At 33.3% G+C, this 72,089-nt stretch overlaps 2 protein-coding genes across 2 annotated transcripts; one reads left to right on the top strand and one right to left on the bottom strand.

Annotated features, from left to right (window-relative positions):
• The first annotated feature begins 40,337 nt into the window (after positions 1-40,337).
• On the top strand, positions 40,338-42,757 carry LOC149902228 (achaete-scute complex protein T3-like). Its single transcript, XM_090110396.1, has 2 exons — positions 40,338-41,068; positions 42,268-42,757. Exon 1 carries the CDS (start codon positions 40,484-40,486, stop codon positions 41,060-41,062), a length of 579 nt encoding a protein of 192 aa, XP_089966522.1. The 5' UTR covers positions 40,338-40,483; the 3' UTR covers positions 41,063-41,068; positions 42,268-42,757.
• A 12,390-nt stretch (positions 42,758-55,147) lies between these two features.
• LOC149902227 (uncharacterized) lies at positions 55,148-56,269 on the bottom strand. The gene has a single exon (XM_090110276.1). The coding sequence runs from the start codon at positions 55,886-55,888 to the stop codon at positions 55,148-55,150; it is 741 nt and encodes a 246-aa protein (XP_089966402.1). The 5' UTR covers positions 55,889-56,269.
• Between the last annotated feature and the right edge of the window lie 15,820 nt (positions 56,270-72,089).

Here is a 72,089-nt window from a genome sequence, read left to right as displayed (position 1 = left end):
CATAGTGTAGCGATGGACAACAAAAAACTTATTGGGACCTTCGTATGCACCATCAGGTAAACCCCTTTGCACAATTCATAATAGACAATGAAAATAAGTCTGTTGTTGTCGCCACACTTGTATCACAAACTTGCCCAATTTCACGACTGGTTGAGATTTGAAAACATGCAATTAATTTTGTCTGCCAATACATTTAGGGCATGAAATATAGTGTGCAATTTCATGAATGTTAAGAAAATTGCCGTGAAATAGGCGAGAGTAGTTACACATTTCCAGCTCCTGTTATTATTTTTATGATTAGGCACTTTTGAACAAGGAGTACTTAAGAGACTTGAAAAATGGTGTGAATCTTATTTAAAATTAATATCCACTCATCAAATTATGCTAATCTGTTTATTAAATTATCCAGCACACATTATTGACGAGAGCAATAAAATGTAGAGGTAGATGAATGTAAATAAACGAAAGTTAAAGGTAAGTCTAAGAATTTTATACTAGTTAAGTATTTATTGTAAAATATTCATCACGTTGGTATAAAAGACACGAAGATTTATGATGTCAATATAGTTAATATAGCTCAATTGTTCGACATCAAAAGATCTATTCGGTATCGGAGCAAAACTAATCGAATTACAATGATCCTAAATTATGACGATAATGGACTTAAATAGTCTTATTATTATGTAAGCTTTTGTAAGAATCATATTACACTTTAACATTATAATTTTAATTTTAAGACTTGTTTTATTTTACTTCTCATTTTATTTGATCGATCACCCACTACATCTCCAGCTTAAGCCCATTAAACATTGTATTAAACACATTTTACATGTGAGTTATTTAAATAACATTGAGATGGCATTCAGAAAATCCAAAATAAGTAAAGAAATGTTATCGAAAGAGACAATTTTTACAGTGCAAATATTGATATTTTGTATTATAAACTTTTTGCTTCTCGATTCCAGTTTTTTGTTAATACGATAAAATGAATGAAAGTTCAACAGAAGTCAGAAATCAATGCAAAAAATAAAAAATTGCTTTCACACGATCGAAATGTTGTTTCCGATCATCCAATTTCGGTTTATCGGTTGCGGCCACAAATCATTGAAAAAATTGAGTTTGAAATATTTTGGAACGAGCAAAAAGTCGGTTCGTTTTAAGGAGAGGCGTGGTGGACACCCGCTCCTGGGAATTACGGCAATTTTGACACCTAAAGTGTGCTAAGTTTGCTGGTACCCCTGTAATTTGCTCGACGTGTCGATACTTCTGAGGGCAACTATGTTCTAGCAACTCCAGCAAGAGAACTCTAAGTATAATATTCGTGATCTGCGGAGTCATCCCATTTTAATGAGGATTCGTATCGTAGATTCTACTGATCTAGCGCTCTGTAATTTTGATAAAAATATGTTATTTCGATTACCGAATAATAAGCGGGAATACGGCAGCGAAAGACACAAAATATTTTATTAATTTTAAGGGCTCCGATTTGTGAGATGAATTTAAGTATGGAAAGGTAAAATTTAATGATACTAAAATATATTACATTGTAGACACTTATGTTTAAAAAACTACTTATATCATAGTATTATTTAGATTTAATTATTTTGATAAATTCTAGCACGTATTCCTGTAATGTTTTATTGTGTCATATGCGTGCGTATATTGCGTAACAAGGATAAATTAGCAAGATACAAGTATCTATCGAGACAAAGGACCTAGTATGTTTTACTATCCATAAATTACAAGATTAAAACTTGGCATAACCACGTGGCAATAAGCCGGTTACCTTTCGTTGATTTTTGACCATATTTTGTGGGTTGAGTTTTATTTTTTATTGCCACAAAAAACAGTAGCAAATATAAAGAATTGCTGATTGCTCAGGAGCTATTACCGTACTATGTAATTTAGAAGTAAGCCTATGATTAAAGAAGTGCTGCCTACCTTTTAAATTAAATTAGGATTTTTAAGGGTGGCGCTCGGAACATTCCTCGATCAGCCTTTACAGGGAAAAAAATAAAAAAAGTATAAAAAGAACATTAATTTACGAACTCGGTATTAAAAGGCACACGTGTTAATGGTTTTTGTTATTGCTCCTTTTTTCTTACGCCAGGATTCATTAACGTTAGTATTCAAGAAGGTGTTTCAATGTGTATTTTACACTATGCTCTGATAGTGATAAAGCTGGGATATCTCGAACACAAATTCGATATGTAGCGGGTTTTGTAATTAAAATACTTAAATCAGTCACGTTGAAATGTGTATGCGATAGCAATTTCTTCTTAAGTCTATCTTTTGCTTGAATATTTAAGATTAATGCACAAGGAAGGTTCGCACCACGGGAAGATTGTATTTTTAAGTCTTAATGGTAATTAAAACATAAAAAAAACATGAGATTGAAACAAATGCAAGACGATTTTAATTGGTTTTATCTAAAGCTTTTGCATCAAAGCGACTTTTTTAAGTCTTGATAATAGATAACATAACCTTAGTAATTGCTTATAATAAACAGAGATTCAAAGAGATTCGCGTCTAATTCGCATACGTAGTTATATAATCGTAGTTATCTGTAAGTGAAACCGGTCCTCTCAGGAAAGACTACTAGGACCCTGGAGCAATGGATACATCGCAAGCGCAATCTGTGCGCGTTGTAATCTCGCAAATATTTATCGTGTGTCAATACAATATGCCAAATGGGTATGCTTATTATGCTTTATACAAATGTGCGTGTGCTGCGGGCTTTTGTGTGCCGTAAGTGATGAGCGGTTTACTGTTTTTAATTTTTAGAGGTTATATTGAAGGTACGTTATTGAAAGCAGTCAATGAGAAAATTACATAGATGCCTCTTTGTTCGTTAATAAAATACTATTCGTGCTTCTTCAGAGCTTTTGGAGTTGATCTCCCTTTTGTTTAATAGTTTTATTTACGGAAACAATGTATATTTTGTAAAATATAGTGTAACCACAGATAAGATAAGCTTACGAAGATACGCTTACGCTTTCAAGAAGACTATTTCATAAATGTAGAGTCATCTTTATAATTTCTGCGATTAGTTCTAAAAGTTATAACAGTCTATATAATTTTAAGCTATCTAAAAATTGCATATAATTCACTGCCAATTTCAATGTTCACTAGAGTTCTAGTTTTAACAATTATAATTGTCTCGAATATTCAACCATTGCAACCGCGCTTTACTCATAAGTGGGGCCATCATTAAGTCTTGTTTGTAAGGAGTTACAGCGTATTGTTCGCTACAATGGAAGGAGGAGCTATGCTCCCGGCGCGGCCCCGTACTGCTATTTTGTATCACTCTAAATGTTTTGCATTGTCTTTGAACGTTTTATTGTCTCCCAAAATTTGGGGAGTTTCTTATGACAAATAATAAATAATGATATTGTTATACGTAATATGGGAGAAGGTATCTTATTTGGAAGAATATTATAAGATGTTATCGTATAAATGACAATAATTATACTTAGAGCGAATTTACATTTTATGGCAATCATACTTTGTGTTAATAAATAAGCTGTAGAAGAGAAGCCAACATAAATATATATTACATTTTTTAATGCGCATACTATGCTATACTCTTTTTAATGTTTACAGAAAAATGTAGCGTAAAGACTTAAAATTTCCTCCGCTCTCAAAAATACAAATTGATTAAAAAATAACGATGAAACCTTGAGTCGTACTTTCACGCCATCCCTGTAACTGATACGCCGGTGTATTTACAAATCTCGTGATCTGCAATTTATCGACGCATCTCCAGAGCATCACGCGAACTGAATCTTTGAATTACCGCCTTATCTGATATCGTGCGGATCATTTTTGAAATCAGTTTCTCAATGCTTTAGTTTATTGAGAACGAAAGTTAAGATCTATAAGAGAAGAGATACTTTCAGGAATCTGTTCATTTGTATTTTTTTTTAATTTGTCAAATTATTAGGATTGCCATACCGGGTCCCCTTAATAATTGCTATATTGTATTATATCCAAATTCTGAAGATGAAAGAAGGCGGCGTACGTATGATTAAAAGGCGTATCAACTTACAATAATGAATAGCTGCATGAATGTACAAATTGCAAAATACATATTAAGTTTTATGTTAGCACTTCCAACAATATTCTACGGTATTTGATATAGTAAGAAGCTAGCGTCTAAATAACGAAGAAAAACCATATCAAAGTGCCGGCATCGATAGAACATTGGATTACCGTAGATGGAGTGACAGCCAGTCGAGACGAGTCGTCATATGCTTTAACCATCCGTTTAAATGGTCATAATTGGTCACTCGGTTCCGAACTCCGCTAACGCAATAACCACGTAGATTTAAAGCGGCATCATTAAGTATATAGAATAATCATTTTCCAGTTACGAACGTTCTTAATGATTTGTTGTAAATATTGTTTATATTTAGCGCTCCTTGTTCGCAGGAGTAAAATAAAAATGCAAACAACCTGTCTCTACACGGAGCCCGTTGAAAGGCGTGCGTGACTGTATATTCAAAACTTATAACTCTGGTCCCTAGATGTTTAAGTACTCCTGGTGTCAGAGGCGATGAAGTGATAAAGATGTTTATTGATGATCTTCGGCTACATTAATTGCCAACGGCGGCGCTTGTGACTCGGCGAGGCACAGTCAACTCGAGCGCGAATGACAAAGATTCAAGTTTCGATATGCAGCGCGACGAGCGGTCGCCTTTGATCTCCCGTATTGACGAGCCGTCCAATCCAAATATCGGTGGGAATGTATTTTTTCTTACGTGTGAAATTATACTCAATTCGCATTCCTTCAGGCAACATTTACTTACCACATTGTCCACAAAAATGGATAGGCATAATACCTACCGAGCTTGTTTATCGCTGCTGCTAGATATGACGTCTATGCGAAAAATTTTAAGACGTGCAAACGTATACGATAAACAAAGAACCACAAACGAGTTTATTGATACCCGCTAATAATAGCCATCGACGTTTTTTCGTTGTCGTCATAAATGTTGACACTGCAATATATGGCGGGGAATTCGGTAGCCACTCTAGGATTTTTATTTTAATAAAACGTCTCGAATACCAATAAGTATCGTGCCTTAAGGCCGGGACTCCACCAAAGCAGAGATGTGTGCGGTGTGCTGTGTGCTGTGCGAGAAGAGATGTTTTTCAGCTCGCGGGACTCCACCAAAGCGGAGATGTGTGCGGTGTGCTGTGTGTTGTGCGAGAAGAGATGTTTTTCAGCTCGGGTGCGGGGCGTTGAGTGCTCAGTACGCATTCTGACACGAAAGGTGCACAGCTCACATCGCACAGCTCACATCTCCGCTTCCATCGCGACATACAAATATTACACATCTCCGCACAGCGATCTCCACTGAAGCTGAGCGGAGAGGAGACGTGTCAATAACTCAATTCTATTGGTTGTTTAAAAAACATCTCCTCTCCGCTCGTCTCGTCTCCGCTTTGGTGGAGTCCCGGCCTAAATGGAGTCGCGACTCGTGCTGAAGTGCGTTCGTTCGGTATTAATCTTGGCATTTCGATCAAGGTCAAGTTCGCTCGAAAAAGGATGCAATACAGATAGGAGCTTAATGAAGTGGGTTTTGCGATTCATAAATTAAAAAAATAAATATGTTGACGGGGCGCCTTATTGGTCGTAGTAATTAACATGGCGCACGAGTGCCGCGGCGGCGCGGGCGCTACATGCGGCGCGCGCGCTGCCGAGTGCCGCTCACTTGCGTCGTGACTCGTGACAGGTCACTCACACCCAGCGCACGCTGGACACGCGGACGTCGACGTCGGACGTCGGTTGGATACATTGCACAAGGACGTCGCTTTGATACATTGCACCGGCCTTATCATCATAATTAGCATAATTAAAAATACTACATTGTTTTTATAGGGGCATGTATGAGACCATGACCACGTACCTAATTGATATTAATATCAATTTATCCATACGTTTATAATGATATATTTTGCTGAATATAAATGCAAGACAAGAAAATTATTTTGTATTATTTATGGCTCATATTAAGTATACACATTTTGCTTTTATTTTGCTTGATAATAAATTTTTACTCCTTTTAAAGTCAAGGAAAATATATTATAATCTAGGAAAAAAATAATCAGCGAAGGTAGGATTTGAACACTTAAAAAACTGTTATGCCCTATAATAAAAACTCACTGTCCTACCTCACATCATAAGCAAAGAAAATTTCCTCTTGCTATTTATTTCTCTTAACAGGGGCTCATTAAAAATCGTGTATTTATCAATCTTTAGATTTTTTTATTTACCCAATAAAATTATAACAAAAATTTATAGTACAAATTGTCTTACAAACAAAATATGTAGTGTGAATAAACCTTGAATAAAACATAAGTATCTCTACATAGAAAATCATTGAACTCGGTATTAATAATTAATGTATAGGTTTATTTTAATATCAATTACGTGGTTTACAGATAATCCTATAAACCACCCTCTAATTAGTGCTTAGCCTCACCAGGTGCGATTTTTTACGGTGTAAAGTTATATCTATTATATCTATCTATTCGTCATGCCACTGCGCAATAAAATGTATTGAAAAATAGCATTGCCTTATTATAGCCAGCTAATGGTACTTTATGCATTTAGATATTAGTTAACATGTCTCACAACAAACAGATGCAGAATATTCTCGTCTCCGCGTATTTATTTTAATTATGTACATTATAATTAACTATATACCAAATACTTAGAAAAAGAAACTTGTATTTCAAGTAAATCGATTGCGGTCATTATTCTGTCTTCATACATACGAGCCATATTTTAATATGAGCCATCGGTGAAAATAATAAAAGTATGAAAAACAATTTGTATGTAGATGACGTGGAGCCGAGTAATAGATGTCTAAGCGTCACCTGCGTGGTGTCTAGTACAGGTCGTTTTTGCATATGTCCAACCACAGACCACTAATAGCCGTTTCAAATGTTTTAGATCTATGACAGGAAATCTAATAGAGACGTTATTTCTATAAATTCGCATAATTAATTGACTGGCGTATCTATGGGTTGTGTTCTTCTGTTAGATGCAGATAGAGTTGCGCTCGCTGGAGTAAAAGCTCCTTGGCACAGATTCTGAAGTGGTGCATACAATACAGTGTTATTTGGTTTGATTAAAAGTATATACAGTATAGATACAGATAAACAAATATTCAATAGCAGTTATTACTTCATAGACATTTGTTTAAGGTCCAATTATACTTTTCTCAGTAAGAGCAAGGAAGCTGCCATTACTTTTTGTAAAAAAATAGCGTTATTATACTTATCTAATAGAATAGATATTCCTCCGCTAATTATATACAAACTCCATATGTGTCGTTAGTCCGGTAAAACTAGATCCTAACATTATACAGCATCTATTTTTTATAGCTCAAATGGGAATACGGGCAACGGGTCTGTAGGTGAGGCTAGTTGCATGCAGTCCTAATGCATGCAGGTAGTTAAAGAAACCCAGGATCGCCCGCATTCTTTGCTATGAATAGCTTAGGAGCTGATCAATTTTGTTTCGTGGCTTATGAAGTATGTTAGATGATATTTTTGAATTAGATGCGAATTTATGTGTGTGTGTTGTTTTTTTTCTTATTGTGTGTCTCGTGTGAGGATTGTATTTATCTGAATTGGTAAATATTTAATTATTATAAGCACTTTCGTTCTTTTTGATTCACATAGAAATTGTAAAGTATAAATATGTTAAAAAAAATTATATTATGAATTAAATTTAATTATATTATATTATGAATATACCTAACATACAAATTTAAATATAAACAAAAGCAAATTAAAAATATGTATAACATAAACTTTCGTTAGCTCTTATACTATCTGAACTTAATTTCGCCATAAACTGAATTAGAAACTGGTTTTAAACCGTCTCAAACGTAGGTTAGACGCTCACAAAACGACAAAACAAAAGTAGGTTTATTGGTATTTCATTAATTCCAGTTTTTTGTTTTATTTGCATATTTATTAGACGGAATAAATATCGATTTTCTAATATACGAAAAATTTCCTAACAACGAGGCCCTTTGCCTTTAGAATATGCATGAGAACAAAATATCCCATAATTTCCATATGACAATCTGTGTTTTGTAAAACATTTCACATTACGTAAGTAGTCGGTCATTTAATCAATAACTTAAAAGTTATGTTAATTGTTATTTAAAAATTCTTATCTTTCGATTTAATGTGGATCTAATACAGTCGAAGATTAGCCATTTTTTTAAGTTTATTTTGTGAACTTTTTGGTATAAGAATTGTAAGCATTTTGTTGAACTTTTATCATATAAAATTATATGATCATACATCGTTAGTAAATAAATAACATTTATGCTTATATTAACCATAAATTAATTGTTTCACTTGATACATGTCAAAGCTGCAAGTATGTTCGTCGTATGACTTGTTTTGCATTTATTTCTATCGTCAGTGAAGACATGAAAGTTAGAGGTAATGAACTGCCACAGCACATGAACACCTGTGGGACATGTCTCTCAAATCTATTTGCATATGCATGCTAAATAAAACAACTCGATTACGTAAGTATACATGATTGATATGATCTTTAATGCGATTAATGGATTATCCGTTTCAAGTGAATTGGAACAAATGAAATTACATTTTTCAGCAAATAGACGTACGAGTAAATTGTGTTTTGCAAATTGATGTTACTTGTTTATATTGCTGTTGTTCTTCACCTTAGTTTAGGTATATTATGAAGAAAATAAATAACTTATTTTAAATCATTTATTGAGAACAGTATCCTAAAAAATCTCACGAAAATCAATCTTGATAAACGTCAACAGAGTGCTTCCCCAGAAGAAAAAGTGTAGCAACATTTTGGCCGCGACATAAAAAATATCAAAAGAAACATCTCTTTTATTCCCAGGAAATTAAGTTAGCCCATATAAAAGAGTTTGTTTAAAACATTAGAATGTTTTAAGATGTTATCGTTCAGTGTTTGGTGTCAAAATTCTCGCATCATGCCGAACACATTTGTGTTAGATGATATCGATCTTTCGCTTTGTTACCGAATCGCTTCGTAAACAAAATAGCGGGAGTCCATATAAATCATTTTTATACCGAAAAAACTAACGTCCAAAACCTAATGGATTTCTTATAAATATGCTATATATATAATGTATTTGAAAATAAAACAGATAAAAAACAGAATTACCTACGATATCTGTTAAAAATACTGCACATATAATGGGAGAACTAATTAAATGACTGCTTTTCAATGCAGATCTGAATTTGTTAACTGGAAGCAGTAACTTCCGACATTGCTTCCTTAAACATTGTACGTAAGTAATTACTAATTAGTTAACCATGCCATAATGAGTGACTAGTAATAAATGCACTATCCCATTATTGCGATCCGAAGCTACATTGTAAGGTCATATAACCTTCATGATCGCCCTATTTATAAATCATTGCAGAAATCAAGACTTAAAAATTTCTCGCGATAACCAGAGCTTTGCCATACGGTTGTATTTATCTAAATCGATGTTTTCCTTTCTTAATTTGATAAGACAAACCTAATAAAATGATGTTCTGTTTCTTCAATGTCGAAAGTTTGACCAACCAACGACATGTCGGTTGTAATAGTTAAACCAACGCTACCTATAATAAAATCGAAACCGGCTCATTATTCAATTGATACATGCTGATGCAATTGATCCTAAATACTTCAAAGATGTTTATAAATACCTAATTTGTAATCAATATGTTTTATCGAAACATGAAATGTTAAGATTTATTAAAGGGCCTCAGGTAATCATTACATAAAGTACCAGTTACATACATAAATGTATTTTAAAATGATTTATTTATAACGCTGACAATTAATATTCTGTGGAAGTTTTCATTACTTTTTAATGAAACAGGAGCCCTTATCATGCGATCGCTAATTTTATGTTTTAATTTGCGCCTCGTTTCATCTATGTACCTACGTGTAAATCTTTGTAACGGAAATTGGTAAAGCCGTTTTGTTCCTTGTCTAAAACATAATTTTTCTATGTCACTTTTCATTTAATAAATATTGACAACATTTGATGCAATTTTTTTAACGAGTTTTTATTTTTATTTTTGTTCTGTTCAAGTTCTGTTCATAACATGACAATATGATGACACGAAGCAAGATAAACTATGGCTGTCTGAAGATATCATTATTGCCACATTTTGTTTTACTATCATATGGGATCTTCTCATTATTGATGATAATATTTATGTACAGAGTAATGAATGGTGCTTCACGTCATCACGTGTGTTTAAATAAATATTTAGTCTGGTCATTGTGGTATTACTTAAACATTCATTTTGTTAGATATAATGAACTTCTGTTGATTCATACCAGAGATTACTCTAGGAAGCTTTACCCCAAGGCATTCGTGTGAATTAGGGGTTGCTTGCCATCACAACATACGTAATATATTTTATCTCTGTCCAATAACTATGAACGAAAAGAGATAGAAACGTACATTATGGTTTCTTGATTGATGGATAGAAAAAGAGCCGCAAGTAAAATTCCGGTTAAATTAATTTTCACAAACTAACTCATCTATTGTTCATTAGTTATATTTTGTTTACTTTGGGAGCGGTTAGAGAACATTAAATTCCTTTGATTGATGATACTCAAAACGCTTCAAATAAACAAAAGTTTGCGACCTACAAATGATATTTAAGTTCGTAGTAACCATGTAGTAAGCAAACTATCTCATAATTTTAATCACACATATTCCATTGAATATAAATATCTCAAGAGAAATATATAATATCATTGCATAAAATGAAATAAGCGTATCTTATCTTAATAATGATGGGCCTGCAGTGCTTGACTGAAGTAAAAGTTTTGATATAAAATTAATTTGTCGCATCAGACTTGTGCTAACTTAGTTCGTACTGAAATATTTTAGTAATGACCGTTATTCATATCAAATTATTGCTATTAGTTTCGGATTAAGGCATAGTCAATCATTTTTTACCCTCGGAGACGAATTTTCAAACAAAAAACGGAGACGGGTCTCTTTTAATATAAAATCACTTTTATATAATCTGATTATCTATAATGACTACCTCGTTTTTATGCAGCTTTCTGTGGGACACAAAATTTATTCTCTCTCTATCTTAACAGAAAAATTTTGGACAAACTCTTCTTGAAAAGTTGCATTAAAAATATTTACCATTATTTATTTCTCCATCTAAACAATGAATCTTTTTAGTTTTTAGTTAAAGACACATCACATCCATCAAATGTAATTAATAAAATATGCTCTATTATTTCGCAATGTCGCAACGTTCTTCTTTTTGCCAGGAATCAGGGATATATTATTTTTCTTAACTATTTTTAATAAATCTTCATATTATTAAAAGGGGGTCGAATTCCCTTAAGAGAAACGGCAGACAAGAAAAGAACAACAATTAAATTTTGGTCAACATTTCGAGTTTTTTCCTTTTGTAAATGAGATGGGGTGTAACATCCGTATTTACAATACACCTGCGTCCGGCGTTGTTTTGGACCTCTCCATACAACAATAAATAATACTTCGATTATTATATCAATTAAATTATGAAATAATTTGAGAGCGTCGTAAATATTGCTGATATTAAACGGATAAACCAATCAAAAACAGCGCGATAATAGCGGTATAAAGAAGCTTAATTGCATGTTTTTTTCTTGCTAGATTAAATTTATCGAAGAGTTAGCAATATCAAGAAAGGAGTTTCCTTATTGGAGTCTTGGTAAAGTGATTTACTAGAGGCCGACATTTAAATTACGAGATGGTTTCAGATTCGATTCCCGTTGGAAACTTATAAAAATTTCACTATACCGGTGACCGATCACTTTCCTCCTTAGAAGAAATATAACTGAAACATGTGAAAACTATGCATACCGCACATGAAAATTATCTGTCATTGCTTATTGGAAACTTTTAAGCATTTTCCTCTGTGATTTTCCTTATCATAGCTTATCATCATTGAGATAATATTATCTCAATGCTTATCATGCAACTTTTTTTAGTGCGCGCTATTTGATATTTGGACTTTTTTATATTTTTACTACAAATTTCCAGATGTTCACTAATTTATAATTGTAATTAACCAATTTTCAGTCTCAATATACTTTAATTTAAATTTCAGCCAGTACAAAGAACATACCTGAATTGAATGCATTTACTCTGTATTTTTTGTTTGGCATACATTTGGTTGCACAGATTTTGTTCAGAGCAAGAGTTGATTGTTTTCAAGATACACCTGTATCCGCTGACGTCCTGACAACGCCAGATTTATGCAAATGGTTAAATATATTGACATTTATAAACATCTAGGTAAATTGCTTACAACTTGATAGAGTCAGCAAAATCCCATATTTGCAGCCTCAATAACTAACATTTTCAAATGCAAATCTCTTTTATTACAACGTAATTAACACCGTGGCAATGGAAGATGATATTACTATTATTTGATTTTTTTTTAATTATATTATGCCTTGTTCCACGTTTATATGTTTCTTAAACACGGAATGTTTATGAGGGAATGAGTTAATCATATTTATAAACAAAAAAATAACGTTAAGAGGTTTAACATCACTGAAAATCTCTTCATAAACTGTTCAACGTATAATGGGCATTTTGAATGGCCTCGTTTAATCCATCCAACACTCGTTTAAGATATTCTGCTGTAAGAGCCACATAAACATCTTCGATTTCAAAGCACCGGCTCTCAAAATTATTGAGTACAAATTCCAATACATTGCAGTTCTGAATGCTTAGCAAAAGCGGCATATTGGTAACTCAATCACGGTCATCAATAAAATCAAATTTCGCATGTGTTCCCTCAGAGGGTTACAAGATGGCAGCCTTTTTGACGGTGTTTAAAATATACTTTATTTCATTTCAGAAAAAAATAAACTCGGGCCATTCCAGTGAACTGCTGTCAGGTACCAAAAAATTTACCAAGAGCGTTTAAAATATAAGTATTTCTTATTAAATTGACCAACTCGACCTGCTAATATTTCTGCATTATAACTGTGCACAGTTTGATATCCCTGGGGAATGCCGTGTATTTTATTAATCACAACATGAAAACTTATTATTTATAAATTTTATTGCGCCTCACCTTAGCGATTTATCCAGAAGCCGACTTCCATCATTAAACAGAGTGTTTTTCAATTATTCTAAATAAATATATCGTTAGGAATTGTTTAATGTCTTGCAGGATGTTCTTTCAATATTTAATTAATTAATTTGTATACATACATCACAACTCTACACCTCAATAGAAATGATAGAAAGGTGTCTGTCTGTTTTACTTGAACAAGATTTTTTGCAAAGATTAGTAATTATGAAAGTTATTGACCATTTTCACTGTAATTTTAAAAATATACATGAAATAAAGATTGAGTTATTTAAATATTTAACGATAAGCGCTAAATATAAATTGTCATACAATTAAAGCTCATATAAAACTAAATACTTGCGTTACTTGTTGAAACTCAAGTAGCGTATCTTTTAATTACGTTTTTATTGATCTCGACATGCATCGTAATGAAGCCGAACAGTTTTATATACCTTATAAGAGAGGTAAAGGTTTATAAATTCAGTTTTCGGAACGATTGTACGATGCGTCTCTGAGATATCCATCCAGATTGCAGTAGAGAGATCGCATTTTAACTTAATTGTAGTTGTCTCTTGGGCAATCAAGATGTACTGGTATTAAGAAATAAATGCTGTGTAAGACCGCTCTTAATGGCAAATTATATGAGAAAAGTGATTGAACTGAATAAAAGTGCTCGATGTCATTATTATTAAGTCATTAGGTAATGACTCGGTGAATAAGATATGGTTATTAATAAGTAAGGGGAATTTTAAAAGGTATTCTGCAAAAAACACAACACCGTGGCTACAAATGTAACTGTTTTATAATTGCATTTAATATTGATTTATTTAATTGAACAAAAAAAAATAGTCGTATAGTTTATGTATTTATTTTTGCGTCACTAATGTATGACCGGTTTTTCGGTTTTATCATCGTTTCGTGTCAATTTCAATGATGGCTTATCAAATATATCAATTTTAACACAAATAATTGCAGTTTAGTATTTTTATTGCTGATTTTTAGGCTCAACTTTCCATAAAGTTCGATACTATTTCATAATTTCCCATATCTAATTAAGTAATTAATTATAACACGAAAGTAAAATCGAAATTAACTCACGATTACATAAAATTGAGGCAAAAATTTATGTTAATTTATTAATCTCATGAATCGATCGGAATCGATGCGTTACATTTGAGATGTGGCTTGATTTGTTGATATAGATAATTGTAAACTATTTCAGAATATGCAAATAAGAAAATTTGAATATCTAAAACGAAACCACGTAAATTAGCGGCGGAATCCAACTGGACCGGTTACAAGATGAGAGGAGATTATGAATGCAGGTGTCAAAAAATTTGGTGAAAATATTATCACACCAATATGGATAACTAAGTTGTATCTCATTGTGTAAGTGCAATTATTGATTTCGTATGCTTGCCCAATATTGCGACTCTGTCAGCATTAGCGACGCTTGTTGGTGCCTTGATGTTGTTATCGCGTTGGTTTTTATTATGTCTGATTCAAATTCGCTCCTTTGAACTGAAATGTAATGTGCTTTCTGTCATCGTGATTGATTCGTCTTTAAATAAAGTTTGGATTTGTTTCTTATGAGTTGTGTAGTTTGTAATCGTATAAGAAATGTGATTTGATTTCATTGTTTTCATTTGGAAATGTGCGATATAGCACGTGTGCATAGGGAATCTATATTTTAACTGTATAATGACAGGGAAATTAAGTACAAAACTATTCTTATTAAACTGTAAGGAAAACATGTATTTTCTGTGCCACTTTTTATTTGTTGCTCTATTTGGGAATATTTCAGAATAAAATTTTACTGTGGCCAGTCGTGCTATTAAAAATAACGTGTATTAATTCTGCTGAAGACGCCGCAGCCCTATCTATTGTAAATGCATGGACCATCAACATTATATAACCAGGGTGATCTATTCAAATTATAATTTTACAATGACAAATTGTATGCAAAGTGAAATTGGCTAAAGGCTTGTAATGCTTTAACGTCTCCGATGACATGATAGCTGTATATTGATGGCGTCCGTTTATATTAACAGGCGTCGGTGTCAAATCGCTGTGTACACACCATTGGCCAGGACATAGTGATTTTCGCGATGTGCGCGATAGGGCGTCGTGGGCTTTGATTGAACGGACGAATATTCATTAGCGCTCGTGGGAATTTACGATGCAACTATGTAGGCTTCAAACTGTATGCATAAAGTAATTAAACTATGTGTTGATGTTCTGTGTATATTGTATTTAATGAAGCGGGTTCAATTATATGTTTGCAGTATATGATCGTATCCGTAAAGTGATGCTTGAAGCAGTCCTATTATTTTATATTCATAGGCTAACTATTTTGTTTCAGCAGATTTAAATTAAGGTTTATTTTTAACTAGCCGTAAAATTAGTAGTAGTAAAATTAAAAGGTCATAAAGTTTTCTCTAGAATGCAATGAACTGAAATATTTACGAAGCGAACGCAGTATAACAAAATGCGTTAATGATTTAATTAAATTAAACTTCTTATTAGATACATAAATCTAATATGTGGCTTCTAACTCAACAGGTAATATATTATCTTGAGCATCTCTCTCATCGGTCAACGTCGTCGTAAAACTGTTGACGCACCATCGATACGCTTTTGACGAATTGCCCCTTAGTATCTTTTGTTGGTCGCACATTACTGCGTTTTATCTTCAAGTCCATCACCGCGTTGACAAATTATTTAAATTGTTATGTCATTAAAACGGAGATGTTGACGTTTATTGTAGTTGTAAAAAGATGAGATATTGTGCATCTTTACAAATATGGTACGGGCTTTATTAATATTTAAGTGCTTTGAGGGTGGTAGCCATCACTAAGATATCAAAAGTACATGCTTTTGTTGTATTTTTTTAGTGCTAATTAGACGCCTAAAAGGCCTAAATTTTAACTTCCAAATATCCTGTTAGAACATAGTTTACAATTGTAATGTTTTTATTAGTTAAAATACGGGGGATAAAATTTGTATGTTTTACTTACCTACATGTTATAAAAGATTGCATATAATTGCGATTTTAATTTAGAGAACAACTCTATTGTCTTAATTATACATTTCGTCGAAAATTTTCAGCATTCATTATATCCAAATACCTTTTCGTAATAACAGCATGAGATCTCAGGCACGAAGCACGCAGCGGCTTCTGGTAAAACTTTATGAGCGGTACACTGTACAAGTGAAATAATAAAACAATTTATATCAAGTTAATTGGCTGTTACTCCGTCACGGACCTTTCTCAGTAGTTAGTACTTTGTAACAATTACTCGCTGAATGTATTCAGAGCAATCGATATAAAAACATTGTGATAAACTTAAGGTTGATTATACTGCAATTTACCCGAGATGGAAAAGTGGTTTTATAAATATTTATTGTTCTTTATACTCGACAAAATTATACGGTAGGCGGCGAAACTTTTTACATATCGCAAAATTACAATAGAACATCTTATTGTTAATGGTCTTTAACCAGACAACTCGTGCTGTAAGTTAAATTTAGCAACGATATTCCAACATTTGTATTATTTTCGTCAACATCGTATTAGAAGAAATTAGGTACTTTACTTAGATACATTAATAAAAATATCACACTTAATTGAAATTTCTGCATCCTATTATCTGAAATAACTCTCTATATAATATAATCTTAACTTCGCAAAGAGACCAATAAAATTTCATTAATCATCATTCGACTATCTCCAAACCATAATCCTCTCATACATTCCGTAACAATATAGCTCAATCGTTCACAACATTCTCATAAAAGCACATTTCCCACAACGTTAACACGTATAATAGCTTTCATTCACGTAGCTCATAAGAAAAAGATGAGAGTAATATGTAAGCGATTAAATGTTTACAGCCCACGCGATGTTTGGAGTTTAGATGAGGAGCTACGGGCGGTCGCCCACCCATCGGTGTGGACAACAGATCTAATGCATTTATTGGGAACTATATTGTCGAACTACTCTTGAAGTACGTAATAAACATATAGATGTTCACAGGTTCACAGGTTGCTGCTTACATGAGGTGTTTAGATAACGGTAGAGCTTTGTATACCATGTAAGTTTATCCTCTTCAGCTAACGATAAATTTGATTACAAAATAAGATTGAATGTTGCGGGGAAGTGAGTTGCTTAAAGATGATGACAATTTATTGATTGATTGTACGAAGGCATAGACTATGTTCTCTTATTGTACCAGTGCTTCGAAAGTAGAGTAATTCTTTAAAGTTTCACATACCTATATGATAGCTCGCCACGCTCTAACATAATACATACTAGAGCTACGTAGTCCTACAGGATGGGTGAAAATATCAATATATACTAGGGACCGACTACTCACTGTATAGAGTATAAATAGAATGGAGAAAAATCAACGAACGTAGACGTGAGAACACAAATATAACGACCTTATTGATAGAAGGTAAACCTTATATTCCAAACAAGTGAAATAATGATTTGAATCCGACCTTTTCGCGTGTTCCAATTTGCAACTGTCAAATTGGAACTGTCAAATTTAAAATTCTAAGTACACATCATGTATTCGTAAAGGTGCAGTAAACAATTTTGCCTGTAGTATTTTTTTATTTAAACTTGAATATGAATGTGATTATCATGTTTTATGATGGTATTTAGTAGAAATTTAATTCATGGTAATGTTTTATTTGTTATGTATTTCTTATAGTAAAATAAAAAATTGTTTTTATTAACTATTTATCAATATTTAGGATTACAATTTGAAACTTCTTTATCACATAATTTGGATTTAGTATAATTTATAACGAAGCATAACTTGTAATTATTCCCTTAATTGCCGTTATATGTAACGTAGCAAACAGCCTACGCGTTAAAATCACTCTATGCAAATTTAGATTACCCGATAAGTAAAAAACAAATGCGTCCCGCACTTGTTCCTAGAATATTGTTAGCGACACAATTTGCATGGTACTCGTTAACACAGCGCATTGAATGACAGACGTCGCTGATCCGAGACGGTGTCGTCTACGAGACATCGTAGCATGTCATTGTAAGGACGCGCTCACTATGTACATAGAGTAAGGGTGATTTTATTTTTAATTTCAATAACAATATTTTTATAAAGCATTTGAATACTATAAAACAAAGTATTAAATATATTTGTGTTTTTGTTATATACAGGATGTCCCACTGTTGGTATACTAAGCTCAAAGGAGGTTATAATTTTGCATACGCTGAGTACGTAAAAAATACTTATAAAATTCCAGACGCATTTTTTTTCAAATAGATGAGTTCTTAAAACTCTATGTGTACACCCATATCAAGCAACCCGCACAACTTTGCAACCCGCACGTGAGCTATCGTTTAAGATTATGTTTTCATAGACAAAATGCTCACATTAAAGAAGCGGTATATGCCGGCTGTGCGAAGCTAGAGAAGAAAACATGGATTTTCAGGAAAATTTTAGCAAAAATTTTTTGACGTAATTTTGTTGTTTAAGTATTTTTTACGTGATCGGTGTATGCAAAACTACAAGTCCCTTCGCGCTTAGTATACCAATAGTGGGACACCCTGTATATATTTTTTAATTTTTACCGCAATATTTTGTCAATATGTTTTTTGTTTCATTTATATAATGACATAATTCTGCTTAATCTAATTTAATATTATTTCATTTTACTTTCAAAGAGTTATAAAGAACAGGTTAATACCTACAGATATAACTTTAACCGTTTTAGAAAGAACATATAATAATGTAAAATGTTTTCAATTTAACAGCGGGCATGAGTATTCATTAGAAGTCAGGTTTCTTTACCAAATAACCCTCTAATCAATTATAAAAAGATTTCATATAATCATCGTAAACACGGCCTTACTTCTTAAATACAGCGTCCAACCACAGTCCAACAGTGATCGAGATAAATAATAATCCCCTTATTTAGCAATAATTGCAAAGTTTACACGTAAGGTGTCCCTCGTTTGAATATCCGAAACAACATCTTATTACCATACGTAACGTAAAACATTTATATTAAGTACGTCTCGTACGAAAAAGCTCTATTTCTACTTCTAGAAAGTTTTCCTATTATTATTTAATCTATGAATAAGAAAGGTGCCTTGTTTCACACAACTTGAACATAAGTCTTTATTTCAAATATGTATTAAGTATTTGCAATATAACTACAACATCTACCTTTAAAAACACAATATTAGCATAAGCATGGTATTCGGTTGTGTAATTCAAGGCAAATTTCATAATAGAAGGCAAAGCGGTTTAGTGGACTAAACAATTTCCATACAGTAATTACCAGATCCCACCTGTCACTATTAGATCATAAATAAAATATGTAAATAAATCAATCAAATGCAGAAGCGGAAAGTTTCGCAGTAAAACCAAATTTAATCGCTCACCAAACGTTGCGTATCGAATCGATTTTCAATTCGTTGGAGCAGTTTTCATTCCGATAGTATCAATCGGGCAATCGAGAGGTTTGATTGAATGTAATGTCATTTACGACTCGTTATCCACGCTTGGGGCGCGAAGCCGTCTGGGCGCCATTTCTTCGGCTGCCAATAAACATTTCATTGCGCGCTCGAACCTCTTTGACCGCTCCCTATTAGGCCTTCACTGTACAACGTGAACATTACCGCTATTTGTGTTTGCCACGTTTATTAGCGCTGAAAATTATGTGGTAAGGGAAGATGTATATAACTATTGCAGCTATGATATTTTGTTTATCATTTGCTTGATATATCGATAGAAATAAAAGAAAATATTGAATTGTAAGTTGTGATGATTTACAGATTTAAATATCATCTACTGAGCCATAACATTCTTCAGCAGACAATGTTAGATATACATGAAAAATATAATAAAGGCTGTAATTTAAAAGTAAAATAAAACGCTATCTTTAAGTACCATGAGAATCAAATCATTTAGCCGTTTCGTTAAATAAAGCCGGTGAAAGGTTAATACTGAGTTTTATGATCCAATTTGATCGGCAACTTTTATAGGCAGTTCTCAAAAAGTCACAATCACGCGCTCTCAATTAAATTAGAATACAGCTCTTTTCTTTTCTTGTACTTTCATATACATGTAGAAACCAATCATTATAAAACTCATAATTGCTAAATTGCTGATGCTTCGTTTTCGCCAAGGCTTCTTTTATTCCACAGGGTTCCGATCTCCAATGCAATCTATGTATCATAAACTTCCACAGAGTATCCTAACAGAATTACACACTCATTAGTTCTAGAGAATGTTTGTTTAGTTTTTATCAGAGGCGGCGCCGAAACTGACCTTAAAACTAACAGAATTAGTCACAGTCATAATATCATTGGGGGTTTATTGGATCAGAGAGTTACCGCCGGAACTTATCGAATGGTAATTTCATGTTTAATTATGTATCAGTAGCGGCCATTGCGGCCCCGGTCGATGGCGACAAGATGAATTCGAGTAATTAAGGATCGGTTACGATGCGACACCCGACGTGACGTTGTTCCTCTTCGTCGACATATGAATAAGTGAGTACTGATTGCAATTTTAATGGGCGTTAATGGGCGGAACAATAATGAACTCGTCGCCGCTGTAGATTTTATCATTTCTATGAGCTGATAAGAAGTTGATCGCCGGCAGTCTCAAAGGCAAATTGCAGACAGAGCTGATAGTGCAATACGGTGGTCCGTAGTAGAACATGTCCAATGATACGGCTGAAAAATTGATACGGTTTTATTGCATGTTTTAGACTCGATTATTTGTTTCCAATTATTTATATCAAAATGCTTTGTCGCTTTAAATATATCTAAATTGATTTAAGTACCCATTAATTGAATAAAATTACCCAATAATAATAAAAATAGCTACGTGTGGTCAAACGATTAAAGTTGAATCACAAAACGTTTGTTGGATCTGTATGAATATAGTATTAACTTGTATCGATTTGATTTCATAAATAAGATTATAAAATTCATGGCGATAGTTTTCTCTTTTACCACAATTATTTAGCTTATTCAAATGCTCCATGCACCAGCTGTGTTGGCATTAAAATTTAATTTATATATTAATTTAATAGTTCTCTAATATTTTCTATAATTTAATAAGTTTAACCTGATTATGTAAACATTTATAAGTGTGTATAATATAGAACAAAATGTATGAATAAATAACCTACTGAGACAATGTAATAAAATTATAAAACAACTAGATATTCATGTAAATCAAACATGTGTTCTTTAGGAAGTGGACAAGGGACATTACTCAATGAATGTCCGGAAATATAAAATATTAGGGGATGTCATGAGGAAGTTGATGTTATAACAAAATTGGCGCAATTATGGGTATATTAATGTATCACATTTAGTACTTTTATTCTTATCATCTACAACAATCAATTGATATTTTCTCTTGCTTATTTCGCGAAACAAAATCTACACTGCGATAAATTGTCATATTAATTATTAACGATTTGAAAAAAAATTGTTAATGGGAAAATATAAACTACATGTACATAATATATTTATTTCTGTTTTTTTCTACTAAGTCGCTTTGTCTCTCTAAAGCGCCATTAGTTTTGCACGCGTTAAATATTATGGAAATTTCAAAATTGGCGACGTTGCCAAACCGCCAATTTAGGGTAAGGTACTAGGTAGTTACCACACATTTAAATATTAATTGCTTGAAGACGTAACCGAGTAAATCGCGATGGCGCGGGCGCGACCGCGGCCGCGGCCGCGGCGCGCGCCTTGATAAGGCAGTACTCATAGTAAATATCATGTATATTTATGTATTCAGTACTGAACAATACATATTTATTTATTTGGTATATTGTTTATTTACTCTTTTGTACCACCTACTAAAATAATAAAGATAAAAAACAGTACAAAACCTATAGTTATTTGGCGGCATTATTACGTATAGTAGTGATCTCTTCCAAGCAACCCATTAAAAAATAAAATTACATTCTATTTCTACCAAAAATAATTTGTTTCCATACTTTATTGAATGCAATCAACGTTCATGATCTATTACGTGGTTAGATCATAAATCTGCCCTGGGAAAATATGTCAGAAACAAAGTGTGAAAGGCTAATGGTTGTCACCAATGGGGTTAGCTAATGACTACAGGAACTGTATATCCGTTACTGACCTTTGCAATCGGTCATGGGTCAGTATTGTGATTTAATGATAGCGCCGTGTGAAAGGTGATGAATGTTCGCACGGTGATTAGTTAAAAGTAAACAATTGACAAAATTGAAATTTTTTCGTTATTATTACAGAGAAGCCTATTGATATGGTATTTATTTGTTAACCCACATGTAGCTGTATGTACACTATATGTGTATTTTAGTTTTGGGACGTCTATATTTTAAGCATTTGACTAAGATTTGAATTTTATTGTTATTCCTTAGAATTGTATAAGATATTCGTTTTAAGGTCTACAAATATTATGAGGAATTTCAAAATTTATTCATCAAAACATTTTAATATACCCAATCTACTTCTAATGAAATGAATTGTCTAATTCGAATTATACTATGCACTCCTTGTCATTTTTGATATGACTAACAATTCCATGCTTTCCCACACCATCAGCAACCTTATTACAATTTCCAGATCCCCAGATACCGTGTACAGTTAGTAGAACGTGTTCCAACAATCGAACAATTTCATTTCATTATGAGATACATGTAGGGACCGTGAATTATTCTAATTAGTTGCGTTTCCAATTAGTAAGAAGCTGTATCGATACGCCGTGCATCGCGCACGGTGGTTAACATAAATTGCGCAGATAAAATTTAAGCCTTTTAATGAACTTAACGAGCTTTATAAATTGTAATCTCGCCGTTTTCGGTTCGGGTGTTTGTTTCTCGCATTTCCTTATAGGTAAAGTTTACGCTAGGAGTCGTTCGATTGTTGTGTCCTATGTCCTTTGTGGGGCACGTATGTTATAGACATTTTAATTACATTTTTTCACGCTAATTTAAAATACATTTTGAACATTACATATATGTATGTACTTGTAAAATTATCGTGTATTAAATAAAAAAAAGCCAGATTCATCAAATCTAGTAGGTACCTACTAAATTAGATTTTTTTTGATAAGATTAAAGGTAGGTACCTACTAAATTATTTTTCTTGATTAATAATACTTACAAATTATTCAAACCTAGCATTTTCAACTTTACGTTGATATAAAAACGAAAATTCAGCACCAATTTATTTCTTTTGTATTTTAACTAGAATTACTGTTGATATTTTTGTTGTCATAGAATGTTTCGTTATCCCTTTTAGAATCTTGAAATTTCTTGAACAAGTCCACATTATAATGTATGAATAACGTAACACTTAATGTCGATGTTATCAACATAGAATCGAACCAGTTCTGTTTCAAACTCGCATTTCTGATGCTGATCGGTCGCGTCGGGATACAATAATAAGCCTAATGATAGCTTAAGGGAAAAGGTGTTAAGCGTTTATTGAAATACGTCAAAAATTGAATTAATAGCTTTTTAACAAGCCGACGACGGCTCGTTTGTAATATTTCTAAGTTTTTTCCATTCTCAATAATTAAATTAAGTTCCCGAAGATTGTAGGATATAAAAGTATGCATTTTTATCCCTTTTTTAACCTTTCGCGCGTTCGTTGACTTTATAACAAATTAAAATGAAAATTGACTTTCACGAATTAAGATAAAGATTGCGATCACAAGAAAGCATGATTAGCAACGCTTATGTAATATAAAAGTACCAAATTTAATAAAAAAGTAAAGCATAATTCCACACGATTATCTTTTTCTAATAATTCAAAACCATACACCGCGACCGTGCGAACACCATTAAGTACCGCTATTTTTTAACGCTAAAGCACTGAGCGTGCGATGTAAATTGCATACGACATACCTCAATCATAATTGAAAAGTAAAGCGCTCTTCGGTTTTTATGCGTCATTAACGACATCGCGTGGCCGGCACGAGCGGCTGCCAATTTCATAAGCAATTTCGCGATCAGGAAGCTACGCGACAGGCTGATTGTAATAATAAATCGATGGCTTATAATTCATTTCAGACGGCGTTTGTTTGCTAGCCTGAAATCACCGACGCTGCCTCAAAAGGACTCTGGGCGGGGAACAACGGTTCCTGATGGATTTTTATAGCGGTTTTGGGAATCGCCGTTTAACAACCATTACGTATAAGCTTGCTCGATCATTTTACGTGTGCTTAATTGCAGATGTTTGTGTTAGTATTATTGAAGTTTTCGAGATTGTTGTTTTGGTAATAAGTAGGTATAACAATCAAATCATCCAATAAGACAAAAAAATACGTTTTTAAACGCAGATTAATATTTGTTTAGACTATGTTTCACAACAAAAAACCTGCTTGTATACATTAGAATGAAAATATCTGAAAATTTAAAATGAAAATGAAGTATTTTATTGGTATGTTAACGTATATTTTATTTATATTATTCATAGAGATCGCGCGCCACAACACGTATCTCTGTATCAGCTATTTGATCTGCTATTTCGGATTCACCTGTTTATAGGCCTAAAACTTGACCGGATTAGTTGCGTAGCACGTGTTACACATGCATAACCAATATCCAAGATTTGTCATTAGAAATCTCTGACTAGTTTGGCAAGAATCTTTCAACTGAAGGCTGGGTCGCACGTGCCGGTCAGTCAAGCGCAGATGTGTCGCGACACCTGCTATTACGTTTTTACTTCCTTTTCGTGCAAACCAAAAATAATATTTACATCTCTTTCCTTCAACGTACTTTTAATTCTAGAAATGTCTGTTGAAGGTAAATTGAAGGGTTTGGCATTTTAAAATATTCCTACATGCCATCCGAGTTATGGTGGTTTCAAAATATTTACTTGGATACATATTTGTTTTTCTTTTAATTTAAAGTGCTTTACAAGAAAAACAAAAATACAAAGTTTATAAAAGTAAATCAAATTAATTAATTAAGCTGTTAGATTTCCCCCCAGCCGACTCAGCTTTGAAACGAGTTCAAATTCACAAAAACTATTCAACAGAACCATAATAAAACGTTGCCCTTTGAATTTGCATTATCGACATATTTTATGATTTGGAAGTGTTCAATGCACCCTACCCGGCATTTTTCCATATGTGACCTGTTTCTTAATGATATGTTCTAAAATAGTTCGCAGTTCATTAGTATTCTTCACGCGGGACCAACCCCAGTCTATGGGCATGTTAAATGGAGCCACCGACATGTTTGGTACTCGTTCTAGGCTACGACTATACTTGGCAACGCATTATTTGTCCTGTAATCATTTAGGAATTGTCATTCTTTCGGTTCCACTTTATTTCACGGTGCTCGAGCTTAACGCAAAAAGCGAATAGTTTTGTTGTTTACAATTTTCTTGCTGCCTCACATTTTATAGGTTAAAGATTTGCAATAAGAATGATATATCTATATATAGAGTTTGTAATGTAATTGGCTGTTAAATGATTATTCTAGACGACCCATAATTTTATACCGTTTACATTGTTGATCATTGTTTAAGATAGATGTTAGCTGCGACATAACAATATCATTATGTCCATCCTATATCTACATAGTTTAACAACGTTATGAACAAACATTCAGTTTACCAAAATATACCAAAGCTGATATCATACACACAACATTATAATATAAACCGAACAAAGTTGCTACAAGATCATTAGCTAGAGGCCACAACAAATAAACGAATCCGATCAAATATTTCACAATGATAGATCCGCATATCAAACCGTTAAACCCGATAAATTAGAAATAAGTTAGCAAATTATCTTCACTCAGAAGGGGATGGAATAACAAAACATCTCCAAAGAATAATTGGAAGTTGATTAATGACGTCTACATTGACAAAGACCCAGCATGGGATGTCCCTTGCTGTGAAAATTAGGCATACCATAGAGCTCACAGGAGCCACGGCGAACTAGTAAATTATTTTCTATGCAATCGAAATTTACTCGGTCTACCCTTCAAGCTTCTATCAAGCATAGTTTGAAAAGTATCGCACATTATTTTTGTAATGATATAATATGCAATACTTTACAAAGTACCTAAGTACATATGTTGATTCAATAATCTGAAAAAAATGTGGAAACTTTGTTCTGTAAGTGGTGACATATAATAATACTAGCGGTCCGCCCCGGCTTCGCCCGTGGTACCTACATGTTTAAACTATCCTATCTCTCAAGTTGGATCGAACTGCACATGGTGAGCGAATTTTATTATAATCGGTTAAGTGGTTTAAGAGTCCATTGAGGACAAACATTGTGACACGAGATTTATATATACATATTAAGATAAGACATGTAAATGATTCAAGTACTTAAAATGTCTATCAAGTAGAGAATTATAAATAAAATACACGAAACACGCAATAGTAGAACTTTTTACATCGATGTAGGCTTCCGAACCTTTTTTGTATTGATCGGCCGCCCTCTTATATAACCGGGTTCATTTTTATCGTCATAATTATTGGATTGTGGCTTTATAGCATGAAAATTCTTAATTAAACACAAATATAAAGCTATTCTTCGTGGTTAACGCCTTTTTATGAAGGGCACTGCCGCTCATCAATTTAATAACTTCATCTTTAGTTTCTAGGATCTAATCTATTTTTTAAGAGCCTGTGATGTTTAATTACATTCAGTCTAATGAATTTTTATGAGTTCATTGAAAATTTTATGCTGATGCATAAAGAATGAGTTAAGAATATTTGTGACAAAGAACGATATTATGATTTAATGATAGTTCACAACAAGTTAGACAACTATGAACTGCGCAGATGTATTTATTTACAATAATACATGTAAAAATAAATTCAACAACAAAAAGAACATCGAATTTTTCTAATCCAAAGATTTAATAAAGTTTTTTCTTCAAAGAAATCGAATGACTTCATCATAACGAGGATAATCAGAAGTAAGATGCACAGGAAACAAAAGAAGCTGCAGTGAACCTATAATTAAAGCTTAACGTTTATTGAATGTATCATAAAGTTCAAAAGTAACATGGACGCAAGACCACCACGTTAGGGTCCCAGGGAAATTCGCTGAGACGTTACAATTTAATTAAGGACAGGATCCTAATTAATGCATCCTTTGCCGGTTGGTTTTTGGTCCTCGTATTCACGTGCGAATGGACAACAATTTGTTTGAACTAAAAGACAAATCAATCGGAAGGAAGGTGCTAGACCATGAAGGGTTTTAATTAAGGATGTTGAAGGAAACGTTAAAAAATTCAAAATCCTAGTGAATATATTGTTTATGATTACTCTGATGAATCCAAATATTAATTACATAATTAGGAATTACACGCATTTTTTTATGAATAATTATTAATCAAAAACAAAAATTGACTAGTTATGGTTATAATAAAGATTGTCAATATTCCTAAACTCATTTACATAATATATTGTATGAAAATGCATTCTCATAATCCTTAATGATTACTTAATAAAAACCGTATCCTAAAACAAAACAATACTCTTAACGAGTAGTCAGGAAATGATTTAAATGTCGCCGTCTATAAAACATTTTCTCAGCCATTTACAAGGGATACAGAATAAATGATCGAAATTTTATCAGCAAAAAGATCTCCCGAGCCACCGGGTAAGTGATGTCTTAATAATGACACGAGGTAAAATATCAAGAGGTTCATCTCGATGCATATACAATCCCCGATTTGACGACAAAGGAACAGTGCCCCAAGTATTTTGTCACTGTACAACTGATTCCATCAGTTATGTGGCCTATGTTACGTAAAAACTATCCAAAAAACAAACAGATACCCGAAAGGATTGTAACAAATTTCATTGAAGTCATGCGACTATTTGGGATTGATAAAAAAATAATTACAGTAAACTAATTCTTTAATACCAGTCATTTTAACTAAGATAGGCCACATTAATGATCTACATATGTCACGAAGGTTTGTCCAAAGGATTGAGATCTAACTACCGAACCAAATCTATATTATATAATTATCTAAAATTAGAATAGAAAAACCATTCCACTGTATCATGTAATTTAAAAGATTTCAAATAAGACATCAAATCAATTGTTTGATGAAAGGGGTTTGTTTTTATAAGAATCAATCATATTGTTACTTTTAATTGAGCGTATAATAACAGCTGCGTGTATCGTGCTTAGTTCCCGAGACACCTGTACAATGATATTTCTATACGCATAAATCAAGGAGACAGTGTGAAGAACGCAATTTCAGTAAAGAACAAGTAACGAGACATTAATTAAATTGCGCATTAAGCTAAAGTGTAGAAACGAGTATGCTATTAATTAAATCCCCTACCGAGGTACCGGCGTAAAGTTAAATTAAAGTACCTATCGTAAATACAAAATCACATAAACAAGGGTTCACGGGCAATGCGCCATCGCTGATGTCATTTTCGTTATTGATATTTTTGTTCCTCGCCACCCAGCGAGCAAGCGCTGATCAAAATATCAATTAGAGCACTTTTGGTTCGTAAAAAGTGGTTTTATTTCTCAATTTACTAAATGAATTCATTCACATATCAGCGTATGTCATTTGCTTTTTTGTTACGTCGTTTTGGGCGGTAGGGTAATGAGGAAAGCGAAGTATTTATTACCACCACGTAAGGTTCTTAAGCGGCAGCATCCTTTCACCGCAGGCCGCTACTAAAATATTATATTTAAATCTGCTTAGAACACATTCTGTTTTAATGAAAACAATATTAACAATCGGTTACTTTTTAGAATATAATTTAGAAAGGGAAGATCTGACGATTTGAGTTTGAAAAGTAATAAGGAACAGAAAAGGGAGAAGTTCTTCACCTTAATGAGTTTATGTGTAAAAATGCAGGTTTTTAGGCGTTGCGACATTGTGGTGTGTATGTGTAAACAACGGACCAAGGTAACACGTATTTTTTGTGCTTTGATTTATCGTTTCATGTTTCAAAAGTTCGTTTTTGTCTCGCGCCACACGCGGCGTTCGTGTTGCAGTTGACATTTGCATATGTTAAGCCTGCTCACATTATAATATTACATACTTTTCAGTGCCTATTCTTACTCTACGTGTTCATGTCATTCTTATTTATTGATTACTGATAAGCAACTCGCAATGTCGTAAATAGGGATATCGAATATTGCTATCATGGCTATAGTATAAAATCATTAAATATTTTGATGTTGAATACGTGTGGTATTAAGAAATATTCTTTCCTCTCAATCTTTGAAGGAATAATACTTATTTTTTTAACAAAGGTTAGCACAAACAGCTTTATAGCCTTTGCCAATAATTCTGATGCGATAAAAATTTAAAAGAAGACTTCATAAGCCTCTTTCTAATTGGCGCCTTATGTAAATTCCTACCGGTATTTGTAAGCAGTCTTGAAGTACTTACTTATCTTGAATGTATATAAAGCTACGTGTTTATGAAGTAAAGAATTTTATACTCAAATAAGTGAGTCCACTTGCGAAGCGATCAAGTTATTTTGTTGCCTTTTATTTCATTTCTATATTAACCGAACTTGCCTTCAGTACAAATAAAAAAACATTTGTAATCTTGTTTAAGTACGCATTTGCGTGTAGTGAGGCTTATGAGCTTGTATTATAAGGTAAAAATGGAAAGATTAAGTAATTTAACGAAACGACTCAATTTTCTTAAGGAGTTACTATTGTACCATAATTATTATTTATGTTTGCTTCATAAAAGTAGAAACGTTTTGTAAGTATATTAATATTTTATTATTTATTACGATTTGTATATTGCTTGTTAAAAGGACTGTATGATAAAAATACCCGTTTAAATCCAAGAAGAATAATTGAAACTACGATTTATTTCTAAATAACATACCTACTACACAACCTCAAGAAACTACAGATGCACAAAAAATGTAAAACATTATGCGTCCATGTAAAGAATTTATGTTTTTACATAAATAATAATAAGGCGATGATGGTCTGATGAGACTGCCTTCGTGTAGCTATAGACAGGCTCCCTGTGGCTAAATCATTCTAATTGACTGCCATTTCATCAATATCGAATTTAAAGCACTTTGATATACCTATTTTTTGATTACCGTTATCCCATGTGAATTAATGAATAACTTTTAATTTGTGTACTGTTTAGCGTATTTATATAAAATTCACTTATTATTCATGAGTTAGCTAACGAATCTTATAAGTTTTGATAAATATACGCCATTAGGAATCCAACTTGAATTTCAGTTTACCTACCTACTTCCAACTAAGAGGTAATTATCTCATTATGTCAGCAACACGAGTATAGATTAGGTTCAGATATTTTGAAAAATAGAATCTTATTTTCATTGGAGCTAAGTGTTAATTTAAAACAACGAGTCACAACATAGATATCAAGAAGTCAGGCTTTAAGTATTTCTGTATCCTCACAGAACTCATTCATAAATATTAATGTGTTACGGGTTTACGGGTATTCTTAAAGCTTTAATTAGCCAGGATGTCTTCATCTTGTCTTAAAACAAAAACTGACGAGACACAGGTTCATGAGTGAACTTTTCGAGATCCATTTTATTTATTTATTGTATCGTAAAACCTTAGATTGCTAATTAGTTTTATGATCATTTTATTTCTGAAACTTCGACTTTAATGTTCATGCTACTTTAAGCTTTCCATAGGGTGCAATACTGATATAATTAGACTCTCAATTTGATACATTTTTATTAAATAATATTTAATTGCTTTAGTGGTGTATAAACAGAAGTTGATTTTATAGTGATACATATTCCCATCGAGATAAATCTTGCCTATAATTAGGATAATTTCGATGCGTAGGCACCTACTTTAAGTAAAAATGTTTACAATTTTTTATCGTGTTGTAATAAAAATTATAGATTGAATAATAGATTGTATTTATATTTATGTACCTGTAAAAATTTATGAACCGCTATACCTAATCAAGTTCAAAATATCAAATATTTATCTAATGAATTGAACTTTGTATCGTTTTTCTGACTCTTTTCCGTATAGGTAAGGTACAGTAAAATATAAATACTTCATACACATTATTTATGTAAATATAATAAAATATTGCACTTTTACAAAAACATCACCGCACATTAATCATCTTCAAATAGTATTTCAGATGAAGATTCGCCATGATTGCATTGTATATCCCGCGGATCAATGACCTAAACTTTCGGGCAGGTTCGCACGCTACTACCACACAGCTGAATGAAGTCACGTGGCTCCCTGCGATTATTTTCAAATCACATCGCATTGTCAAATGTATGTAGTATTAATGTATTATTATTGTACCTTTGATTGGTGCAATTACTTATACGTGATGTAAATATACTAAGACAGGAAAAAATTGCACATTGCGTAGGTACTATTTCTTTAAAAGCAGATGTTTCAAAATTACCTTTACAAAAATATGTGCTTTTATACACTAGTGTTGATTTAAAGGCACTCAATTCTTTGTATAAATCCTTAACATTTTTTTAAATGGGTTTTATATGTGCATAATATTACAGAAACCATACACAATTTGTTGTACGCGTCTCCTTATTCGGTAAGTAAAGATGTGTTTGTAGTTAACATTGCAAGAAAAGAGAATTACTATTATGGTCTATATTCTCTTACATAAGGTACATCTAAGATCATTAGGTGCATTTACGCAATAAATTTATGTTTAGTATTATCTTTTTTACAAATTCGTCGTTAAAAAGGTGCATCAAATAACAAATTCTTTCATTAACAATTAACTTTCCATTCGACATAGGTAGCTTCCACGTTTATGTCTAAAAAACCTTTTTACTTTTGTTTAAAAAAATTAAAAACGGAAACATTTAGATCTCTGGTATTTGAATCAATAAATATCCGAATTCGAAAACTCGTATGTTTTAAATTAATTACTATTAATTGTCTTGTGTCTATTAAAGTTGTCGATATCAGATAAATTAGATAATTTAGAAAAGGTTGATTAATTTTTGATGACAATTGCTACCGCTGTGGATTAAGAGATAAGAGATGAACCGTTGGATAACCGATAACTTCGTTAAATATATGTACGTCGTTATAGTAATAAATATAATGAATCTATAATTTAATAAATTAATAGGAAAGTGTTTTACAGATACCAATATATTTTGATTGTATGTGTGATAATACCTACCTAATTGAGATTAAAATAGGATAAATACCCTTTTAACTAAGGTTATTAGGTATATTAGAATATGGAATACATACTTACCTACATGTTATCATACGGATCCGAGTATGTTTTGTTTGTATGTCCATCATGAAAGTGCAGCCAAAAGATCATTTTACTTACCCAACCTTTCTTTTTATCCATGCAATGCGTTGGACGTGTAAAATTTGACATTATTACTTATTCCAGGGTCAGGGTCTTTAGATAATAAATAATACCTACCTAATATTTAATATTTTTAAGAAATTGAATATTTTTAAGGTTTTGAATATTTTGTCCGTTCGTTTATTCACGTTGGTACATCCATATATATGATGTGATATAAAACTTCAAAATATTACGGTTAACAAACTATTGATAAAACCATGTCAAGTGTAATTTTTAACCACATACAGGGCCTGTCTATGAGTACTTTTGAGTTTTGATTATACAAACTGACAGATAGTGCACACAGCATTAACTGCCTGTCAAATAAACCACCAATTAACCTCAAATTAGTCGCTTAAATAAATTTGAAATGTTTATAGTTTCATGTCCAACATGTCGGAGGGCGAGAAAAAAATAAATACATAAATCAAACAAAATAAGTCTCTAAAATTCTAGAGATTAATCGTTATTAAATAAATATAGTTATGGAAATTAAAAGTCATCACTCATTTTAAATCTATATTAACATTTAACTAACCATAACTTACTTTAAATCAATAATAAACGTCACAACAGACTTAAAAGTACAAACATGAGCGAGTTCGATAAAAACATCTAATTACAAAACAAATCACGTAAAAAAGGAAGATGCTACCAACCGCCGAGAACAATAAAAATCTGGCGCCAACTCGACACAGATTATCACACGTTCAACATAATGACAGTGAAATTATTACTACGTGACAATTCCATCGCTTTTGTTTTTTTTTTAGCCAAAAGTAAAAGTTCCGACCCTGATTCCTAAGGATCATGCGTATTCGGAAGCTAATTTGAACGTGTGTTTCGAATTTCAATTGAAATCCTTTATGAATGGTCCTTCTTAGTAGGCAAATATTAGTAGCATAAATCTGAATGGAATTTAGTTGTGAGGATCAGGGTCAGAATTTTGATAAAAACAAAAAGAACGCTGTACCTAAGCTTTTTTTTTCTTAAATATTTTGTTATATTAAATATCCACCTAAAACATTATTTGGTAGAGGTTAAGTAGTGGAGCACAACAAAACTGTTTTCTTTTTATTACCTATACCTAGGTATACGATAACGCACTTTTAGACGGTTACCTACCATAAAATGATAAATCGACTTTGTTGTAAGTTTTAAATATTAGGTTTCAAACCTCAAGATAAAATTGAACGAGGTTTAAATTACACACTGGGCAGTAGGCACTACTAAAGATGAAATAATAAATCTATAGAATCTTATAAATAACCTTATCGAATATCATAATCTTAAACGAATCTACAATATCAAAAATTTGCGTACCAATAGGTAGGTGAGAGTACGATAAATTCTCGTTCAGGTAAGTATATTAGCCACCCAGACTAGTGTTTAAATTTCACAAATAAGATAATACGAATCATTTAAAAATATCAAGTATGAATAAATTAATGCGAAGACAGCGACAGGTATTTATAGTCTGGCGAGAACATTGTATCGTGTGGCAACTGGCGAGCATGAAATGTTCCTAAGTGTAATTGTTTCTGCAGGATATTTTAATAATTTCTCAACATAATGATGTTAATATTGCTTTTGAAAGTGATACATGTTAACTATGCTGGATTTTCAAACATTAGCTATAGTTCAAGTCAAATATATCTATACTTATATAAATTGTTATATAACAACGTTATGATATCAGCTATACCTATTATGCCGCGCCATGCGACTTCAAATAATATTAGTTCTCGTATGCCTACTCTGATTCATGTAAGTTATAAGTATCAAATAGTATTAGAATTTATATTTCTAATAGGAAACAGCAACTAAAATATAGTTATCTATATCCTATAAGAAATGTTACTAGCCAATCCGCCTTGAATTTATCAGAGAACTAATAAGACCGATAAAATAACTCAAATTGTATCTAACAAGCATTACTTATTGGAAAAGGCGATTTATCATTACAAGTCTTATAAGTTCGTTTTCACACTAGTTAATTGGAATCGTATAGGGCGTGTCCTATTGACGGAACGTACATCATATTAAATGTGTTCAATATGACAATAATTTACTGTGTATTAAGTATTAACTACTAACATAGACAAATTACTGCAATTATAAATTATTTATTGTATCGATTTTATCTTCAAATTTTAATATCAAGATCATCTGTTTAGGCAAAACTGAATAGAATTTATTAGATATGAAAATTAACCACCGAAGATGATTTTAAATTCCTATTAAAATTATAGTAAAATTTTAATAGGTTTTATGTTAAGAAAATTCATAAATCTTCGATTATATCACGTCCAAATCGGAATACACACGACAAATCTACAAAATATAGAGTGCGTCGTACTAGTTCGTAATAGATTCGAAAGTCGGAACGAGCCAACCGCGACTCGTTCTATGAGTGTTTGCAAATATCTATGCGTATCTAACTAGAACCTGCGGCCGTGATTGGAGGCTCGAGTAGGTATACAGGCTTCACGTCGCCAATCGCGCGCTTGCAAACAACAATAGGCTGGTTTAGAATTAGTGAAAGCCTCACGAAGTAAATTGCTTATGAGAATGTCAGTACATTCTTATGAGCGTCGTTTTTGGGCGCTCTTAAAATGTTATTTGAGATTGAAATTGTAATAGTATGTAGTCTTATAAGAATTATATTATTTATCTTATATGTATTTTATCAAAATCTAGGTCAAAATTATGAAAAAGCAGTTCTAATTCCAAACGGATAATTGGAAATCGGTTAAAATCGTAGTTCACTGAATTTATGCTTCCCTTATTACACAAAACGATAAATTTGCTTCGACATGTTTATGTAATTAAATCAAAAATTTCATTTTCGTAATCGGTAGGTGTAGAGCGCTCTAGAGATTTGGACTTTGGTAAAATTAATTTATTGCGTTGTTTATAATCAGTAGCCGTTTGGATCGAACCGGTGACAGTCGTAAACTGGTCCATCATAGAAAGTTGGTAAATTTCGTGCACCTGTTTTTAACAACAGCTCTACTAATTACTACTAATAAGATTCCAATGAATTAAAAGGGCAATGCGAATGAAATTTTCCAGCTTCAGAATGAAATGGCCGATGTATTTATGTCACCGGTTTGGGGTTTTGTACATGAGTCGAGAGTATTTATTGCATTAGGTTAATTGAAGTTGCACCTTAATCACGATTAATTTTTATGTCCTCTAATTCAAGAATCAGTGGCTTAAATAAAGCCCGGAGTTACATACAAGAAATCGATTTGGACTCTAATGAGGACGTCGTAAAGCAATTAATTTTAATTGTAATGACAGGTTAAATTAATCTCTAAGTACTGGAGCACTACCGCTCTTATAACTCGAATGACGAAGATGCCAGTTATATTACCTAAGTTATTGGTGTTATATTTATTGATACATATTATATTTTAGTATCAACATACTTTTTTAGAACTTTTGACAACACATATTAATTACCTATGTAGAGATTGTCTAATCTAAAAATGAACGCCCCTCCACTAAACTTAATTGTTTCAATGTGTGAGGACAAATAATTATTGAACCACTTTATATGTGTGCGCGCGTCGATTCTACTGCAAACTTTGACACTCGCGCACTGATTTGTCAACTAATCGGGCGATCAGTTCAGGTGCCTAGCATTGTATGGCGGGGAGAGCGCGCTATGTATGGAATGACACGTCCGTTCTGTCGTGCATCGCGTCATTTATGCACTAGTTGGCCAACTGGTCCTGTCGTTCGGGCATGGACGGGACTGGAGGACTGAACGACCAATGAGGCAGACCAATTTGTGTGTATTGCGTCTATACACGTACTTTGAATGTGAGCGTAAACACAGTGGAGGGGCGTTCATTTTTAGATTAGACAATCTCTACCTACCTATTTTGCTTCTCAATAGATAATGACTCAATTATAAGAATTTCTTTAGTATGTAACATTTTGGGATATATTAAGCCTTTTTGCTATTGTAGGTACGTAATTACGCTTAACATAAGAACAAATCAATTATTTCACCCACGCCGTTTATTATGCTGTCCTTTGTACGGTAATAAATTAACAGCTTAATAAAATAATAAAATTAATTATACGCGAAAGGGCTTGTTTGCGGATTTCAAAGATACCCTCCCGATGCTGGAATGCTATTTGTTTGATAAATGAATAATAAGGAATTAAAATAAAAGCAGAAGGTTTATCCCGCGAGTTCGTACAGCCGATAAATAAAATTGCCACAGTGTTCACTACCCAACTATTTGAAGTACAGTCCCATTGAAATTTATTGCCTCAATTAACATAAAAAGTAAAATCATAGTACTTAGCAAGCACAGAGAAAGTTTCATGAACCTAAGGTATATGTAGGTATACGTGGTTACTAGGTATATTGGTATCTACATATTTAATACTTGGCGGTAGGTATATACATATACCTAAATTACGCTATTTTCTTTATTGTGTATGAAAATTGAAAACTATGTCGTTCAAAGTGAACAATATATTAACTATTTTTTATTTTACTAATTAATGAACTATTGATATATTTTTTAATTTATTATAAATTCATAATAGACATTGCAAAATTTAACTGTGGTTTGACGATTAACATTAGCACGTTTAATATAAAATAATATTGTGATATAATATCGAAAAGGTCAAGGCGCTCTGTCGTATTTAAAGTAATAAATTATTTTAAAGATAAATTAGTATAATACATACAATTAGAGCATCAATTTGTCGTTGATTTGAGTGCTCTAGAAACACCGACGCGCCTCGGGCGTTGTGCTCCCGACTGTCCACAGAGCGACCGGCGACGTGGTCGCGTGGTCCACGGCTATTAGCCGCGTCTACCATCTCGCAGCTCGCTACTCCTAGTCCGCATCCTATAAATTACGCGAATTATACTCTTTAACTGCGAATGCAACCACGTGATATATTGAGGTATTGCAATTATGTAGTTTGTGTCAGCGAATGCAAAATTACACATCAGACTGAAAGTTTACGCCAATCTTCACTAATGCCCATATAGATAAAGACACATATTTTTATTTGTGTTTGTGGTAAATGATAGCCTACGAGGCCACTAGAAGTTATTGCGGCAACTAAGCGTTATTTAGAGGACAACAGCTCGTAAGACGTTTGTTTCCATGACAATCAGAATCCGTCTTTGTCGCTTGTCGCCATTTTATCATTTGTAAGACCCGTATCTCGTGACTTTAACAAAATATTTTTGATATCACTGTACGCAAAATGTAAGCTTTACGGTTAATTTTATAAAGTCGCTTGACGTTGATAAAATTTTAACAGGCTTCAAAGAACCGTAACGGATGACACTGCGAAAGTTATATGGTTATTATGGATATCAATAAATTTAGCAAAAGACATCGTAATTACAATGAAGGTATGCTGATATTATGCGTAAAAATGAAAGAGTGCCGATATCAGTGGCCCGCTGTACATGTTCCATTAAGTTGTAAATTTTATTAATTATGATTTGACGCTTATATAGTCTCCGAGAAGAAAAAATAAAAATAATGTTGATAATTGACTTTTAAACAACCTGTTATCAAACTGCATTTTTCTCTAGACTTAAATTATTGAAATTGAAAAAACAAAAAAACAATCTAATTAATATGCTAACCTTACCTCGTCTTCCAGAAAAAAACAACAATTCAAGCTAAGCGCCATCTATTAAAGTTTATCGGAACTAAATATGGGGTTGAAACATTTTATCGATTTTAGTTCCCGCGACTTAAGGGTAGCCATAGATGGCGTGAGCAGACAAGGGTCGGGGGATATAATATTCACATTTAATCAAAATGCTTTTTCGTTTTCATTCTATTATACAGTTTCAGTTACTTACGGCTACGGGTTTGAGGTCTAAAAATGTATTTTTTTTATAATAACACCATGTTTTTGAATTTTGAATTACCTATAACATCATACATACATACCTAGGAAATAATCTATAATATAAAAATGAATCGCAAAATGTGTTGGTAAGCGCATAACTCGAGAACGGCTGAACCGATTTCGATAATTCTTTTTTTATTATATTCCTTGAAGTACGAGGATGGTTTTAATGTAGAGAAAACGTAAATATGTACCACGGGCGAAGCCGGGGCGGACCGCTAGTCTTATATATAAAAATGAATCGCAAAATGTGTTGGTAAGCGCATAACTCGAGAACGGCTGGACCGATTTCGATAATTCTTTTTTTATTATATTCCTTGAAGTACGAGGATGGTTTTTATGTAGAGAAAACGTAAATATGTACCACGGGCGAAGCCGGGGCGGACCGCTAGTTAATATTAATTATCTTCGGAAAGAGTGGAAAATATTAATATATAAATATCCACATTGGTAAATGTAAGATTTAATTATTCAAAATAATAATATTTACGTATATAAACAAAATGAGCACAAACTATGACGTCACGCACGGTAGCACGCGCTATGCTGTGTCGCGCGACGCTACACCTGCCGATAACTTGACGCCACCGCATGTGCGCTGTGTGACCGAGACGAATACCCAATCTCTAAAAATATTTTGTTTTTTTACATATTCGGTATTCGCCTTAATACGGCTTCTTCGATATTCATAATTTACAAATATTTTAGTGCATGGGATTATATATTGGCCAAAATAATGAATAATATGTTACTTGTAGGTAGGTACTTACTGAATTTCTAGCAGATATGATATTATCTTGTTGTTGAGATTTTTGTTAACTATTGCCTAAGCTTTTAATTTTGTTTTTAGCGTACATTTTTAGTAGATGAGTACAAAGTTACCGTTACAGTGATTTTTTATTATGTTTACGTAAATTTATAATAATTAATAAGCATCCATGACTATTTTCCATTACGTCTACCTATAACGTTAAAATTTACATTTACAAATGTGTTTTTGAAAACATGTTTTTCTAAATTAAAAAACTTGTATTACTCTACTTGTTAATTTTTTCAATTGCAACGATTACCATGTTATTAATCAAAACGATACATAGTTAAATCATAAAATTTAAGAGCGGGTCATTAATTTCGCAATATGTATTTATATAAGTAGGTACGTCGGTCACGCACTTCGGTGGAATTAATCCTATAAGCCATAAGGGTTGAAAATGCCATGTGCATTAGATACTCTTCTTTCGAGATTATATCAAAATACGATAATGTGTAAATTTGTAAGAAGACATGCCTTTTTTGTCTGACAAAAATAAATAACAACTTATTTCTTCATACAAATTATTTGTATTTATAGCACTCAATTATTTTTTGAATAAATGCAACAGAACCATTAAATAATATGATATAAGATAAAAACAGCTTACAAATTTAAATATTGCTCTAATTGCGTATAGAAACTCTTAATACTCTTCTCGTAGCATATTAGTGCATGCAAAAATGTCGATAATAGTAGCACCATCAACAACCTGCACGCACCTGTCTTAGGTGCGTAGGCGCAACCCTTATAATTAGCCCTTTCACGGGAACAAATGTATTACGACATGTAGAGACCAATTACACAAAAAGTAAAATTGTTTTTTAGATTCCCTATCTACAAGGATTGTAAAAGTTTATATTTCTCGTCAATAAAACAAAAGCTCCAAAACGTTAATAGCACAATATAGCTCAAACGCGTTTACAGCGTCTATTCTGCCTAACGACTTCTAAATAGATACGAGGTCTCGTCTGCCGAACAAGGCAACGGACAGGATAATTATGCGTAACAACGTGCAACAATAGCGGCGCGAGCTCACTGGCTCTATGGCATAATAAGTGCCGGCGTATTTTGATCAGTGCGCAACAAGTAGCCGAGCGGCGAGTCGCGGGGAGGGACGGCCCGTGCGAGTGCGCGTGCGAGGCGCGCGCCCCACCTCTGCCTGCGCGCGCGCTACTTAGAGTCGGGGGTGCGAGCCACCTCCGCCAATCCACCGACAACCTTCGCGGCACGCACACGTGCGCTCGACTTAACCTACACTCGAATTGTAACGCGATGCCGATGGCTACGATACACGCTTACCAAAATCTTGGTGTTAATCAAAAACTTACACAGCTTCAAAATCAGCCACCCAGACGTCTGGCCCCGGCGCCTGATGCGGGGCGATGCAAGAAGCGATCATACCTGCACCAGACGTATCCAGCACAACCTGCTTCAGTAGCACGCAGGAACGCCAGAGAAAGGAACAGAGTGAAACAAGTAAACAATGGATTTGCTGCCCTCCGTCAACACATTCCATCAGCTGTTACCGCCGCGCTCGCTGGTGGCAGAGGATCTTCAAGAAAACTAAGTAAAGTAGATACTTTACGATTAGCTGTTGAATACATTAAAAGTCTAAAACGGTTATTAGATGAAAGCGAAGAAGGTTGTTCCGAAACGCAAATGAGTTTAGGATTAAATACAAGTGGACCTCAAACTCCTCCGTCATCGGAAGAATCTCACTCACCTGCTCCATCCCTTTTATCGGAAAGCTCTGCAAGTGCCAATTGTCATGAAGTTTACGACTCCTACGAGCCCATGAGTCCTGAAGATGAAGAACTTCTTGATGTTATATCGTGGTGGCAACAACAGTGAACTGAGGTAAGCATTTCAAAAATTTATATCCAAAATTGTATTAGTTCAAGTTAATTTTAAAGTATTAGATTATTTTAAAAGTAAAGAAGTCATTCAAAAGCAGCAGGGTAAAATTAAACGAACTTAATAATTAGTTTATTTAAAGCTACAAGACCTTGAAATTTAAAAATTCTTATCAGTTTATTTACATTTTTGTCTCGGTTGTGTTGACATTTGTTATCAGCGCACGAATTTTTATAATGACGTACATTCAAGTCCCAGTATCCTTAAATTGACAGTCCCCCAGGTATACGAATTTTTTATTAGCTATAAACTCGCCGACTAAGCTTTTTGCTCTATTCGTTAGTCACGGTTACCTACCGGGTCAGGTCTGTTCTTTTATATTGCACAAATTCAATGGAGATTTTGGGATCGTTCTACCTTACGAGCCAAAAAGTAAACACATATATATCTATTATGTTTGCGCAGTGAACCATTGCCGAATACCTTTATCTATTCACGGTGGAATCACATCAACACAATAGTCTGTCTCCTACAAAGAGCATCTTAAAATATGACATATTTAAATCCTAAAGCTATTTTAAAAGTTTTTCTGCGATACAAATATTATTTTGTGTATCTTTCTAAGTTCAAATTAATTTTAATGCTCCAAACAATACCCGCATATGTACGTAATTTCAATGAGCGAATAGCAATTACTTCTAACAACCTTGTGGTTTGCCCCGCATGTAGTGGGAAAATTGCATATAAAAAGTAGTGTATTCTAATAACGAGCGGTCGCATGAGATTGCTCTGATTTGTAACAAGTGGAAACAGGTTTTGTTGCATTTCGTATTTTGCCGATTTATCTTAAATCAATAAGGAGCATCCGGTCAACATAAGCCGGCTCTTATTAGTTGGCCATATGACTCGATCGGAACTCATAAAATACGGTAGCGCCACGAAATTAAAACTCGCAAAAAGTTCATCACCCTGCTGTTGCCACTTAATTTCTTGTACCGGAAGACGAAATCTCGAGAGGAAATATAGGGACGGTGGAAGCACACGTGTTACAATATTTGCTAAGCTCTGAGCAAACATCTGGTGATAAACTAGTTTAGTTAGATTTAATGTGAATTGAAGATATCGATGGTAGAGTGGCCCGCGTTTCAGCTTTTTTAAATTTTGATTTTGAACTTTATTAACGTCGCCGTTCCTTTTTCCAGGTACCGAGTTGACGGTGATCAAAGTGAAGGCATTAAGCCGCGTATTGGTTGTGAAAAAAATGATGACTTCAAGAAGAGCCCGAGCGATGGAGCGCAAGGGACTCTGAGTGAACCTCTAATTAAGCGCAATCAGTGTATTCCTAATGAGAGGGGATAATGGTAGACTATAACGATCCCATCGATGCATTCCGCCGAGCGAACGAACGACTGAAGACTCCGCTTACATTTCATACGTGTATGGAATTGCAGCACTAAGACTGAAATATTCATTGTTCCATAGAAGCATTTAGATTAATTGTAAGAGACTTAATAAACGCTGTGCCTTTAGCTAGCCTTAGAGTTACTTCCAGTAGAATTTAGTTTTATATAGTTATGTTTGTATATTGTTTTCTAGTCATTAGTGTTAAGTATATTATATTGTACAGAATCTATTGAAATGATAACAAATTATTTGTTGAAATAAACAACTGTGCCTTTTTGGCTAAAACTATTTGGAAGTTTTCATTATACCCGGAATAGTTGTAAAGCAAGTGTTAAATAAGTAAACTTAGTACCTATAAAAGATTCCTAATAATATAAGTTTTAATAGTTGTTATATCTTGAAATATTTCACCTGAAAATAACTAGGTACTATATTTAAATAAATTTTTGATAAATTATCAAACTCTTTTATTTTTGATATCTTATTTTTCCCTACATAATATGAACATCTTATTTATTAGAAAACATAATATCAATTTCTGCGTGGTTGTATACGCCAAGAGAGCCAATAACAAATACATTAAAATTAAACTATTTCAAATAGAACTTTTGAAGAAGCTTAATTTTAAGACAGAAAAATGAACTTGTTTTAAAAAAGTTACAAAAGGATTAATTTCACTAGATATCTAAGTTTGAATAGGTTCATCAAACATGGACATTAAAGCACACAATCTTTTTTTCATATTCATAAGGAAGAATGAACTAAGGTATACCGAAAGTGAAATTTAATAGATACTCTAGAAGAATATAATATATAGTCTACACTTCACATTGAATTTTACTGACGATGGTGATTAAGCTTATAAATAAAGTTGATAAGTTCAGAAGAACAAGTAGAGAATAATAATATGTAAAATATAATTAAGATTATAAATACTTACAAGGTTAGTAATTTCCTCTAACTATAGAGCCTTATCTACTCATCCCTGCATAATATAATAATATTGAGTACTTTAGTTTTAAATGAAAACTTACTAATCCTTCTTGAGGACGCTTTGGTGGCGAAAAATCTTATGGGTTCGCAGCGTCACGAACAATGTTAATGTTATAAGTAACATTTTCAATTTTACTACTAAAACTCTGAGTTTTTATATTTCTCTTCTATCGGCAGTCCCTATGACTATATAAATAAATAATTAAATTCCACGAGATTAAGATTTATATTGAGATGGTATATGTATACGTGAGATCGTATCGTAACAATTTACTAATCTGTGATAATATAAGGTACCTACATGCTACTTCGTCCACGGAATAATACCTACGATATTTATTTTTCCTTGTCAAAATGAATGTTTTAAAATGCATCTTTATGTACTCAAAAAGCCCGTGACCGGTGCTAGTCACTAGTGAAAGAAAAAATAGCTTAACTGATTTTGAGGAGATCTGGGAAAAGCAAGACTGAGAATTGTAATAGTCGTTATGTTATGTTATACAAAGCACACATATAATGCTAATTGCATTTTTAAAGCTTCTGTTTGAAGGCTCTCTGGTGTTGCTTGTTTTCAGATTATACACAGACATGCACTAAACTTCCTCAATTTTAAATATACACAGGAAAAGGTAACACGTACCGTAATAAAAGAAAGTAACAAAAGCTGGTTCACACGTGCTTCTGATCGGATTACATTGCGAATCGGTAATAATACGCGAAATATTTAAATACACGTCATCTAAACTCTTGATACAACATTTAATTTGAACAAGACAATCTGTGTTTCAATGCTATTACTGCGCCCGAACCGCCCATGGACGTCGAATTGCAATAGTAATTTTTGATAATGGAGGGGAAGAACGCGATTATGGGTGGATATTTCCGACGGTATTAATTGTTTGAACTCGTTGTTTGAAACGAGAATTACTAGATGCGACGGAAGCATATGGAACACCTGTGGGACGAGAATATTCGCGAATAGTTTCGAAGGTACACGGTACAAACGGCCTCATTAATTCTCCTTATATTAATTGTTGGTTACTATGCGATGATGCATCCGCTTGCAATGAATCCACTTTTTGTGAACATCTCGTGAAATATGCAGCCAATTATTCGACGTGCAATGCTATTTATAATTGACGAGTTTTGACGAGAATGTTAGTGCATATGTAGAGCCTTTTATTTGTCATATGTAATATAACCGTGCAGTTTTTATTTCCAATTTTACAATTGATGTATTGTGGTAACTTTTGATTTGTGAGTATAAGTTTCATTGTTTTTGTATACCTACTGCGAAGTTCCATACCTATTAATTATTAATTACATTGTAGAAGAAGGCATTTTTCACTTAAAGTATTAAGCACTTTCAGTATTTAATAATATATGAAAAATTACTCCTTTATAATGAACTTTACATTCCAAGACATTGTGATATGAATTTATGATGCCTTACTTCCACGGTCATGTAAAAATTAAATAATGCACTTTGAAATAAAATAACGAGTAGACCGTATCTAAAATACGTAGTAATTAAACATAACATACGAAAATCTAACAAAGATGACATCCCACAATATCGAAACGATGCACATAACATTTAATAAAGTAATATTAACATTAATGAGAATTTTACTTCTTTTTTTAAATATTTATTATTACTCTGTGCGAATATCTATCTGACATTACTCTGCGCGCGCGGTTGACCGATCGGTCGAGCTCGGGCGGCTCCGCGCGCGCCCGGCACGCGACCGTCGCACGACCCGTCGCACGCAGCTGCTGACCGCTTGCGCAGAACCGATTGCTTTCCGAACGAAATGCGCATGTAATTAACTTCGCCTGCGACTGTAATTTGAGTTGGTGTCATTTTTTATTTAGCGACCAAAATAATGGTTAGGGTTTGAAGATTTAATGGTTTAATAGAACATGACTTTGGTTATTTTTTTTTCGAATTGGAAACTACGTTTTTCTGTAGAGTTTGTTTGTAAAATTTTAGACTACGTAAAGTTCATAAAAGCTTTAACTTCAGTTTTCAAGATCAGCCAATGAGGAAATTTTAAATATCATTTTGTGAACAATAGGTAGTTAACTAAATCAACCTTGGTGCATTTTTTGTATCGGTAATACATCCTATGAGGCTATCAATCGTTAACAAATATACAATAGAAATTCGGGAAACTCTAGGTACCTAAAAGTTTAATTAAAATAAAAAGTAAACCAACTTTACTAAACTTACCTTTAAGATTGACTTCATAACATCGTGTGCCAACTTGAACACAAACACGAAACCAATTTAGGTTATTACTTATTCCTGCAGTGCGCCTGCGACCTTGACTCAAAATGTACCGACCATTAAGCGTGTGACCCAAATATAAGGCACACGCACGCAGTTATTTTTGTTTCGAACAAGTTCAAGTGCCTCGACTATAACTGGCCGGAAAAACTGGAATTCCAACTAAAAAGTATAACGAACTATTTCTTACAATGTTATAAATATTGAAAACTACAAGTTCAACTTGTTTAGAGCTAACGCAGAAAGAATTTTAAAGGAAATAGTTGTATGAAATATGACAGTATATTTGGATCCATTAGTTACTTACAACAACTACTTACGACTTTAAGACATCAACTTGATTCTTTAGGGACAAAATTTTTGAAATACATAAGTACTTATGTTAGAAATCAATGCGCTAATACATTATTAAATACACAAATGAACCCTTTAAATAACAAAGTGTACCTACAGGTATCTTTAGAGGCAATATTAATTTGCAAGTAGGTAGGTACCTATTACCTATTATGGAATGCCGTACACGCTCGAATTTATTAATTGTTCCTAGAATTTTTTGTCCACAAAAACACAAGATATTGAACCGCAGACATTTTAGTTCATCAGCTGTTTCTCATAAATTGTCAAACCGCTATAAACTTCATTAATAGCCGTTAATGAATTGGGATCGGTTGCAGGTAGCGATCTTAAATACTTCAAATATCTTTTAAATTCTCCAATTTATCCTAAGGGTGCTCGTCACGACCTGACAGCGTCCTGTAAAACCTTCAATTGATTACCAATTAAACAAATTCTTTGGCCATTTTTTAATTATATTTGAGTCGCTCGTAAGGATCAAACGGCTTCCGTGTTACCTATAAGAAATATTTTTAAGTCAATTAAAGAAAGTAATTAAGTATTAAGCATTCGTAAACATTTTTTTTAATACGAGACAAATTCAGAATAAAGATCAGAAGAAACAAAAATCACCTTCAAATAATGCTTCTACAATAGCTCTATAGCAATCTATTCTTTTATATTTAACCCGTAAATAGCGGTAATTCTACCAATAAAAAATAGCACACCCGATCAGCAAATAGCCTTATCAATACAAATCTCCAATACATCCTCACGCAACTTATCGGCTTTCCTCAAAGGGGCTTCGTGTCGCGCTATTCAAATAATTAGGGCTCGTCAGACCGCCGCAGATGGAATTAACCACATAAAGTCGTGCGTATCGTCCCCGATCGTCCGTGATATATCCAATCCGCAACAAGATCACTTATAATTCCGGAAAACCTTTATAGAAATCAAATTGACGTCTGTTACGTACCGTAAATTCACTCGAGTTGGTCAAAGTTATTTTGATTAGTCGACTTTTTCTTGATGACAATGTTGCAATGTTGCAGGTACGTTATTTAAGAGTAAAGTGAAAATGAAGTAAGTTCAGGCGGTTGTTCTTTGAGTTTTATTAAATTCCATTTTTAATTTCTAGATAAGATAAGTTTAACATGTAGAAGTATCAACATAAACATGGATAGGTACTTCGATATGCTTATATATTGGGTGTATTTTTTACACAAAAACACAACACATGGCCATGAAAACCAGACAATTGCGTTAAATTAAATTTAAATACACGAATTAAACAGAGATGAGGTCGTTGACCGAACCAGGTGGTTTGACGAGTGACAGTAAATATTATAGACTTATCAATAAACGGAAGAAATTACGTTCCATTGGTGATAGCGATAATAGGCAGTATGGAACTGACCTCACATAATACGGCCTAGATTAAAGCATACTCAGGCGACAATGAGTTTAATTCCCTATCACTTTTCAAATAGCAGCTGTCAACGTGATTGACAAACTTATTATACAACTCGGTATTGTACATGTAACTTCTAAATATTTGGTCTTTTCTGTGGACTATTATATAAGTACTTTATGATGTTATTTAAATATGATGGCCATATAATAAATAAGGATTTAGACGTTTACGAGCATAACGACATGGAACGCGTAAGAATTTTAATTTGCAGTCATTTATAATCGGAGGTCTAAATATTTCCATATACATGCAAATTCAATGTTATTATTTATGCCTTACTGTATTGCCTCATACATTTAACCAATTAATTATATATTCTAAATAATATCTTGATTTCATAACAGTAATAAGAAGGAATAGAAAGCGCAAGAACTTGTCAAAAAGCTCGATACTTTTTAAAGTTTAATTATCAGAAGCCACAAAAATGACAATTATTTACTTTGAAAATGTGTGCGGGCCTCTGCCTCCAATAATCGGACTAATAAAGTAACTTAATCTATTAATTACAAGCTATTTAATTAACTAAAATCGTAACATATTTCCTCTAATTTGTAACTAATTAAAAGATGACTATAAACTAATCTCGGAAGACTCAATAAAACGCTTGTCCGGTGCGTCAGTCACTTGTTTCGCTCTAATGAAGGCTCGGTCAAAAAACCTCGACTCCGGTGGTCTGGTAGTGTCACGTCGTCCGCGTTACAGCCCATCCACTGCAAATGTAAATTAATTTAAAGGAATGGAAAGTCTAAAGTCTGTTCGGTATTGTTCCTACACTGTGAACGATCTAAGATGGGAATTGATTCTCATTACTGACGTTGATTGCGAACAGGAAAATGCTGAGTTTTGTTTCATGTTATGTATTCAATCCTTTAACTATATATCTAACTTTTATTACTGTTTAAATAATGTTATCACCCTAGCCTTCTCCAATAATAAGGATTGCTGAATAGTATAATAATTATGGGTAAAATAGTGTAGGTACAAAATAATACTAGACCACACACATTTCCAAATTGTTCCTTCTAAGCTAGCTCCAAATTTAGGTAAAGGTATGTAAAGATAAAATTGCTCCCAAAAACATGTCACCAAGAAAGCCATCAATATTATACGGAAAATATTTTTATCGTTGAAAATTTTGTACCGACCGTGAAATAATAGGGGTATAAAATACAAAGTAACATTAATCAGGCATCTGCTTGTATTACTCCGTACTGAACTGTACTCTCCCAACCAGTACTTATTCCTTAAATCGTGTCATACACGCTTCTGGCTAATGACATGCTATCGAGTACCATTAGCATCACGGACCATCACTTTGTGCTTCATAATTTCCACGCTTTTGATTTAATGTGCAAACCGAAATTCGCTAATATCATGCCTTATGGGGCTCAATATCACGGTACTTCCTTTTATGGAGCGTTCAACGTTAATGGACCAATAAGTAATCATTAAGCTTCAAAATCTCATGGTTTTCGATAAAATCATCGATTACAAACTAAAATCAGTTACGCATAACAGGAAGTACTTTTGTAATTACGTAATCAAACGCTGCAACCGAGTAAATGAAAGACGCCGTCGACTGTCGACATGCGATGGATTGAATACTTTTTTAGTGTTAATAAGAACCATTACGTTTACAAATAGCTTTATAATCATAGAATCGAGACACATTTATTAGTCACTAACGAACCGATAAATTGATCAAAGGGAGATAACTGTTGAAAATAAGTTACATTACAAAAATATCAGACTCCGAGTAATTTGTTACGTTGATATCAAAAAGGTAGCGCCACATATACTACTCGCGGTAAACGTATTTTAATTTTAATCAGGATTAGGGATTTTCATTGCAATCATATTTAACTTCTTATTTATAAAAGGAGAAATCTGAAATGGAGAAATACCAAATCGTATTTTGAACTAATGTTAAGTATTTGTAATGATAGAAGTAGACCGTACCTATAACGATTGCTTATAAATTAAAATGCCAATTAAGACTTAACTAATAACTACCTACTTGTTATGAAATATTAAATATTTGTAAGTGTTGAATTTATATTTTTGGTTTTATGGCATTCAAATGCTTTTATAAATATAAATTTATAAAGAATAGAAAAAATTCGATCACGAGGCGGGACTCGAACCCGCATCCTTTCGCGCCATTCCGGGGCGGATGCCTCACCAACTCAGCCACTCGTTAAAAAATTTATATTTGTAAGTGATTAAACAAATTGCGAAATTTAAATGAACAAAAGAATCCGGAACAGGTACCTATTGAAAATTGAAATATAAGACATAATTTTTAAGTCTTTTTCTGAAGCCTGCACATATTATCTTATTTATTTTTGGTAAATACGGAAAGCTACTAAAATCAAATCGTGTTCAACAATATTTTGAGAAATTTCAATTCAAGTGAATTTAAAAGCAAAAAGTGAAGCGTACATTGCGGAACAGAAAAAAGTTGACTGAAACTTACCAGTAATTGCCGATGTCATTGACATTGACTCGATCAAAAGTCAAGCGCAGGTCATCGATTTGAGCGAACCGCATGAAATTTACCACAATTTTCTGTCTGAATGCACAGATCAGAGTAAAGCACGACTCAAATTGCTTCACTATGAAAATTGTAATGAACATAATTGGATGTTATTTCGAAGAAACGTCATTGGGTTTTCCTGTGCCGTCAATTTTAATTCTCGATTTGAATCTGATAGATATTTTGATTCAGTTGTAAGAAACAAGTAAACTTGTTGGTAATAATAAACAGATTCAGTATTGGAAGACTAGAGATTTCAAACAATACAAAAGCTTACACTGGAGAGCTTATACTTGATTGCTCACCTGTTTGCGTAGACCAAAATTGTTAATTCGTTTTAATATTCCATGTATCTCACTTTAAAATTAAATGAAGCTGTCTCTAATTTTTATTTTCACTTTAAGTACCTACACACTGAATTTGGGCCCGAGGCATCGGTCGCGTTTATTTAATATCAACTCATTAGTATTCAATTCTGAGCTCATTATTCAGAATAATTGTAAATTTTCTCGTTTTCTTGTAATTCTGGGCGATGAGGGTTGCAAAAAGTAACAGCGTGTGCTGACTAAGATTTGTGTAAAATCACCCTCGCCGCAAGTATTATTTATATTAAAAACAGAAATTTACTGGCGCATCTCACGCAACCAATGAAACAGTAGTGCTTTAAGAGCATGGTAGAATGGTTTTAAATTGTTTAAAATTCATTAAAAGTAATTTGATATTCTTGTTACTGAAGGGTACATGCATACGAAGTAGCCATTAAAATAGATGCGACAATTATTACATTCATGCCGTGACATAGAGCTAATCGAAGTTTTATATGATTTACTAGTTCGTAATATTTTGCAACTCTTGTCATGATAAAAATGTAAGAATGTTTTTACGTACTGTCTTGTTGCGTGCGCAGATTATTTGTGTAGATGAATAGAAGCTTTTTTTAATGCTAGAGTTACAGATAGAAGTCTGAAAATTTATGCTTTTTAAGCTTAGCAAACATAGATGTTTTATTCTCGTTGTAATATTGTATAATGAGATCATACTACGTATTAAAATACAATAACAATTCGGTTACATTCCTGCGCTTTTTGTATAGGTAGGTAGGTATGCTGAGAGTAAAAAGTAATGATAGGTTGGCGGCGACGTCTTCATTACCTAATGAGGCGTGACCAATTGTAATGATTATAATTGTCGTTAGTATAATTCTGTCAGAAACCATGACAAATTAAGGAAAGATAGTGGGTAATCATGCGCGGTAGCAAATGCTCGGTAGCCGTAGAACGAATTTGAGATGAAACGTGTTTTGAAAGTTACGTCAATTAAACCGACTAAATAATTTCCGTGCCTTTTTGTCTACGTTTAAAATACTTACAGGAAAGTTACAAATGTAACAATAAACAGTTTTTACATTTTCCAGTTACCTATTTTAATCAGCATTATAATTAATTACCTATGGGTTAAAACTATGCGTAACATTGATTTCGCTAATACACAAACCTTAATTTCAATAATCGAAGAATACGTTACGTTCTACGTATTTAAAGTTTTAATAAATAACCATATTTTTGAATTAAGATGTTTCATGTCATTATATCGAATTGCTAAACCACAGTTTATTACAATAATAAAAGTATAAATACGCCACAATATCATTGATAGGCGTCGATAAATTGTGAGATTAGTTGAAATGTAGAAAAGCACGGTTTTGGTGGCCCCGGTGGTCGAACGGCAGCTCTGCCTGATGACGGTGACGAATCGCACCATAACCCGCCCACGGGCTATTACATAAATGGATTTATTATTAAACATATTAGAAAAATTTGAATTAACTACCTCCATTAAACGATGTTAACGGATTATTAAATAAAAATAAATAAAAAAAAATAAAAAGCCCGTTTATTTCCAATCCACAAGAAATTTTGTTACAGGTAGTTTACATACTAAAAGCTATTTTACATATTAAAATTACACTATTTTTTTAACTTAAATTTTAATCACTAATACTAATTTAATTTTTTTTCTATTTATTTTTAATTTTTGACGTTATCCAGTATCAGTACCATTGATTGGAACCCCTTCTCGGGTATAGGCCTCCTCCAACTTTTTCCAGGTATCTCTGTCCTTTGCCTTTTTTCTCCATTCGTTTCCTGCTATATTTTGTATATCTTCTATCCACCTTTTTTTAGGGCGTCCTACATTTCTTTTTCCCTTCGGCCCTTTCCATATAGTTGTCTCCAGTGTCCATCTTTTGTCCGTGCATCTTGCTATATGTCCCGCCCATTGCCATTTCTGTTTTAGTGCAAATTGTAAAGCGTCGATGATTTTTGTCTTTCGTCTTATTTTTTCACTTTTTACTTTTTGTATTTTTCTTATTTTAAGTATACTCCTTTCCATTGCTTTCTGGCATGCTACTATTTTACTTTTTATTTTGGAGCTGTATGTCCATGTTTGGCAACCATATGTAAGGGTAGGTAAGACACATGTGTCCAATACAATTTTTTTTAGATGAAGGGGAAATTCGCCTTTTAAAATTTCCTTTAAGGACCAGAACTTTTTCCAACTTATATTAGCTCGCCGCACTACCTCTAGTTCTTCGCTTTTGTCTTCGAAGGATAGTTGTTTGCCCAGGTAGATGTAATTGCTGACATATTCAAGTGGCTTTCCATTTAGGAATATAGCATGTCTGTGGCTGTTCGTCAGTATTTTTGTTTTGTCCTCGTTCATTTTAAGACCTACTCTTTCACTTTCTTCATTAAGGTTGTTTATCATTTTGTCTAGTCCTTTACTCGTTTCAGCGAAAAGAACAATATCGTCTGCGAATCTGAGGTGTGTAAGTTGAGCTCTGTTTACTCTTATGCCATCGAACTGCCAGTTAAGATTGTTAAAAATGTGTTGTAGTACCATTATGAATAACTTCGGTGAGAGCGGGTCGCCTTGCCTTACTCCTCTGCAAATCGATATATCCGGACCTCGAGACTCTAGTTTCACCTGACTCACACAACCCTGATAAATATTTTTCAGGACCTTTACGTAGTTTTCGTTTATGTTGCACTTGCTTAGTGATTCCCAAATAGAATCATGTGAGATCGTGTCAAACGCTTTGGCATAATCGATGAATGCAATGTATAGTGGGCGGTTGAACTCCTGATATTTCTCCATCACTTGTTGTAATACGTGCATATGATCTGTAGTAGAAAAACCTGAACGAAAACCTGCTTGTTCTACAGGCTGGTAGATATCGATTTTCGGAGCTAGACGGCTTTGCAGAATTGACGCGAACAATTTGTATATACTTGAGAGCAGACTAATCGGACGATAGTTAGAAATATCTTGAGGGTCACCTTTCTTATATAGGAGAATTATATCAGATCTTTTCCACTGCACTGGCACCTGACCAGTTTTCAGAACCATGTTAAACAAGTAGGTAAGTGGGCGAGCTAGTAGGATAGCGCCAGCTTTAAGTGCCTCATTTTGTAAACCGTCTGGACCTGGACTTTTGTCTGGTTTGAGTTTTTTAATGTGCTTGATGACTTCCTCTTCATTCACTAATGGCACGTCGTTGATACTTTGGGAGGTCGCTGTTGCTACATCAATTGTATTGGTAGTAGGGTTGGATTTTGTATATAATTTTTTGTAAAAATCTGTAGCACAGCTCAAGATGTCTTTTCTAGTTTTAGTTACTTCAGATGTCGATTTTATGTTTGGGATCCAGGTTTTGTGGGTTGTTAGTTTCTTGTAGGCTTTTTTTGTGCTTCTGTGTGTGTTTAGGTTATTCTCAATTATTCGGTACCTATGGTCTTTGTAATCTTTGTTAATCGCTTTACTTGTAATTTTAAATAATGTGCTTAGTTCTTTCTTCATTTCTTTAGACTTTTGCTTTATTTTTAAAAGTTCGGTTCGTCTTGTAAGAAGCGCTTTTGTAGATTCGCTAAGTATTTCGTTGGTAGTTTTTAATTTTTTATTTTCAGATCTGCATGCAAGGCTGACAGTGATGGCGTTAACTAATTTATCGTAAAAGGTTGGAATATGTTCTTCTTTTTGTGTTTCTATTTTAAGTATGTTGGTCTCTAAGTTTTCCAAGTATAATGATATGTCTTCATTAGTTTTGAGTGGCTTAGGTTGCGCTTTGAAATCTGTTCTGCTTTTTTTTCTTAGGTCTAGAATATACGTAGCTCTAACTAAGCGATGATCAGACCGGAATCCAAAGCCATGTAAAACTTCTACGTTCCTAATCTTTGTGGGTTGATTCGACAATATAAAATCAATTTCATTTTTAATGTTACCACATGGTGATAGCCAAGTCCATTTGCGGTTATTTCGACTTTTAAAGAAGGAGTTCATAATTGTAAGTTTATGCTCAAGTGCGTATTGTATCAGTTTCTCTCCTCTTTCATTTCTGATTCCATATCCGAATTTACCAAGAACAATGTTATCGCTGTCTTCCGTAGTGGGTTTGCCGATTTTGGCATTAAAATCACCGATAACGAGTACTTGGTCAGCTGCCTGGCTTTGGGCTACTTGCAAAGTTTCATAGAATAAGTTGATTTCTTCATCTGTGGCCTTTTCAGTAGGTGCGTATACTTGTATTATTGTAAGCATTTGATTGTTGTATTTAATATTTAATAGTGCAACACGGTCTGAGAGCGCTGTGAAGCTTACAATGTTGTCTTTATATTCTTTTTTAATTAAAAAGCCGACTCCATATAGGCCAAGTGTTTCGCCTTTGTAACAGAAAATATAATTATCATGTTCTTCGATTACATAACCCATTCTTCTCACTTCCGCCAGTCCAAGTATGTCAATTTTTATTTTTTGTAGCATGTATGTTAGTTCTATAAATTTTTGGTAAGTTGATAGTGATCTTACGTTGAACGTTCCAATCCTTAGAGTCGTTTGTGGCAATTTTTCCTTTCTAGGTATTACTTTGGTATTAGTTGGAGGGTTGTGGTCTTGTTCCCCCACGGGGACCAGCCGGCTTGGGGGAGGTTGATTTTTTATTCTAATTTCTTTATCCATTTTATATTGTTTTTGTTTTCGATCGCCGGTAACTGATTGCTATTGTTTTGGTGTTAATGTTGAGAGTGTTGAAAGTGAGTTTGATCGGCCTCTCATCATATCAAAAGCGTTTATTCTACTATTTTTTGACGTGCTTGGTATTTGTTGCTTCTTTGGCTGTGCTTCTACTTGTGGTGATGTTGATTTTTCTCTCTTCCTTTTATCTATGACTTTTGAATTTTCTTTTACTATGAGTTTATCGTACTTTATGTACGCCAAGTTTCCTTTTTGTCTTTCTTGCATTAGTTGGGGTTGAAGTGACTTCCTAATTTCTAATGTTTCTTTAGAGTAGTCTTCTGTTATATATAATTCTTTTAATTTCTTTTTATTTCTCATAATTTCGTTTTTTTTCCATCCACTTATCAATGAGAGAAGCATAGGCCTTGGTTTACCATTTTTATTTTTTGATCCGATCCGAAAAATTTTATTTATTTCATAATTTTCTATCGTTATGCCTAATTCCTCTATGAAACACTTTTTAATGTATTTCATTGCATCCAGTGTCGACTGCTCCTTTTCCGCTAAACCGTGAATAATTATATTATTACTCTTCTTTTCTCGCTCTAGAGACTCCACCTTCTTTTCCAGCTTTTCTACTTTAAGTTTAAGTATATGATTTTCTTCTACAACGGGTTTTAATTTTTCTTCCATTTTTACGAGCAATGTGTTGGTAAGTTCTGACGTTTGATTTTGCATTTCAATCTTCATCTTGTCGAATAATAGTTGAAATTGTTCGTCCATAATTTATGTGTAATTGTATAATAATATAAAATATTCTCCCTTTTTTTGTTTTATTTTTTGTCAGTGGCAACACTGCAATCAGGTTAAAGAATGTAATTTTGACATCTATGTGTCAGCTGTCTTTTATTATGACAGTTATGACTTATGAGTTAATTGCAAGATTGATACCAAATGCTGTTCTAACCTCAATGTTTTGCCAATATTTGTTGTTCAATCTTCCTTGTAAATCCAGTAAATAGCGCGTTGAATATTATTAGGATCTCTCAATCACACTAAGAATTTTCTTTGAATATAGTAATATAGTTGAGACTGTGACTTTAAACTATTATGTGGAATATTTTATACGGAGCACTGACACTTTGATGTTTACAATACGAAGTACCGGAACCGAAAAAAAACGGATTATTATACGATGTTAAATTTCTTAAGCGTCTCTAATAGTGATGTTGATCGACATTTTATGATTTAATATCGATCTCACTAACTTAACATTCATCATTTCGTGCCATTACACAGATCCCGCACATATCACCCATTATAAAATTCGGATTACCTTATTGCCGCTCCTCTTTTAATGTATAATAATTAATATCACTAACCGGCAAATTGACTTCACTCTATTTAACGTGTAAGCGTAATTGGACGGGGAATGAAAAGCTCACTAATCGGAAAAGACTGCCGTCTCGAGAAATATTGAGGGCCAGTAGTAAATTATTGAGTATAATTAAAACGAATATAATTGCGAGCGATATATTAGTTTAAGACGTACTGGAGCGATGTAACGTTTAATTATACCATTATTTTTAATTCACTCGGTTCTGAGCATGTCTTAAAAAGCCAGCATCATGAAGTGACTCGGAGAGGAGATGCGGTCACGCATGCGCTCACGATTAATTCAAGCCAATCAGGAGCATATTACACGCATTACGCGTCCACAAAGTAACGCTTGCTGGCTTTGTGATCTTTAAACGTTTTAAAATAATGATGATATCTAGTAGCTCGGTGTCGATGCGAGTTAGTGCCCATTATAGCCCGTATTATGCAATGTCACTGTGCAGTAGTGAGCTTAATGACGTAAGTGCTATCCGCGGGCTATACTTCAGGGACTTCTATCTTTGTATAGTTATTGCATATTAAAATTTAGTAACACGATATATTGCGATGAATTATTTTCACTAGGTAATGGCAAATATGTAGTTGTTAATTATATTTTATCAAAAACGTAGTTACAACCTAGTTAAAAAACTTTTTCTTTCCTGACCATAATAAGGTAGAGCCATATATGTTCTCGGTCGTTTAATTTATAATAGTTCGCTTAATTGTTCGCAAAAACTATCGACACACTTTTTTAAATTCTTATCTACGGTACTACACTAATTCTAAATAAAAAAGCTGCCACCAATGCGAACAAGTTAATTCCCTATTTACTATGTAAAGTCAACTCGCTAACGAACTTGTTACGTTTACTTACGGCTATCGCTTCGGACATCTTTATTGTAGTATTGAACACATTATGTTGTAGATACTATCTCTCCACGGAAGCTGTGATACTTTGATGCTCGCACAAACAACTCTTGTTGTATTCCTTTTTGATATTGATACGAATTGTTCTAGAAACAACTTTTCCATTCGCAGTCACAGTCGAACCGCATTTAAACTACTGAGTCGGATAATTGTTAAAACTATTTGTTTTTATTATGAGAACATAATCAAAGGTCTTGTCGTTAAAGGCATAAAGGATAACTTTAGCCATAAAGTCGCGACGTGAGAACCGCCTCAACTGCAAGACAATTAATTATCGTAATTGTTTGTGAAAAATGAGAGTAATTTATCTCTCATCCTCGGCAATATACATTTACTTAATTTACGTTCAGGAGCCAAGGAGATTTTTAAACCTTTTCCCGCGAGAAACATGAATATAAATTATTATAAACGAATTTACATAAAACATACTCGGTTTCATACTATTCGCTCATATTGTGCTATTTTATTCGAAACTGTTTTATTTCTCACTTTGCAATGTAATGTAATCGTGTAATAAATTTCGCAATAATATTTGTAGCTATAAATTATGACCGGTAATATTCGCCTAGTATCTACACAGCAAATAGAAATTCCTTTTCGTATTCTAAGAAGATGAGCCTACCTTTTTACCGTCGTATAATTTTATCTTTATTGATTTTCTCTAAACTATGAATATTCGACGTCAGCCGAAAATTAGCGGTGTGTTTGATTCACCAGGAAAATATCTCAGCAATATCCGTTCCAATTAAAATCGATAGTTTAAAACTAGACTGACAACATTTAACCGCATTAACTTTTCGGACTGTCCACCTGCTGGCTGTTATAAAACGAAACCGTTAAAATTGACAACCATTTCTACGTAGCTACGTGAAAATCTTTTAGATCACGTAATTTTAATTATACAACCATTCATCTCTTATTTAACATAATATTATTAAACTGGGGCACATAAATAAACTATAAAAATATTTATTTCTTGTTTTATACATGGGATAATTCGGAAATATGTTTTAGGAAAATGGATCAACAAAAATATTGATTTCACTGTTGTGACTTGTAATATCAAATAAAGGTTTTAAGCGTATTCATAGATGACAGTACAATTCCATTTATGTCATTCCACATGACATCTCATTCTAGAAATTGCTTCCAATCACGGAAGCATTCAATAACTTCCTAATAATTTATTTAACTATGCAGGGGGTGAGCGTTACAAGTGATCTGCCCGGACCTCCCGCATTTAGCGTTTACAATAATTTGACAATTTGTCACTTTAATATCATCCCTTATTACTTAATTTCGAGAAATAAGACATCACCTTGTGTGGCAGCGACCTCCTGCCATCGCACCTTCCTGTACCATGCGGAGCGCCGGACATACGTTTTGACGCCATTAAAGATACAGTTGAGATAAAAATAATCAGGGTTTGACCACAACAAAACTCTTTACGTTGACATTCTCTTTATACCCCAACAATACAATCTGAACCTTAGTGAATGATCATAAGACATCTTTTAGTGAATGAATCTGTAATAATTTGCAATAAAAACATTTTATCATCCTATACCCAAACAACTTTTTGTACTATCTGATCTACTTACTTGTGCGATTTTTTGCTTCGTATTGTTTCTGTGGAAGAATAATGGTGTTTGACTTTTTGTTTTAAATCTCTTTTGTGATGGAAGTGTAAATAAATTTAGCAAGAAAGGGCTCTCTTGGTGGCTTACCGGCGCTTATCTTGACGTGGGATGTTGATTGCGGAGATAAAAGGTGTTAAATTAACTTCTAAACATGTTCTCATAGTTAAGGTATCTAGTTTCTTTAGATATCTCATATTGTGTTTGTCATAATAATAATGAGCTGTTAAATTTGATAAAATACTCATTTGAAACAAGCCATTTGTTATTATACTCTGGCAAATAAAAAATGTCTAAAACAATAAACTATAGCGACGCAATCCCATTGCCTTATTGTAATCGCGAGCACATTTCGGAAGTAGTTTCTCCAAATATATTTCCTTTCCTTTCGATTTCAATCACGATAAAAATCCTACCGATATCATTAACGAAATCGAAACCTACCGTGCGTTGTGTCTGAATGTCCTACACACAATGCTTGCTCACAAAGGAGTCCAGACCGCAATATAAAAGCTTAATAAAAAGTAAAAACGAAGTAAAGGAAGTGCATACAGGGCGGAAATGCAAACTCTCATTGTGCAAACTTGCACGTGTTCCGGAACGTTTTGTACTGCAGCCGCGAATAAAGGCCCCATGAAAGCCTCATATTAAATTGAACCAAATTTTCAGAGCCTAATTTATGCAGCTTCAATCAGCAACATAATCTGGCTTTCAAGCGAATTAATTTGCGTGCTTACATTGTGAAGGCATGGGAATAATAAGGCTGTGGCAAATTGAACTTTAAATTATTAGGTAGATTCCTATTAATTATTATATCAAATTCTACTTAATCGCATTAGTGTAGCATATTTTTGGATTCAAGCTAACAGTTTAATTAATAAGTGCCTATACAACTTGAAATACCTAAAGTAAAATATTATGAGCATTCATTTTAAATGCATTATTGATGTGAAATGTTGATGACAGTGAACTACAGAAAATTGTTTTGTTAATGTTTTGCTATCAATCTTACGGGCTTGGTGTCATCGTAATGTAAGGATACCTACAACTCAAATAAGATTAAATATATAAGATGATTAATAATTATTTTCAACATTGAAGTAACTATATGTGCAATAGTAGATAACAGTGTAATCCATCGTATAAAATAGATATACATTAGTGCAAAAAAAGTATTATTCGTATAATTTAAGACTGACCAACGGTTTATCAATAGGGCTTGCCACAATGCTACCAAGTGAATAGACAACCTAACCACGAGACGATATATCATGTGCGTCTTCCATTAAATTTTTTCTCCATACAATAAGAAGTACGAAACGCACTTTTTCTGCGCATTGAGGTTCGATAAATGAAATAAAATACGAAATTTACGCAAAAAATCTGTCGGGCACGCAGCAGGGTATGTTTGTGGCTTTGTCGCGCCCACGATTTCACAAAAGGCAAATAAGGGAACATTACCTTGAACCGTACTGAAAAAATACCATCTAAATACCACACTATTGATGTTTAAAAGCCGTAGAAAACGCGCTTTGTTCGCGAAACCAGTGCGGTGGCGAAATTAGATTCGTATTATAAGATTCGGATAAACGAGCTTCGAAATACTCAAAGGGAATACTCACCGTTCAAATCGATAAACATTTTTCGACACACTCCATAATTCTTATAGAAGACAGAAGTCATAAAATTAGTAATAGATACTGTTCTGAAAACTATACCTACCTACCTATTTAATGTGCTAGTTATTTCTATAAATATGTATTTTTGTGGCTGCTCGATTATTGCTTGGAAGATATTTATGTTGAATTATTGTTTTGTTTAAAATAATTCATGTTTTATTTACCATTCGTCATATCTTCACATAACGTCATATTTTATCAGACTATTGTTTCATGGACTAGTTTTTATAGACATTAATTGACTTTTTATAGTAATAAAGTGAATTGATCATTAACGATAATATCAATATATTATTCACTGTATATAAATAATCTTCTTACTAGTTTATTTCTTATTTATCACAGAACACTTTTCAATATAATCAGGTATCGTTTTACTTTAATACATTTTAGAGTAACCTACCTTATAACTTACCAAACATCAGATACCCAAACTTTTGAAACAAAAAATTGATTTCGGATTTTCGGCACTAAACTGTTCCCAGCAGCCTTTGTAGAGAGCTTGTACGCCGCACAATGCAAATATTCATACTCCAGTTACCATAAGTTCGTTACAAGACTTACAAGCTTCATATTTACATTGCGGCGGGAATGCTTTTTTGGGCATTTTTTCAATACCACCATCTCTCGTGAAACGTAATCTGAGCTGATTCTATCTGGACACTTTTTGTTGTTGTGGTCAGAGACAGCTGTCCCATAACGCACGCCTTAAGCCCGTATTTGCGATGTGGATCTGTAATCCGAAATGCTACTGACCGATATAATGTTGAGAATATTGTAGTGTACCTATAGAATGACATAAACCACGAGTTGGTTTCATTACACTCATTAAGCACTTATAAGTTAATTGAATGAGTTTATAGGCTCGTCGAGAGAGATATGCAACTACTTACATACCTAAATGGTAAGTAGCTATGGTATTTTTGGTACATTGAATATTAAAAGAAAGAAACATTTTTTTTTTGTTTGATCGTCTGCTTACGTAGCCACTAAAATTATTAAGCTATTGCATAGCTTCTATCGCGGGCCTTGAGCGCGGGGACCGAATCCAGAAATTCCGTAACGAAAAAACCTTACGCTCCCCACTCCGACGGGCGCGGAGGTGTGGCTTGAAGGCATAGCATGCAATAGCTTTACCGCGGCAGTCCCCGAGTGCCACACGTCTTTTTTTTTAATATTTATTTTTCATAAGATGTTAAAACTAAAATGTAGTCGGAAATTTGAAACAAACCAATTTATTAAAAATAAAAATCGTAGCGTGAAACCATAAAACCGTTTAAAGATTCCACGAAGTTGCAAAAAATGGGCGTAAATAATGCAGCTATGAATAAAATCTTAATCAGCGGTCAAAGATAAAGAACAAATAGGTTGATTAAAAACAAACAGGTCAAAAATAGGGGCGGGATGATTAATTTTTGGGCGATTCCGACGCACCCTTGAGTAATCGAATTCGCTGTTGCGTTTCGTCAAAATTAACACGAAAAGTCAATGCGTTTAGAGTCACCATTTATTTAGTATTTCTTAGGATATACCTTTGTCTTTTTAGGTAGGTAGTAAAATAGAAAAGAAATTCACATTAATAATTACCTTTTTAAATCAGTCGTGAAGTGGAAGGTTTTAGGTTTCTGTAAAATCATGAAATACTTGTAATGTTTGTCAAACTATCTCATTATTCGTAGCTATACCTATGAAATAAAGAAATTTAAATGGTTTTCTATAATTGGTTTTAGCAACCTAAAACTAGATGAATTTAACATTCAACAAATCAAGTCTTTAATTTTATCAAATCGTAGAGTTGGTATCATGGTTCACCTACAATTAGGTCTATGGTCAAGGTATTTAACGCTCATCCTCTATTATTAATATTTATGACAGAATTAAACGGTATTTTATATTTGTTTAACAGCTTGGGGTACAGGTGCCAACTTTGATACACCGCTATTTTTTATCATAAAAAACACCGACGAAATTTGTTGCAAAATTTATGACTTTCAACCAATAAGTGGATCAAATTAACTTTTCATAAAACTGTTTTTATTGTGGTTTTTTTTTAATCGCAAAAACAGCTAGAAGGAAAATTAAGATATTAAAATAAATTGAGAATGCTATATGAAATTCAGTCAAATAATTTTATATGCAAATAGAATTCACGTAACTATATACACTTTAATCTAAAACCATATTTATCTATTCATGAGAGATTTTCGTTAAAAGTATTGTAGTATTATAAAATATACGATTTTATTATTCAGTTATTTACAGTATAAACTTTTATGGGTATTAAAAAGGACTACAAATGGAAAATAGGACATTCGGTGAAGTAAACTTTACGGTTATGACGATCTCGGCTATTGTTAAATCAACTTGAAGTGTATAATTATGGGTTGTTTATTTTTCAAAACGAGCTCAAACATACATCTGCTGTTATTATAGTCACCTTCTGAACTTTTAGGGTTTCAGGCCGCGAATCAAATCGTAAGATTTGATGAACCAGGCTGAGAAGGGATCATTCGCTCCACAGGTTAACTGTCGCTTTATTTTTATGGCTTTAATCAAACCAACCGTGTGTTTACAAGATGTGGACGATTAATATAAATGTTTACGGGCTTTAAACATCGCTGGCTAGAATCAAGATTATAGTTAAAATATGTGGGCAGTTTAAATTCACGAACGTTCACATATTACGGGGTTGTGCCTTGCTTAAGATCTCATTTCGCGATAATTATCGAAGACGTGAGAACTGCAAACCACCGCATAATATACCGAGTTACTTAATTGGAACCACATCATTGATTTGTTAATAGTCTCGTTAATTTTAATTCTGTCCATAAGCAATCTTATCAACACGCAGAATTCCATCTGATGTAATTTAAAACTGAAACCTATTATAAAATGCGCCATTAAAACGGAGGAACGTTCTATTTAAATGTTTATTTTCATAGCTCGATAAGCGTTGAATTCCATTACACCGCCTTTTCACATCTCCAATGAAAATACATTCAGTATCTGGTTACTTTATAGAATAAATGTATATTGTATACCAATAGTTAAAACATTCCATGTAAATATTTTTTATGGTCGAACGTTTGCGTCTTAATTAAGATGTTTCTATGCTACGACCGCCGGTCGACAACTAGATCGTACCTTTTCACTAAAAGCGGCCCAACAGAACTTTTCACTTCCAATTTATTAAGTTCACAACGTGTCGGGCGATAAACTACAATATTATGCTAGATTTAATTGGGTGAGGTGAATCGCTCGAAACCAGAATGCTCAGCGATCAATCGTATTTGCATTTCTATTGTTAATGAATCACGTTTGACATTAATGGGGTGTAAAAGAATTAATTCGTGAGATCTTTCTCAGATAAAACGAGATTTTGGTGATAAACGTGGACTTGATTCTTAAGGATCGTGCGACAGTAACAAGTAGCTTCCGATTTGGATAACCCATTACTTTTATGTGTTGAAACAAGAGCAGGCAGTGGGAACGTTAAAACTGTTCCTTTTTTTTTTGTTTACAACTTCGGTAGGCAGATGACTTAACTAGCCTATTTCAACGTAAATCGTGGTTATAATTGCACCATTAGAACCTGTGAAAGTCATAAATCTAAAGCGGCAACGATACAAAATCATAATAATGGCTGCTGATCAGCGCTAACAAGCAGCACGTGATCATTAGAGCAATCACACACAAAGGTAACAAGTATCGGCCGGCAATCGGAATATCATCGGAACGATCAATATGGTTATCTCGACTAATGGGCTCACGATGACTTTCTATAAATTAATAACAACAAGCTTATAAGGTCTATGATTGGACCGGGTTAATGAGGAAGCATCTTAATCTTCGAGGCTAAATGTATGCGAGTAATTATTGAGTTCGGACCTTTATTGTTTCTTTTTTATTTATATGACTTCTGGATGATTATTGTATAAACCGGCCATAGTCATGTCTTATTATGGTGAGTAGATTAGGCAATTAATATGCGATTAATGGGAAATAATTTTTAAATTGATGTTATTGGTTAATCTTGAAGTAAGTCTGTGCAGCGTTCACACGGCCACGGCATTCAGGAAGGCTCATTCTCATGCGATAAAAAATATTTGTCCCCACCAGGTCTGGCACACGAGTCTGATCACGTACTTAGCTGTATAATAAAATTATCTGTTACATTCGCAAAAATATGTCGATAATCGAGCTCGAAGTAGTTTTAAATTTAAACGTTTATTTCAACGAGCATTTTAACACAATTTTAAATTTAATAAAAAATTAACTTTACGACGCCAGATGCCATGTAAAAAGTTCTGACAGGTGCATATTTTTGGACAAAAGTCAGCTGATTTGTTATAAATTAAAGTAGTCCAGTGTCAAGGCTTGTGCGGTGCGCCGCGCGCGTGTTCAAAAGTGTTCACACTCTAACACATCTGGAAGGAAGCCTTTGTAATGTTTATTTATAATGTAACTAACACAATGACCGACACTCGAAGTGCAAATTGTTATCTAGTGAAGGGCGCCGAGACATTGTTCACGCCTTGAAATTTCCGTGTAATTCTTCTTTTATCTTTTGTAACTATTGTGGTGCAAGCTTGACCATTTATTATTCATTATTGTCTCTTTATGGGGAGTAGCACTTGTAGAGGCGTTATATTTGTTCGGCAATATTGAATATAAAAATCTTGTGTCACAGAGAAACATCCCGTATGTTAAGAAGCGGAACGGTCAAAATGAATACTGTATAATCCCGCAATAACATTAAACTGTGAACAAATCATGAATGAGGAGGCTTTGTCGTATAAGAAATACATTGTAAAGCACTTTAAGAATAATTTACTCCATTGACAGCAATTCACCTCCTAAAACTAATATTTTGCTTTTGATTCTGGGCCTAAATAATTGAAGGAGACTTCATTAATATATTATAATTTATAGTAGATATATCATATAATTGCCTGTATGTTATTCCCTGTTTTATTTATCAAACTATTATGCTGTATTTATTGCTCATTCATATTTCCTTTGTTCACCTATTCCTGTCTCTCCAATTTATTATTTATAAAAATAGCAACCTTGATTAAAACCACGCACAAAGCTATCAATTTGTAATGAAAACAGCGATCCGACGCGTGAAGAATGGTCTGACGTTTTACAATTTCAAATGAACATCGCAATTGAGGGTTTCAATCACAAATTCCCAATATAATATGTGAGTAGTATTGTAGTAGGTATTGTGGATGTACAATTGCGTGTCCATTCGAAGCAAATTCTGGCCTATAAATGTTTAATCATCCTGTAAATGATGTGTTGTCACAAACTTAACAATGAAAATATATTTGCTTCTAGTAAATATATACTGGGCAAGAAATTCCCGCAACTATAGTTTAAAGCGAAATTTATATCAAACAGATATAATAAAATGTAAAGAGTTATCAGAACAAATTTCTAAGTATTACTTCCTTGGACGACGAGACTCGTGTATATTATCTAGTTCAAATATTTACCAAGCGTGGGCGTATCGATATAATCATAATCAATACACCTCAGCACCTAAAGTGCTTATATTACGGCTATCTTCATGACAAATTGTACAATTTATTTCCACTTATGAGAGGTAAAAATAGCAGTAGAGCTACGTGATTTTTCTTGTGTGGTAACACTTATCACGATTTACTGTGGTCAATGAAATATGATCAATGGTGATTTACTACTTTAAGAGTTAATGCTTTAATGAAAATACTTTTTATTCTTTTCTCCTGTATAGAATTCATTCCAACAAAGTATAGCATTGAAACATGATCTGTAGTTCAAATACACATTTATACAATGTACCTATTTTTATACAATAATATATCTTATTTTGTATTTGTCTTCCGTATAAGGTTTTATTTGTCTCACTCTCTTTAAAGACGCACAGACAAAACCTTCTTTTCGTTACAATTTGCCTGCGGCCGGCAACGAATAAAAGATATTATCTAATGCAATGTTTATGCACTTGTAAAATCAACGACGCAGTGCTATTACACCCTGGAGAATTGTACACATCCATACAATACGTGACTAGTACAATGGAGATTCTAAAAACGTTGACAGCAAACAGTTTCTAAAATTACATTCGCTGCATTGTTGATAAAAATAGCTAGAGGACATTGAATTGCTAAGGTTAAATAATTTCGCTTAACTTACTCGTTACTATAATTATTATTTAATCGTGGGCCCTTATTTAATTTTAGACTACATTGCAAGCTGGATAGAGTTCAAAATAACGTCTAGCTTCAAGGACATTGCGTCGTTCTCGCGTAATAATCTTGAATTAATCTCAATTTGTAAGCCGCGTCTTGTCACGGTGTTTGTATTATGAAATGGAGCAAGTCTGTATCATTCATTAGAGTCGGACACTTCTATACAGTTAATTGTTTGAACTTGCTCGGACTGCCGTTTAACATCGTCTCGGCTAATCAAGGCACACTTAACAACATCCGCTCTGTAAGTGGTAGGCCGATGACTCGACGCATTCGATGATGCAATTGTCTTCACGAATCGCGACAATTGATGCGACTTCCGATTAGGTGTCAAGGGTAGTGTAGATGTCAATGGGTTTGAACTAGGAGATGTAGTCATCTTGATGCGTTCAGTTGGCCGATTTTCGATTCGATGCAGTGCAGTGAATTTCAAGCTAAAACTTTGAATGAAACGTTTTTAGCGGTATAGTGTTGTGTGTAAAATCGTAAGCACGATATGTATTGGAGAAGCTTTATTGAGCAGTATTCTTTATTTTTCTTATTACATGTACATTTAAAATAAAATAAATGTGGTTCAAATAGCCATTGCATTTGTATATACTTTTGTGGTAAAAATCAAAGAAAGTATAAAATAATTCTAAGAATAGATTAGGTGGATAAAACATTAAATGATCATAGATGCAAAAAATGTTTCAAAAACGTGTACTTGAATATTTTTATTAATGTATGTTAGAGCATGCTAATTTTAACAATTAATTATTTTTAGTTAACAATCTTTACCTATATTATTATTTGATCCCGTTCTGCAACGTTGTGATTGTTAAATAAAAGGTCCGAGAAAATATGATGAGCGGTTTTATTGAACAACGAACAATGAATAATAGCGCAATCGTACAAGTGTCAAAGAATCAAAGTGACAACAGATAATATATGAAATGAAAACTATTTATTATCTATGTTTATACTTCACATCTCCCTTTCTTTGTAAACAAACTAAACAACCATAACAAACCAAACCTTTTTTTTTTTTTTTTTTTTTTAAATATATGTATACACTATGAATGAACATTTTTATTTAAAGTATTAAATTTCTTTATTTTTACTTATCCAGTAATTAAAAAATTATATCTATCATATGATTATATAACAAGATACATGGCAAAGCATTCAGTTCTAATTAACAATGTTAATGTAAATGATTACTGAACAAGTTCTTATAAAATTATAGTAAACAAGTTATAATTAACTGATACTTAATGTTAATGATTAAGATACATGAAATAGTACTACAGTACTTATTGTTTTTTAACAATATTAGAGATTGAGTTTATTAATAGGTTTTATAGGTCTACCATATCTTGAGACTTGTGGTGCAGTCGCTGGTTGTGTCACCATATTAGAACTCTGTGTATTATTAGAGCTAAGCATCTCTCGCATCTCTGATGGATGTGTAGTTGTTGGGGTTGTTGCAGGAACACCCGGTGATTGAGTTTGAGCTGGCATCTGTTGTACTACTGGTTCTTCTGTGTATTTAGTTTCAGGTACAGCTATTCTGTTGCTGGGAATATCAGCTTGTGTCTTGTGCAAATGACTTAAGTTTCTTCGTAAAATTTGTCCTTTATCTGTTTGTATAATAACAGATCTTGGTAGATTTTTGGGCTTCTCTATTACTCTCGCCCCTTCCCAGTGTTGGTGAGCTACCTTGTGTCTGATTTTATCATTAATTTCCAAATTTACTGGTCTTGTAGTATGTTTATTACTGTAATTGGCCTGTTTCTCTCTTAATGTCTGTAGTTCAGTTGTGACTCCTTGTATGATTTTTGGTTTTAAATATTTGTCACTTACAGGTATTGGTGATCTTGTAATTCTGCTGAAAAGTCGTTGGTTAGGTGAGCCTAATAGGTCATTTCTAGGTGTATTTCTCCAGTTCAGTAATGCAAGCTGCACGTCTGACTTGTCAATGCTGCATTTTTTTAGTATGTTTTTTGCTGTTTGAACTGCTCTTTCAGCAAGTCCATTACCTTGATGGTGATGTGGACTAGATGTGACATGGTTAAATCTCCATTCTTTTTGAAAGGTCTTAAATTCTCTAGACATATATTGTGTTCCATTGTCAGTTTGTAACTCTTCTGGTATACCATGGGTAGAAAACCATCTTTTAAGTTGTTCAATCACTTCATATGACGACTGGCTTTTTAGCTCTTGAAAATCAATATATCCAGAGTAGCTGTCACATATAACAAGGTAAGTTTTTCCTTTTAATTCAAATAAATCTGAAGCAATTATTTGCCATGGAAGTGTAGGAAGCTTTTTAACTAAGACTGTGTCTTTAATGTTATCTCTTTGTGTTTGTTCGCAGACGGTGCACCCTTTAACTAGCTTTATGATATCATTATATTGTCCTTTCCAATAAAGAAATTGTCGAGCTCTTCTCAAACAGCTGTGTATACCAAGATGTCCTTGATGAATATTTTTTAACATTTTAGGGATTTGTGATGCCGGAACAACAATCTTATCACCTTTGAATATAATTCCTTTCAGATAGCTCAATTCTTCTTTAAAGTTAAAATAGTGTTGTAGTTCTGTAGGTAGTTCTTTCATGGTTTCAGGAAATCCTTGCTTTATAGTCTTCATTAGTAACTGTAAATGTTGATCTTCTTTAGTAGCCTTAATTAATTCTTCTTTAGCATCTAGAGACATAGGTAGTATAACTGCGATTTTTAAGTTTTCTTCTGGATCATATCTCAAGTTAGACGCATCACAGTCTCGACTAAGGAAGTCTGCTAATGGAATTTCAGTTCCCTTTTTGAATAATACCTTGGGTGAGTATGGTGCTAAGTTAAACATTATTCGTTGAAGTCTTGCGGGGGCTGATTGTATGTTTTTCTTAAATATTGTCTCTAGTGGTTTATGGTCGGATTCTACTGTCAGTTGTTTACCATAAACATATTCATGAAATTTCTTACATCCAAACAGTATGGCGAGCGCTTCTTTTTCTATCTGTGGATAATTCTGTTCAGATTTGGTCAATGCTCTTGCTCCATAGGCTACTGGTTGTCCTTCTTGGAGAAGTGCAGCTCCGAGATTTTTTGAGCTTGCATCTACAGACAATGTTACAGGTTTGTTGACATCATATAGTCTCAATACTGGGGGATTTTGAAGCACTTGTTTTATTTTATCAAGAGCTTTTTCATGATGAATTTCCCATGTAAAGCCTGTATTCTTGTGTAACAGGGCTCTAAGTGGATTTGTCAAATCCGACATGTTAGGGATAAATTTATTGAGATATGTAATCATTCCTAACAGTCTCTGTAACTCGGTTTTATTTGTAGGTTTTTTCATTGCCTGAATAGCTTCTACTTTGCCTGGGTCTGCTTCTAAACCTTTAGCTGAAATAATGTGTCCCAGAAATTTTATCTTGGTTGCTTCAAAGATGCACTTGTCTTTGTTAAGTTTGAAGCCAGATTTCTTTAATATTTCAATGACTTTGTCAACAGTTTTGCGTAGTTCTTCTTTAGTTTTTGCATGTATAAAAATATCATCGATCGATACTCTCACATTTTTTATATTACTGAGTAGATTTGTTAATATTTCTTGGAATATTTCTGGTGCTGATGAAACTCCAAATGGAAGTCTCTTGAAAGAATATCTTCCCCATGGGGTAGCGAATGTTAATATTTTTTGTGTTCTTTCTGATAGTCTAATTTGCCAGAACCCCTTTGTGCAGTCTAATAATGCAAAGAATTTAGAACCTTGAATATCAGCTGAAATTTCTTCTATAGTTGTGAGTGGAAAATGACGTCTGAGGATATTTTTATTGACATCTGATGGATCTATACAGATTCTTATTTTGTCCTTTTGTCTGACAACTACCATAGGACTCACAGCAGGAGTTGGCTCCGTTTCTGGTTTTATGACATCTAACTTTACCATCCTGTCAAGTTCTTGCTTAACTTCGGCTCTTATAGCATGGGGTACTCTTCTTGACGGTTTAATCTCAAGCTTTGGGTTCTCAATTAGGTCAATATCATACACATAATCTTTATAACAGCCTAATCCTTCAAATATATTATCAGTATATTGGCTCACCTTCAATGTTTTGACTCTTGCGACAAGTCCTAATTTTTCACAGGTCTCAAGTCCTAGGATTGGAGAAACTTTTTCTTCAACTACTTTGAATATTATTTTTGTTTCTTCATTCTTTAATTTACATAGTAGCTCTGTTTCACCTAGAACTGCCATCTTGTCTTCTGTGTAGCTTATTAAATTTTTTGTTCGGCTTGGTTTCAAAATTGCCTTTGTTTTGTTCATCAAGTGTCTTGGTAACACATTGCACTCTGCTCCTGTGTCTAGTTTGACTGTAATCCTTAAATTGCCAACTTGTAATTTTTCTGTCCAGTTTTTCTTTTCTCCAGACCTTATAGCGGATATGTACACTTCATCTTCGGATTGAGAGCTTTCTTCTACTGCGTTTACTCTATTTTTCTGTTTGTAATTATTATGTTTCATTTTTGTGCGACACATATTAGCAAAATGACCCTGTTTGGAACATTTGGTACAAGATTTGTTAAAAGCTGGGCACTCTCTACTTTTATGGTTAGTACCACATCTTCGGCAGTCAAAAGTCTTGTTTTCGTTAGATCTTTTATTTTTCACAGCAAAAACTTTATTTTTACTATCAAATTCATCTAATTGTTTAGATGCTTGTTCACTAGTTTTGCAGATCGTTATTGCTTTTGTCAAGTCCAAATTTTCTTCCGTTAGTAATTTTTCTCTAACCTGATTTGATCTAATTCCAAAAACGATTTTATCCTTTATCATTTCATCCAGTAAGTTGTTAAATTCGCATTTACTTGCTTGAGTTTTTATTTTGATTAAAAATTCATTAAATACTTCGTCCTCGTTTTGTTCGATCTTAAAGAATACATATCGTTCAAAAGATATGTTCTTTTTCGGCGCGAAATATTCTTTGAATTTATTTTTAATGATTTCAATATCATTTTTTTCCGCGTCGACAAGGTTAAAACTGTTAAATATTTCGATGGCGTCTGGGCCTATGACCGCCATAAAAGTTGCTGCCTGGATTGCGGCTGGTTTTTTGTCTAATTGTATTGCTGTGGCA

The sequence above is a fragment of the Colias eurytheme genome, chromosome 15 (genome assembly GCF_061535395.1).
Source record: "Colias eurytheme isolate Ceu_HAF_F1 chromosome 15, ilColEury1 Martin Lab GWU primary, whole genome shotgun sequence".
NCBI classification, from domain to species: domain Eukaryota; kingdom Metazoa; phylum Arthropoda; class Insecta; order Lepidoptera; family Pieridae; genus Colias; species Colias eurytheme.
Note: the sequence above shows the minus strand (reverse complement) of the source record. Positions and strands in the feature narration are given on the sequence as shown.

Bases quoted from the DNA above. Each gene is read 5' to 3' on its own strand.
- LOC149902228 (XM_090110396.1), top strand. From the start codon at position 40,484: ATGCCGATGGCTACGATACACGCTTACCAAAATCTTGGTGTTAATCAA.
- LOC149902227 (XM_090110276.1), bottom strand. From the start codon at position 55,888: ATGGACGAACAATTTCAACTATTATTCGACAAGATGAAGATTGAAATG.